This window comes from Nicotiana sylvestris, chromosome 10, assembly GCF_000393655.2.
Source record: "Nicotiana sylvestris chromosome 10, ASM39365v2, whole genome shotgun sequence".
In the NCBI taxonomy this organism is placed as follows: Eukaryota; Viridiplantae; Streptophyta; class Magnoliopsida; order Solanales; family Solanaceae; genus Nicotiana; species Nicotiana sylvestris.
The window spans coordinates 8424489-8496577 of NC_091066.1; the positions used below are offsets into that span (position 1 = coordinate 8424489).

The following is a 72089-nucleotide window of genomic DNA, read 5'->3' on the forward strand; positions in this document are numbered from 1 at the left end:
TTGTCTTGAGCTTAGAACACGGGTTCACTCAGGGATCTATGGAGTGCAGCTGGTGTAGATGCCACAAAGACAGGGGTGACTGGCGGAGGAGGGCATGGAATCGATTTTGGTGGTGGAGCTTGCGGCATATGAGAAGTAGTGCCATGGTATTGTTGATAAATGGGAAAACCTGGATTGGTGGCGGGATGATCCTGAGACTGAGCTAATGGCGGGGTAAAAGCCGGCTTGGCTGGGTAAGATGGTGGTAATTGCCCTTGGGACCAGGCCTGGTACATTTCTGTCATATGTTGCTTAAGCTTGAACATCTCGTCTTTCATTTTATTGACGTCCAACTCCTCTACCTTAACACTAGTGTCGACCTCCAGGATAGATATGATTTCTGGTATTGGTCCCTTTGATCTGGTTTGGTAATGATAATGTGCTAGTATCCTCTAAATAAACAAACTACTTGAACTCTCTGAAAAACAACAAACTTGTTAGTTCTTAGAGTTTAACATATATGTAATTACATGTTGGGATGCAATGCACCTAGGCAATTAACCATTTTCTATCATGCATTTGCTTCGGTTGCGTGCGTCATCCCGGCCCCTCATAATTGTGCCCCTTCTTTTAAGCTTCTTTTATTCTATTCTTCTTTATTTCCCCTTTTTCTTTTTAGTGGTGGTCGAATCTTATAGAGATTGCCTACGTATCATGTCCCCGCATGAATCAGACCGTGCGTAGTTCTATCAAATAAGTGTGAAAGTGATTAAAATATTTTTGGGATTTTTAGCTTTTATAAAAACAGATGCTTCGATCACAAAGACTCAATACTAACAAATTTCAAAAGACCAACAGACTCTGATGCAAAGACAAAATACAGACTCTGAAATTAAGCTATCATACTTTAAAGAAACACAGACTCAAACAGAGAGAAAATATAAACCCAACATGCCTTATTGACTCTAACAGAAAAGGAAATACAGACTCAAACTGAAAATCATGAGTACATAAATGCTCCTGGTGTCCGTGGGACATCATTCGGTCTCGCCACGGGCCTATGTGCAAGATCCCTTTGACGTCAGTCCAAGCTGTACAGTATTTGTTTAACAAAGGTCATCACCGCTGCAAAGAATGTAGTGCGAGTCATATACTCACAAATGTGGCACTTCATAACGATGTGGTCAGCGATGTTTCTAATTCTCTCTCTTATGACGCCTTTTTTCTTGTAACAAACGCCCAATCTGCTAGGACCTGGCCTCCAAAGTTTGCTTGGATGCATAGTTTTGTTTCTGAAGTTGTTGCAAGTCTATTTCTAATTGTGCCAATGTCGTGTAACATTGTTCCCTTTCAACCTTGAAGTCGTTTGCCCGCTTGATCATTTTGTTTCTGTGGCGATGACCCTTTTCTTCAACCCCGCGACCTCATCGTCGTACCTTTCTCTCAACTGCTTAACCAGGCATACCCGTTCATCTGCATTTTTAGCCAATTGTTTTTAAGCCCCGGCTAGTTCACTTTCTGCTTTGTTCAAATAAAAACTATAGTTACTCACTTTCTGCATTAGGTTAGCTACGAGCTTTTCATCTCTGTTACTTCGGACTGGATTTTCTGCTGCTACTTTCAGTTTCTAAATTTGAGCTCGAAGGGCCTCATTTTCTTTTGCTAGCCTTTTCTTTTCACCCTCATCCGCCGATGCTTGTAAGCTATTCTCGAATTGAAGGTCTTTGACTTGCTTCTCCAGTTTTCCTATCGTGGCCCTGTACTCGTTTTCTTTGTCCAACCAAGCCCATGGTTCTTGCGATGCCTCGACGAATTCTTGAATGTGCGATTTTTTGGTCGGTCTTTCTGATTCGGCCCTTGCAGTGTTCTTCTTTCTATACCAGGCAAGGTAGGCGGGTGAGACCTCTCCTTTAGATAGGTTCCGCACTCGGGTGCTTGCCGTCAAATATTGGCACTCATTCCAAATATAACGAACCGTTTCTTCGTGAAATTGGCTGTCGGAGCTAATCTCAACCGCGTGGATACTGAGATCTTCATCTGGATGTATCACCTGACACCTTCCTAATTGTCTCATCACTCGGTAGGGAGCGTAAGGCTGAATACCTCGAAGACCCATTAGGAGGAAGTAAGGACCCGTGGCGGGTATATACACAATTTCTTCAGCAGGAAGCCAACCTAGTGTCCATTCTATTTATCCCGTAGTGATGGCGCGAAGGCGGGCTATCCATTCTCCAAACCCCTTCGGTAACTTGAACCCTGAAACCCTTGTGTTGAATTTTTCAATGCAGCTTTTCTCTGCGGATCCATAACTCATATACTGAGGGTGGTGGCACAAGTGCTCGATCATCCACATTTGTAGTAGCAAATTGCATCCCTCGAAGAAGTCTGCCCTAGCTTTACAAGCTGTGAGAGCTCGGTATATCTCAGACACTATCATAGGGGCGAAAGTGCTCTTAGCATTGGTAACCAGGACCTTGACGACTCCAGCCACCCGCAAATCGATATTCCCGTCTTTTCGGGGAAACACCACAAGGCCTAAGAATGCTACCATGAAAGCGAAACGCCTATGCTCGTCCCATTTTGTTCGGTTCCCTTTACTGCAAACCCCGTTTTCCGGATCATTGAACCCTCCTATATGCCCATACTTCTGGTGTATGAATCGTAGAGTGGAAAAAACCCCTTCCAACTCGGAATATGGGATTACCTTGTTTATCTTTAGCAAATCTATGAATTTGTGAGAGTTAACGGCCCTTGGAGGGATCAGATACTTATGCCTCAAACCTGCAGTACTTTTCATATAACCTGTTATCTCTTCCAAGGTTGGGGTGAGTTCAAAATCCGAGAAGTGAAATACGTTATGGGCCGGGTACCAAAACGTAACCAAAGCCTTTATGATGTCTCCTCTAGGTCTGATCTTTAATAACCCGGTGAGACCCCCAAATGTAGATTGACCTTATCTTGCTCTGACTTGCCCAGATCTTCCCACCACATACGCAACTCCAAAGGGATCTTGTTCATAACTATTATCGGCAAACTTGGACTCGTGCTCATTCTGCACAATTATTAGGGTGATTAAGCAAAAATCAAGACTCATTTGACTCGAAGACAAAATTGACCAAAATAAAATCCGGTTTTGCAAATACGGCCTTTCAGCACCTCGGAGACGAAGATTTTAAGGCTGTGTTGGCTAATCGGTGAAAACCTTGAAAAAATGACCATAGGCAGCTGTTTTTGCAAAAACAGTCTTCCGGTGCCCTTTTAGGGTCATTCGGCTATTTCTGACAAGAATGGAATCACCCTAACTATTTTCAAATAAAAAGTAAATTTTTTGTTCTTTTGGATTATTTTTGCAAAAAGGAAGTTGGACCCGATGGGGGTTGCCTACATAACCCTGTGAGAATCAAACTGGCGTAGTTCGGGAAAATAAAACGAACTATTTTCGAAAACAAAACTCCTTTCTTATTTTTAATTCGTTTTCTCTTTTTTCAAAAATTCGGCAGAGTTTCAGCGCTATTTGGACACTGGTTTTTCTTTAAACATGTGATTTACTCTCTTAACCCTTTACACTGCTATTTCTTTCCCAAATTCTCTCCTTTCATTTCAAAACCGGTCAACATGCAAATCCGAAGCAAATAAATGCGCAAATAGTAAGTAAGATGTATCATGATGGTCTTTTTATTTCGAGTGCACCTGTCCTAGACAGACCCAACCCCTGTGTTGAGTCTCCAAAGTCAAAATGCACATGATGCAAACAAACGTTCCTACTAGGGATCCGACATGAGGTACTGTTATACTAGGTTTAAAAACCTAGGTGTATTTGTTCTAGACCTGGCTTACCCGAGCGGACAACTCGAGCAGAGGGGGGCTGCGTACCGGTAACCAAAAGATCATCCGACTTTGCAACTTGTCCGAACCTCGTTCTATTTGGGATTTGACACTAACAGAAAGAAGTCACAACCAGTGTGCACTCCTCAGGAGGGAGAAGAGAGGGGTTTCGTAGCAGTTTATGTATACAGTTCAGATAATATCAAAGCGGTAAAAACAACATTTTAGCACATTAGGCCCAAACATGTAATAAAATCATATAATAAACAAAGCTAGATATAACAATTATTATAAGCTCGAATTCTAAACCCTGAACCAAAAGTTCTCGGTTCTTCGTCCCTAGCAAAGTCGCCAGAGCTATCACACCTCCTTTTTTCCTACACCCGCAAGGGCATAAGGGAGTTTTTCCAAATAAAGGACAATCGAAACGAGATTTATTATTAAAGATTTAGAGTCCCCACTTGGAAGATTTATGGTGGCCCAAGTCACCGGTTGAATCCCGAATCGAGGAAAAGATTGATTCTGTATTACAGTCCGCGAACCAGAAATCTAAGTAAGGAATTCTGTTAACCCAGGAGAAGGTGTTAGGCATTCCCGAGTTCTGTGGTTCTTGAACGGTCGCTCAACTGCTATATTTGGCTTAAATTATCTGATTTTTACAATTATGAACCTATGTGCAAATTTTAACCTTAACCGTTTTTATTCATTTTTAAAGAAAATTGCAACGTCATTAAAACAAGTCTTGAACCACGTCACATGAATGCACCCGTGGTTTTTGGACATACTTTAACATCGTTGGGATTTGGATTTGGGTCACATAAATGCGCACCCGAGTTTAAGGAGGTAATGTTATTAAAATACGCGCCTAAAGAAACTAACGCGTTATTATTTTGGGGAAGGCCGTGAAATTCACTGAACAGCCCGTCCCGAAATCTAAGTATTTTAATACAAATATCTATTGAGGGCCCCGCAATTTTGCATTTTTATTCGGCGAGGCTCATCTCATTTTATTTAAAGGCCAATCCTAAAGAGACTATGATTTTCTACCTTTATTGTCTCTACCGATAAAAGAAAGGTCCTAATCAATTTGTTGTTGGACTGAGGCAAACCACATAATAAATCTGCACCAAAGCCATCGGGCTCTAAGGCAAGCCCAACGAAGAGAGTGTTACGCTCAGGCCCACGCCAATGATGGGCTATGCGCTGATTTCAGCCTGGACCCAAATATACACGGCCATCAGAGATGGGCCTGGGCTGCTCATTCAAAGACTGAAAACTATATTGAGTCAAAAGCCCAGACGCAACAATTCGAATTGAGCAATTACTCCTGAGTTGTCTCAAGTTTATTCACTTAATTCAAGCTAGTATTGATTGTTTTGATTGTAGCTTCATACTCAGGCATGCAAATAACTGAAGGTATTTATTTGAAGGTGTTGATCAAATTAAGGGAGGTTATTAACTAAAGCAAACTACTAAACTCAATGAACCAATTCCATGAATCTGAATACTCACAAATCCTAACGTTAATTCAACGATAACAATTCAAATACACACATTAACTAAGTCCAGGACACTTATTCTCATGTATATGTTAAAACGGTGGATAGCCATATTACCGACCTAGTCCAGTTAAACTATTATCACATCTGAGCTGACCTCAACATTAAATCATGACTGGGCTCAAATCGATTTTCAGTAGCATCAATTAACATTCAATAATATCAACTGGAAGTTTAAATCGGATCTAATTATCATATAATGACTACAAAATTCGCATCAGAAGACCTTGAATCAGCTAACAGTCCATGAATAAAAATAAATCCAAAGTTTATATACAACAAATCACTGCTCAATTATGCTTAACAGTTCTAACATTCATTTAAATCCAACAGCCAGCAGCAGTTCTCAGAACCAAGCAAGTGTGCAATTTATTCCATGTTCAAGCTTATAATTACATCAGAATTTCGAATGTGTACCTGATTACAGCAATCAAAATAAGGACAAATGAGCTTGCAGTTTAAGAAGAAAACAGCAGCAGCAAGACAGTAGCAAGCGCAGTGATCAGCAGCAGTTTTCAATCAATTTCCAACCCATAAAAGTGAAATACCAGCCCAGGAAAACACTTTAAATTCAAACAAATGAACAAAAAAGACCTTAACCTGACTTGACTTCAACTTATTTCAACTATCAGCTAACCAGAAATTGTTTCAGCCTTAAGGAAACTTTAGAAATCACCAATCACTCAATGGAACAGTGTTACTCCTTAGAGTTCTCAGAATGTTCTCCTTTCAATCTCCTAAGCTCTCCAACTCTCCTTTTTTTCTTCTTTTTTCCAATTTTTTTTAACTTTGTCCTAAGTCCCTCCATTTATACCCAAACACTGACCCTGCCAGCTCGTAAGAGCACTCAGGCAGAATTAAGAAACTAATTCTGCCCATGATATCCTTTAGAACTCCACTAGAGTATGTTTTTGTTCCCATTAACCCTTGTCTTTCCTTTATTTAAAGTTCTAGCAGGTATGGGCAACATATTTTAATCAATTCCTTTTAAGCCTCCCCATACCATCATGTCTTGTTCCCCACTATAATTAAGCAAATAGAATAATTTAATGGTCCATTAGTACTTCCTAATAGAATATTCAACTAAGCCATTTTCTAATTTCAAACTTCCCAATTACCCCCTGAGTTACCTGGAATTCCTATCCTACCCCAGTTATGACCAATTCAACTAACCATTAACTACACTGATTCCTAATTCAATTATCTAAATGAAATGAATTTAAACTCTAAACATCTCAGCTATAACCAATCCAACCTATCAAATGCCTAACAACTGAATGACTAAAGCTAAATTCTAATTGGAACAAATGGACTGAATTTAAATCAAAATCATATTAACACCACACAGAACTCAACAGAATCATTGAAGTTGAAGCTGAAACTGAATCAAAATCACGTTGATACAGGGATTAAGCTAACACAATTCTAAGTCAAATCTATACAAGATGAAGGATCACTGTTAGTATATTGACAATGAGCCCTGAAGCTAAGTGTCTAAGGATCAGTACCTACAACACTCGACATCAAACCATTTGACGAAAACTACTGGTCTACAAACAAGAATGAATTAATCGACGAAACTATTTATAATATATGTTATTAATTGACAGAAGAAAACTGGACTAAGTAAATGGTCTGATGGAGAAGGGAGAAAATAACGGACAAAGACGAATTGCAACGAACCTAATTTAGGCAAACGAATAATCGATTGAACTACTCAAACGAACATTGGAGTATTTAATATGACCAGAATCAGAAAAAGAGGCGGAATATTTACTGGATTAAGAATTAACTTAAACTGAAAACCTAAAGAAGTGACTAATTACAACTTAACACAGACAAATAAACATATAGAAAAAGGAAAAGAAGAAGCTAAGAAGAACTTACTATTTTTTTCTCGGATCCCACCAACATGCCCTTTCGAACTTGAGTTCCAGTTAGCATTATACGTCTATTTCGTCAGAAATAGGCTTATAATACTAACCAGAACCCATTCAACCCTGACAGCTTCGAAACAGTCTCGAACCGTTGAACCCTAGATTCGCCATTCGACGAATTTTACTCGGATTCGAGCCAATTTGGTTAGGGATTAGCAACGAGGAGGTCAAGGGGATTATTGAGTGTGATTTTGGGGTTAAGCGGACAGGCTAGGGTTTGGGACGGGGATCTTCCATCGAAGATTCGAGAAGTTATAGGATGATTCGAGGTTAATGGAGTGTGGAATTGGAATGAGGAGGTGGAAGGGAGGCTAGGGTGTAACTTTGAGACGATTTGGGCCACCGGAACCGCCGTGAGGCGATTTCCGGTGGGCGGAGGGCGGCGGTGCAAGGTGGTGAGAGACAGGGCTGTCTCTGAGTTTCTAGAGACGAGAGTGGGGTGGGGGCTCTAAGGGGGTGGGGTTCGTTTGGATCATTTATATACTGGGCAAGAGGTTGAATCCTAGCTGTTGGATCAATTAAGATCAACGGCTCAGATCAACTCACTTAACGAAATGGTGTCGTTTAGACACTTTTGAGACCGGATCAATCTCTGGTAAACGGGTCGGGTTTGGCTTTTGGATATGGGTACTGAGTTGTGTCCGTTGGATGAGGGCTAGATAGACGGCTGGGATCGATTGACGTTGAAACGACGTAGTTCCATCACCATACTACGTCGTTTTGCATGTCTGTGAGATTTTGACGATTTGGGCCGGGTATGGAGTTGTTTTGGGCTGGATTTGGTCATTTTGGCATGGGCCTGGTCTGAATTTCACTTCCCATCTTTCTTATTTGTTTCTTTTTTTTTTTTCTTATTTCCTAACTAAAATTTTAGATTAAATTACAAACCCAAATTAAAAATACTAATTATCTTCTAATAACATTTATCACTTATAATTAAATACCAATTAACAATAAAATCACACAATTCGACATCAAATGCTAAAAAATGCAAAGTACATTATTTTTTGTGATTTTTTTCATTTTCGTAAAACGAGTTACTTAATTAATCCTATCTGTAAAAATTAGATCCTAAATGCACATGAAACATGTAATTTTTGTATTTTTCATTAATTAAAACAAAATAAACACGCACAGACAAATACAAATAATTAACCAAAAATGCCACGAAAATTCTCAAAATTGCACACAAAGGAAAATTGTTTTATTTTGAATGTCTGGGAGTAATTCTCATAGGGCAAAAATCACGTGCTCACATATACTATTAAGGCACTCTTCCATTTCAAGTTTTCCTTCTCAATTTCTACTTTTTCAAGCTTAGCCACTAGGTTTCCTTCTACATTTTTAGGAGTTATGTAGCTCAATGTCATACCATTAGCAGCAGATCTGTTACCTGTTAGTACTCCGGCTCAAATAGACTCCTTAGGTACCTCCGGTAATGGAATAGTGGCTGCTACTGGTAGAGGAGCTTGAGATACAACTTCCCGTTCCTTGCTCTTCAATGGAACAGTAGTGGCTCGAGTAGAGGGAGGTGTGACACTACCCCTTAGGTCGACATGCATGGGGATTGGGCTTTGATTTGCCTTTTTCTGTCGTTGACTAGTTGATCCTGAGGCATCTCCATGATGGATCTGTGCGAGATTAACATATCTAGTTTGCATCTTTGAAGCTCCAGAAATGGACTCCATAACCACTGATGAGTTCCTTCCTATAGTATTTAGCTTCGGAATTTTGTCATCTACCTTAATGTGTTGCTTCTTAGGTCTACCTCGAGCCTTCTTTCCAGCCATAACCGAGATCGGCGCACGTTAGCTTAACATACGACGAGAGGACTGAAGAAGAAGACTATAAAAATCACTATCCTGCAATTTTTACTTCAAATAGTGTATAGGAAGATAAAAATCTTCCTAGCCCATTAATCATTTGGGTTCTAACTTTATTTAATTATTGGCCTCATTATCTTGGTTGGACTGGTCCATAGGCCGAAACATTAAAATTACAACCACTCTGATTTTAAAGGGGGTAAGGGCACAAATAGCCACCTGGAATACTGCTATTTAAAGAAAGTTGAAATTTACAATGCATTTAATGTTTAGCCACTATAGAATGAAGTTGAATTTTTAAGTTTAAAGTTTGAACTTCAGTAATTCGATTTGCATCAAAACGAGTAGTTTCAATTGCTTATCCACCTTATAACCCACCCATATCTTTTCTTCAAACATGAGACTTAAGCAATCATAATCCAAAAAAAAAAAAAAAGAGAGAGAAGAAAGTAAAACCAAATTACATATTTATCTAAAGCACCATCTTCGTAAAGCAGCAGTGTTTGTTTGAAGTTGCCATCTTCAGGCTAAAACTTAAATATTTTTAAAAAATTGGCCAATTTTTAAATAGCACTGACTTTATTGATGGGAATTTTACCTCCTATAGCGAAGGTGTACACCTTCTTTATTATAAATCAAAATTATTTCAAAATATTATTTTCTATAACTGCTTTTTATATTTTATAGCAAAATAAGTATTTATAGTATATACTACCATTGAGGCATGGAATACGCTATTTATGTTTTTCCTCTCTCTTAGACAGCTGGACATATCTATTTTTAAGGTGATTGTCGTTACTGTATTCATGAATACATGGTGCGAATACATGTGAATACATGCACGTGCAGCTGGACTGCCCTAGTTTTAGGCGCTTTTAACTGTTGTATTCATGAATACAGCAGCGCGAATACATGCGCATACAGCTGGACTGCCTGATTTTAGGTGTTTTTGCTACTGCATTCATGAATACATGGTGCGAATACATGTGAATACATACGCGTACAGCTGGGCTGCCCTGATTTTAGGCGCTTTTTGCTGTTGTATTCATGAATACATGGTGCGAATACATGTGAATACATGCACGTACAGCTGGACTGCCCTAGTTTTAGGCGCTTTTAACTGTTGTATTCATGAATACACCAGCGCGAATACATGCGCATACAGCTAGATTGCCTGATTTTAGGCGTTTTTGCTACTGTATTCATGAATACATGGTGCGAATACATGTGAATACATGCCCGTACAACTAGACTACACTGATTTTTAGGTGCTTTTTGTTGTTATATTCATGAATACAACAACGCGAATATACTACCGTAATAAATGAATAGTAACTATAGAAAGTAATTATATATAAGGTAGCTACTGAAAATTAATAGCCACTAAATAATAGCGGTTTCTCAAAATTTATGATTTTGAAGGTCCTTCCAATGATTGGTTAGGATGAATTGAACCAATAAAATCTATAGCCGTGCATTAAATGGAGACCTAACTCATGGTGCCACTGAGAAGTGAAAATCATTTGGGGAAGAATTCATTTTCAGATGTCACTATATGGTATGGTTTAGCTTAATTTGAGAATTATTTTGTGCCATTGCTATCATTCCGTTAAATCCCAAAATTAAAAGAACTACTTTGATTAACTGGTCTAATTCTCTGTTTATTTTTTAGCAAGTATATATAAATTATACAATAATTATATATATATATATATATATATATATATATGTATATACACACACACGATTATATATATATACACACTCCTTCCATTCGCTTTTAGTTATCCACTTTGAATTTTTCACGCCCTTTAAGAAATAATAAATAAAACATATATATTTTACAATTTTACTCATAATAATGATAGTATTTTCAAAAGTTATGAAAAATGATTTGGGGAATGAATAATTAATAATAAGGGTAAAACAGAGAAAAATGATTGTCTTTCTCTGGATTTAATATAGTGGATAAATAAAAATAAAAATATATTCTAGTATAATGGACAACTAAAAGTGAACGAAAAGAGTATATATATATATTCGCCGGCTATTTTAAATTTAAGCGTTTGGATAAACGATTATTTAAGTTAATTCTTCGAAAACACTAAACTGACATTCTGGTGGTAGTGTAATTTATTCTAATTTATCTATCTATATTGATACACTTGTTAATGCAAAGAATATTTTTTACACCTGCGGTAAATTTCTATCACCTAAAGAATATCCACGGTAAATTCCCTTAAAAAAAGAGATTTCTAACTTTGAAAATAAAATTAGTTATCTGTTACATTTGGTATTAGTAAAGATGATCTGACTGGGTAAAAATTATAATGTATTTAAACCTTTTTTTCCCTTGTGTAGATTAGGGGTGGGTGTTCGGGTAGTTCGGATTGCATATGAAAATTTCGGTTTGGATTTTCGGTTTTCGGATTGAAGATATGACAATCCAAGTATGTTCGGATTGGATCATATTTTTTAAGTTCGATTTTGGATTAATCGGTTTGGATATTTTGGATTTTTGGTTTGAGCTTGTAAGTTGAAAAGTTTCTTCTTTTTACAAAAATAAATATCCAAATTAGTACTCATGTTAAATTGCATGAAAAGTTACTCATTCTCGCCATAATTATCCAAATGAAACACTCAAGTAATGCAATTATTATCAAAAAGATACAGTAGAGACATTAATATGGCCGATAAAAAATGCGAAATAGTAAACATGTCCAAATAGAAAGTATTTTCACAACAACTTAATTAATATTGAATATATACAATAATATGTAATAGATAGGATATTGAATTTATTACTATTGAGATACGTATAATAGACTAAATATAAAGTATAAGAATTTTGGATATTCAAAAATTCGAAATACCAAACTCAATATCCAAAAATTTTAAAAATTAAATTTTAAATATCCGAATTTCTAATTTCGATTTGAATTTCGGGTTTGCAATGCTATGCCCAACCTACTGTAGATCCACTAGTTTCCTTTCTTTAATCATAAACTGAGCTGTCTTTACAGAGTTACACTGAGCAAAACACAAAAGAGCACGTCCAAAAATATAGATTAAAAAAAAGATTGCCCCTTTTTTCTGTTATATTATTCTTTTCAGTCTTCTTCTTAATCTCTTCTTCATCACAGATCAGTGGCCTCTTTTTAGGTACATTCTCTTCTATTTTTGCTCTTTTTCTACTTTTTGATGCTAAATGCAAAAAAGTTAATGTTCTTTTTTCGTGAATTGAATTTATGATTGCTGTATTTTAAAAATCTTACTTTTAACTAAGTATAAATTGTGTATTTAATTGGTCGGTCAACATTGGTTTTATCATTCTAGGAGGTTTTATATAACGATTATAGTTTGGAATGTGGGTAGTGATGATTTCTTTAATTTGTATAGTTTTCCAGGTTTTAGGTTATTCACATTTGGATTTGCAATATAGTTGTTTTAGAGTTTAAGGGCAAGTTTTAGTTTGTGATAAAGCTAAATAATATTGGATTTTCTCCAAGTTCAAATTTTGAGTGAGGAGTAAGCTCCTTTTTTTTAAAATAAAATCTTTTGGGAAAAAAAAATCCTACTTTTAACTCACTGTAAAATGTTTATTTAATTGGTAGGTCAACATTTGTTTTCATTCTTGGAGGTTATTATTAAAGATTAAATTTTGGAATGTGGGTTGTGATTATTTCTTAATTTGTTTTTTATTTGTGTGTGCAGGTTTTAGGTTATTCACAATTTGATTTGCCATATTGTTGTTTATGAGTTTAGGGGCAAGTTCTAGTTTGTGACACAGCTAATAAATTTTGGGTTTTCGCCAAGTTCAAATTTTGAGTGAGGAGGAAGCTCTTTTTCGACAATTAAGCTGTGGAAATAAATGGAAGGTAAGTTTTAGGATTTTACCTACTTGGGATTTAGTTATTTTGGTTTGAAAGTTTTTCTTTTTAATTTTTTTATTGTTTCTGATGTAATAATGGATTTTCTCCAGGTAGTAAAGTGACTAGTTCAACTTCCAGTCTGTGGTTAGCTCAAAACCCTAGCAAGAGATGGGGTGAAGTATTCTTTCTGCTCTACACTCCCTTTTGGCTCACCCTGTGCCTTGGTGTTGTCGTCCCGTATAAGCTCTACGAGGTGTGTAACATGTGTGCAATCAGTGATGGATGTAACTTATTAGCTACAGGTTCAACCGAACCCAGTATTCTTGACACAAAATGTAGATACATAGTATATATTATATGTGTGTGTGCGCATGTGCGAAAACTCTCTAAATTTAACAAATGTATTACATTTTGAAACCCGTAATTTTAGTGCTCAGAATTTTAAAATGTTGAACCCCTCAAGTTTAAATCATGAATCCACCTTTGATGAGAATGCCATTGAATACAGTGGACTGTCTCATCTAAAAACTTAAGCTTTCGAGAGGAAGCACTTTTATTTATTTACTTGCATCTTAAAAAATGCTTAGAAACTTTGCGAGTTTCCGAAGGTTGTAGATTTTATTTGTCTGTTTAAACTGTGACTTCGAAATGTGCTTGTTCAGTCCTTGTTGATTTTTGTAAAAATTGTCTTCCCTATCAGGGAAAGGAGAGTAGGGAATTCAGAGAAAAGGGTTGCATAAAGGGAAGTAAAGTTTCCCTATTACTATTGCCTATTGGAATGAAATTAGCCAGTTAGATTGGAGTGTATGGATTTTATCAACAAAAAGAAAAAAAAAAGATTTGAGTGTATTGAGGATGCATACTGCCAACCCAACTTGATTGGAATTGAGACACAGTTGATAGATTGTCATATGGCCTACAGAAGGAACGAGCAATGTGCAAAATTTAGTGAGCAGCCATAAATTTTGCAGGATTCAACTTGTGATGAAAGTTAGTCAAACCTTATAAATTTCTATGAGGCATCTTGAGATGTTGAAACTTCAGATGTAATTAAAGATAGTAAAGACTTCGTTTCTTGTTTGCTTGTGGGGAATGCTGTAAGAACCAATGCGTTATCCTTATCTTCTAGGCACCCCGACGACTTCCTATTTTACTAGGCACCATATATATGTGTTGGTGTAACAACCCCTGTGTAGAGGTCAGCATGTCCCAATTGTGTTATTCTGCTGATACTGTTATAGTCGATACTTTTCAAGAAAAGAGCGACTCATTCTCCTATTTGATAGGCTTTGTTAATTGGCGGGCGGTGAGAGAGTGTGTGTTACAGACCAACTCCTTACTGTTGCTTAAATGGCTTCCCAGTCTCTTCTGATGAACTATCCTTCTTCTAGTTAAGCTTCTGCTGCTGAATGATGCAAAAGTTTTCTTTAAAAGTTTAAATCGTTGTTTTACTAATATGATTAGTCCTACTCACTCCCGTGGCTACTTGGCTTAAAAGTTATATCTGATGGTTTACTAGTTGTTGTGCTACTCTCTCTCTGTGTATGTGTATTTTATAGTGAATTTTCGTGTTTTCTCTTGCTAAGATACTGCATGCTTAGTAATTGTAACTTACAATCCGCTTCCCGTTATAAAATCAAGTATTTGTAACTTACTAAGTGGCTTATTGTGACAGAATTTTACAGAGTGGGAGTACCTCTTGCTGGGGCTTATTTCTGCACTTCCTGCTTTCTTTGTACCCGTGATATTTGTTGGAAAGGTGAATTTCTGTCTCATTTTTCCTACTACCGATGCTCTGTTGGTGAATCAACAATACAATAACTAGACCTGTAAAAATTTCCAGTTGTTATTTATTCAAATCAGCTGCAACTTGAGTTTTTCAACCAATATTTCTTATCAAATTACTACATCTTTATCGTTTTGTCACCTTTTCTCGTATCAAACTGTACTTAATTAGGTCATTATGGATCTGTGCTTAATGAAGGAGACAAATTGCTCATTTTTGATAAAAAAGGAGATAAGTTACTCATAATTTTTGTGTTAAATGTAAGAGATAAAATGACTTATTATGAGTCCATATTATCATGTGCAAACTGTTGCATTTGAATGATGAGCCTTTTCCAGTAATTCGCCAAGCTCTTCAGTGCAACTTCTTCTTGTTTATTCTTGATGATATACATAACTAGTTAAATCAACATAGTTAAAAAGATGAGCTTTATAGTATTTGTTCGAAAAACTAGTCAGATGAAGGCTTATTATTATGTGTAACTTTTGCAGGCTGACAGGAGCATTCCTTGGAAGGATCGTTATTGGGTAAAGGCAAGTGTTCTTGAGGAAGAAATATCAATTTCTTTTTTGCAATTTTAAGGACTCAACTATAAGCCTCTATTATGATTGGTTTCTAGATTCAATTTTCATATGACTCGGTTTGGAAAAATTCTCGTGGAGAAAAAAGATAAATATTAGTGAAAGAAAAAGACAAGAGATCATTTTTTTGTGGCCATAGCTTGTTGTGAAATTGGGTTGTCTTTCTTGATTTATGACACTCAGCATTGGTGCTAAAAGACAATCACTAAAATTGGCACAGGTTAATTTATTTCGGATTCTTTAGTTGACTAATGCGGCATAGACAAGAAATTTCCTTGCTACTTATTTCGTGATTTTACGATCCTCTCTTTTGGTTCTTGTATGGACTACTGACTATTGATTTGCTGTTATTCCAGGCTAATCTCTGGATAGCAATTTTCACTTATGTTGGGAACTACTTTTGGACCCACTATTTCTTCACAGTTTTGGGTGCTTCTTATACATTTCCGTCTTGGAAGATGAATAATGTAAGCCACCTGTTCGGAATTTTGCCCCATCCTTTACTTGGATTTTTCATCTTCTAAAAGCTTTATCGTGTAACTCTGTGCAGGTACCCCATACAACTTTCCTTTTAGCACATGTTTGCTTCCTGTTTTACCATGTCTCGGCAAACATGACCCTTCGCAGGCTACAGCATGCTATTGCTGATTTGCCCGAGAATATTCAGTGGGCTTTCAGGGCAGGATGGATTCTAGCATATGCTTATTTTATAGCTTATTTGGAAACCTTAGCTATTTCCAATGTAAGTGGTCAATTTTGTGAGTCCAGAAATATCTTATGTAAGGGTATATAGCAGCCTTATCAGATGCCTTTGTGATATATAAATAAGGTTTAAAACATCACTTGTTTGTTTCTGACCTCTGCAGTTTCCGTACTATGACTTCGTGGACCGAGCTATTATGTATAAAGTTGGCTCGTTGTTTTACGCGATCTACTTCATTGTAAGCTATCCGATGTTTTTCAGGTAAGAACTTCTTTCCCTGCAATTCCTGCCTCTGAAATTCCCCTAGTGCAGATGTCGTTTATTTACGGTATAATTACAATGTCTTTTAAACTTCTATACATTTTTATCGTTTAAGTGCAATAGTCTAACCAGTTCTAAACTAGAGTGGAAAATGAGGACAAATATGTCGAAAGGATTATGAGCAACACAAGGTGGATGAATTCAGTCCGCGGACTAGCTAAGTTTAACATACGTTGTAATATTCGATAGAATCACCTCAAGGTGTATAATGCTGGAGCAAGCAAAATTCAGTTCTACGATATTTATTTTGAAAAGGTTTCAGATAAAAAAGGTAATAATGTCATTTGCTGAAAGGAACATCCGCTCTCAAGTTAAGCTTGCCTCAGGTTTTGTTAAGCAGTTAGATGCTCATAATCTGACTCTCAATTTCTGTAACGGCTTCAAAGATTTTCTTGGCCAACTGATCTTGCAATTTGAGGACGAAACAGATGAGTGCATTATTGAGTTGATTGATGTTGTTGCAAGTGTTTAAAGGGATTTCTAAAGTCATCTGATCTTTATTTTAGTGGCGCTAGTAGCTCTTTTCAATCTTTTCTAGAGGGGCCATTCATGAATATTTCAGCATGATTTCTAGTGTAAAATTTGACAGCTGACAGTGAGATTTGGTATACTATAGTTTTTGAGATAGAAGGTATGCTCCAAGTGGAAGTGCTCTAACTTGTTTTTATTAACCGTCTGAGGCGCTTTTAGAATTTACAATGTTGGACAAACAGAAATGTGAAATTTCATACTTGTTTAGAGTTGGTAAAATTCTATAACTATTTATTGAAAAAAGAAACTCTACACTTCCACTAAAGTAAAATCTTGGAAGTTTTTAAGCTTTGCTTTTAAAAGTGGTTTTCTAGAACCATAGGCAACACAAACACTCTTCTAACCATATATGGATTAACTTTAAATATGTATCATATTACACCAGTGGCGGACCCAGGATTTTGTGCAAGCGGGTTTAATCTTAGAAGTATATAACTTTAGTCGTAAAATAATAGTTGTCAGGTGGGTTCAAATAAAATATTTATACAAAATTTACGCAGCTTTAATCATAAATTATACATATATACAGTATTATTTTTTGATGAAGCGGGTTCAGCGCTTGTCACCACGTGCGTCCGCCCCTGTATTACACCACTGTCGTTAATCATTATGGTCCAGGACTCCTGCATTTTAACTACTATATGCTTTGTAACTATCATTTGTGAATTCTGTTGATGGTTGTTTGCTTAAATGCACAGGGTTGATGAGAAACCTGGTGATTCGTGGGACTTGCCAAGAGTGTCCATTGATGCTTTGGGTGCTGCAATGCTCGTCACAATTTTACTCGACTTATGGCGCCTTTTTCTAGGTCCCATTGTTCCAATGGCAGAAACCAAACAATGCCTTCAATCAGGACTCCCATGGTTTTCAGTGACATCTTGAAGGAGTTTCAATTGCGGCGTGTGAACTCAACAGCTTCTGCAAAATCAGAAGTTTAGGTCTCTTGAAATGATGTTGAGTGGATCAGTTTAGGCCCTTGTTGTACTCTTACCAACTTTAGACAACTTCAGAATGATGTTCACTTGTACTCTTCTTGAACACTATGTTTTATTAGTTTCTGAGAAACTGGAAAGCAAGTTAGCCAGTAAAAGCAGTTTCAGATTTCTTGGTGCCAATATTCTGAATTGGTTGATAAGAAAGAAGAAAAATAGGGATAGTAAAAGTGGATGAGTTGGTTACATTCTCATGTTAGCAATTTGAGCCCCTCTAAAATTGTATGGAGAAAAAACCAATCCTGCCAAAAAAAGGAAAAAAAGTAGTGATTAGTGGTATTAGTCCTGAGCCTGGGGTCTATTGAAAATATCCTTTTTATCCTCACAAGGTAGGTGTAAGATCTGCTTACACACTACCCTTCTCAAACCCCACGGTGTGGGATAATACTAGATATGTTGTTGTAGTGATATTAGCGGAAGTTTTCACCAACCATGTTGATTATTAAGGCTTAATATTGTGTCATAGCTTCATACTACTTTCAAAATGGTTTTACAGAAACTCTTAATTTGAAATATTTTTGTAACCTATAGGTCACGGGTTCGAGCAATGGAAGCACTCACTAATGCTTGCATTAGAATAGATTGTTTATATTATATCTCTTGGGGTACAATTTTTTCTCGAACCTTGCATTAATGCGAGATGTTTTGTGCACCTGCCTACTTTTTTTTTAAACATAAATAGTAGTACTACCATTTCAAGATGAGAATAAAAAAGAAACAAGCCATGTGAGCTGTGGCTTTGACTGTTCTTGACCCATTTCAAGATCCATATGCATTTTCATAAATCTGATCTGTCTTTTTTTTCTTCTTCCTCATTTTCAGATCCAGAACAAAGTCATTTTTAGAAAGAGCTTTTTTATTTTTAGTCCGCGCCAGAAACTATTTATATTTAGTAGTAGAAAAATTGTATAAAATTTGTATATAACATACAATATATATATATATATATATATATATATATATATATATATATATATATATAGAGAGAGAGAGAGAGAGAGAGAGAGAGAGAGAGGGGGTGGGCGTTCGGGCAATTCGGATTAGATATGAAAATTTCGGTTTAGATTTTCGATTTTCGGATTGAAGAGATGACAATCCAAATCCAATGCAAAAAAACTCGGATTGGATCAGATTTTTTTAGTTTGGATTCGATTAATCGGTTTGGCTATTTTGGATTTTCGGTTTTGAGCTTATAAATTGAGATGTTTCTTCTTTCTACAATAATGAACATCCAAATGAAGTATTCATGTTAAATTGCCTAAAACATTCTTCATTTTCACTGCGATCATCCAAATAAAGCATTCAAATAATGAAATCAAGGAAATACAACAAAGACATTAGTAAGGCTGATAAGAAGTAGCAATAGTAGAATCATGTCCAAATAGAAAGTATTCTGATAGTAACTTAGTAATTAGTATTGAATATATGAGATTATATCTAAAGGTTAGGATATTGGAATTGTTATTATTGGCATATGAAAATGGACTAAATCTAAATTATAAAAAAATTGGATTTTTGGATATTCAAAAATCTAAAAAACAAATCCAACATCCAATCCGAAATCCAAAAAATTTAAAATTTAAATCCGAAATCCAAACCAAAAATCCAAACAATTCAGTTTTCGGTTTGGATTTTAGGTTTGCCCAAACTATGTCCACCTATTTTTCGGCCATTATTTTGATCTATACAGTATTAACAATTACTAATCATTTCGGGTCCGGATCCTACAATGTGGTATACTCTTACCTCTTGTGTCATATTAAGTACTAATGATTAAAGAATTGTTTAGATTATACGTTCTGTTGAGGTTATGCATAAAGAACCGTCAATTGTAGGGGTGTACATAGGTCGGATTGGTTCGGATTTTATAATTACCAAACCAAACCAATTGTGTCCGGTTATTAAATCTAAAGACCAAATCAAACCAGTAAAACTCGGGTTTTTTAATCTCGGTTTTTCTCAGGTTTTCTTGGATTTTCAGGTTTTCCAATTTTTCTCGGGTTTTTTTTCCGGTAAAATCTTTGTAGAACAAAACATATAACTTGTGCTCAAAATATTTCTTTAATCCTAGTAAGATACAACTATATAAAGTATTTTCCTAGAAAATAATACAAAATATGAGATGTGTCCATGGCATTATCCTAAAATATTCAACAATAAAGACAATAAATTATGTAATATAAATATTGCTAATTAAAAAGCCATAATAACAATAAACATAATCTAAAAGTACTAAGTCATACTAAAATAAGTAGACTAATAAGGGAGTATTATTTACATGACTAAACGCTAAAAAAATAAAAATAGGTTATGCATTTTTATCTAAATTATTGCAAAATAAAAAATAGATATTCAATACATTCCCTTTCGTAATATTGAATTGAATGTCTTTTGTTAGCATTAATATTGATTTGATTTTGGTTTGGGCTTTTGTTAACATTATTTAATTTACTAATATTAATGGCTATAAAACTTATTGGAATATTCAAAAGTTCTAAGTCCAACCTTGAAATAAGACTTAAAAGATAAAATTGTGAAACTTTTTAAGGAATATTTATAAATTACATCACAATAAGTATATTTATATATATAAAATTTCTATATATGTAATTCCGGGTTGGTTTGGTTTCGGTTTGACTTTCTTTAGTTAAAACCAAATCAAACCAATTATGGTCGGGTTTTTTTTTCCAACACCAAACCAAATCAAACCAAACCATAGTCAGATTTTTTTTCTCGGTTTGACTCGAATTATCGAGTTAGTGCGGTTTATCGATTTCCTTTGTACACCTCTAGTCAATTGTTTAGTGATATCGTGAAAGTTTTCCACATAATAAGGTGAGTTCAATTTCCATTATCCTTTTCCCTTTTCCTCCCCACATCCCATATGTAATGAGAAAAAATAAAGAAAAAAATATGGTCACGATTTGTTAAATCGAATGATCCAGGCAAATTTTGAACCTAACTCGATCTTAAAAGTTATAAGTTTTTCGTAAAGTGTATTGGGTTTAGCCTCATCTTATTCAAATTAGTTTTGTAATCAGACAATCAGATAATAGAGAAAGCACTATCATTCGAGTGGGTGAAGATATGACGCTCAATCCCACATCAAATAGGTGAAGAAGAACTTAAAAATGGCAATCCGGCGCATAAAGCATTTTGCATTCACGCAAGGTCCGAGAAGAGCCACACCCGAAGCGTGTGATTTGGACGGTCTATTTTATTGCAAGGGTTAGTGATTGCTTCCATACATCGAACCCGTAAACTATATGTTATAGGTTACAAGGAGACAATTTTATCGTTACTCCAAAACTAAACAAGTACGATTCGATGAAGTTAACAAATCGGTAATAAAGCCACGTGCCACAGCCCACATGTGAACTAAGGTTGAGATGAATCATACGTAAAGTCAGCTTACCGTAAAAGAAGACAAATCATTACCCCACTCTCTCTTCTATACCTTTACACCCTCCATTTCCCCTCTCATTTCAATTCAAATTCATCAAATACCCAACGTCCCAACGGCTACTTCTTCTCCCTCAAAACCCTAATCCCCTTTTCTTCTTCATCTTCACCTTCTCCGTTTCAAAAAAAATAAAAAATGAAGCACTTTACGCAACAGAGAAACACAATCTTAAGGGAGAATCACGAGGCCGCAGCTACAATGCCATCATCTCCAAATCCTAGCTCTTTAAAGCAGAAGTTCACAACATCACCTATCAACCCTAGTAGCAACAGTAACAGAAAGCATAACAAATCATCTAAAGAAAATGCTCCTCCGATGAATCACCTGTCCGATCCAAACTTGTCCCCGGCCGTTGGATTGAAGATCAAGAGTCCTCTACCTCCCCGTCCGCCGCCTAACTCCAATCATTTGAAACGGAAGCTCAATTTGGAGTCCGTTGGTACTGAGAATGGCAACGCTGGATCTTCTGACTCTGGGGTCAAGGTAATTTTCGGGAGAAATTACCTTACTTTTTGCTCCTTTTTTTGAGATTGAATTAAACAGGTCCAAAAATAGCAGAGTTGATATAGAAGGTTCCTATAGCCGATCTCAACTTGTTTAGGATTTAAGGTTAGCTATTGTTTAAGTCGTTGTTTTGATGTTGGAGATATAACTGCAGAGGCGGATCCACGATTTAAAGTTTATGAATTATGGATTCTAACACTTTTGAGTTTCTGAATTAATAATTTGTACATATTAAATAAATTTTTAAGACAAATACAGGGTTTGGGCCAAAGTTATTGGGTTCTGCCGAACCCATACCATCAACTCTATCCTAAGTTGCTCTGACACGACAGTTTAGGTGCCGCACCCGTGTGGACACAACACTAGTATGGGTGTGGGTATGGGATCCGTACTGGATCTAGTCAAACAATTTTGGGTACTTTGACCACGTCGACGGAAAAATTCGAGACGAGATACAATTTGAATCCCGAAATCAGAACCAAAACTAGAGTAAATTTGAAGAAAATAACATACTTTATCTAGGAAATCAATCATTTACTTATCTACAACTTGAGACAACAACAACCCACTATAATCCCACTTAGTGGGTTCTGGGGAGGGTAGGGTGTACGCAGACCTTACCCCTATCCTGGGGTAGAGAGGCTGTTTCCAAATAGACCCCCGACATCCTTCTCCTCCAAGAACTTCCCACTTTGCTCTTGGGGAGACTCGAACTCACAACCTCTTGGTAGGAAGTGGAGGTTGCTTACCATGAGAGCAACCCCTCTTGTCATATCTACAACTTGAGAATAAAAAAAGAAATACACACTTTACAAGCTATACGTAAGTATTTCATAAAATTTCTCATAATTTAAAGGTATTTTTATATTTTTATTTTTTTGAATTATTTTAGCCGGATCTCCGCACCCGTATCTGTACTAGGATCCATATCCCCGAATCTCAGAATTTACATCTCGAAGGATCCAACCTCTAGATCCGCACCCGCATCGGACACCCGCACCTGTGTCCAAGCAACTTTGACTCTATCCCCACGGGATATAAGATGAAGTATGTTGCACCCAAGGGTGTGGCCTAATGGTCAAGACTAGGTGGACAAAATTATTTGGTACCTGTTGCTGGTTGGAGGTAGCAGGTATCCCGTGGAATTAGTCAAAGTACGCGCAAACTGTTGTGTGATATATCACAGTTATAAAAAAATGCCTTAATGGTTTTCTAGTTTCTAGTTTTCATTAATCAGATATTGGGAGCATACATTTATATGCATTGGTTTTACTTTTTTAAAATGCTGAGTGTGACTTGGTTTACTGTTATCAATACTGACTTGCTGTTTCTTCCAAATGATATTTGATCCACTTTCTTTTGACTGGCACTCTGCCTTCTGTTTGATTGGTTCAAACAGGCGTTGCCTAAGTGCCTAGTACTGGTAGGTCCTGTATTGATTCCTTCAACTTTTCTTGTTTAAATCAGGTCATAGTGAGGATGAGGCCGCCAACCAAGGATGAGGAAGAAGGGGAAGTTGTCGTCCAGAAAGTCGCTAATGATTCTTTATCAATAGCTGGGCATACATTTACATTTGACTCTATTGCAGATACTCAATCAACACAGGTAAAAAGTAATAGCCTGTTAGCTAGGCTTTAGGAGGAAATAGCTGTATTGAGTATATTCTAATCTGATAACTATGGTTGATTCTTCCTTTTTATTGTTCTTTGCTTCAATATAAAAAGTATACCAAAAGGAGAATAATGAAAGTGACATGCACTTGACCCTTCTTTCTTATTGTTCTTTCAGCTTGATATATACCAGCATCTGGGAGCTCCTCTGGTTGAAAATTGTCTTGCTGGGTTTAACAGCTCAGTATTTGCTTATGGACAGGTAGTGTTAGCCTACTACATCCTGCTACATGTTAAATATGCCTGCACAACTCCAAATGTTCTTTCTCGTGCTGACATGACACAATAACATTTTAATGTGATTGACTTCAATCAGACTGGTAGCGGAAAGACATATACAATTTGGGGACCAGCCAACGCCTTGTTGGAAGAAAATTTAACCAATGATCAACAGGGCTTAGCCCCACGCGTTTTTCAGCAGCTATTTGAACGTATTAAGGAGGTGATATGTTGTCTCTGTGATCTTCCAATTCTCAATGTCCTGGATTTGATATGTTGTATAAAATCAATTCCATAATGTATGCATTTTCTTTTCAGGAACAAACCAAGCATGCCGACAAGCAGCTCGTGTATCAGTGTCAATGTTCTTTTCTTGAGGTTAATTTGACTGGCCCTGGCCGTTTTCATGGTGAAACAAAGACTATACTTGCAGTTGTTTAATGTTTAACATTAATTATGTACAGATATACAATGAGCAAATCACTGATTTGTTGGATCCTAGTCAAAGAAACCTCCAGGTAAAAAAGGAAATAAAACATAGAAGATGAGTGTTGTAACCGTTATCTGTATCCTGACTTCTATTTATTTGTTAAAATATTTGCAATTTGGCTTCTCCTTTCAGATTAGGGAAGATGTAAGAACAGGTGTTTATGTGGAAAATTTGACTGAGGAATGTGTTTCCACCATGAAGGATGTGACAAAGCTTTTGATGAAGGTTCAGACTGCTTATATCTTTTTATTACACTTTATTAGACAGAGTAATGCAGGCATGACTAGGTTTGCCAGATAGAATAGACCAGTAAAAGGAAAACAGTTAGCCAGGAGAATCTGTGCAGTAGGTAAATCAATTAGACGGTAATGTGAAATGGATAATAAACCAAAACTTACTTAGGTGCAGAATGTGCAGTAACATAAATGATTAAGTTCGACTGCCTTTCTTGCTAAGCACTTACTTATTTACTGCAAATATCAAAGTATCTGACAAGGAAGCTCAATCTTAATTTTCGAATCACATTTGGAACTTTTCTTTTGTTTTGTCCCCTGGTTTGCTCATTATTTTGATTTTCTGAAAGATGGAAGGACAGAAGTTTTGGTGTCCTAATGCTAATGCCTTGCCTTTCCAGATCATTATGCTGCAGCTTATTTTTGTCTTTTCTTAATTTTCATCACTGAGGTACTTGTCAAAAAGAATTTTATCACTGGGGTCTCCGCTGTGCTCTTTCCCATAACAACAACAGCAACAAGCCCAGTAACTTCCCACAGGTGGGGTCTGGGAAGGGTGAGATTTACGCAGCCTTACCCCTATCCTAGAAGGACAGAGAGACTGTTTCCCATAAATCATAATTCGTTTAAATAGGGAGGGCGTGGGGTATATACAAATTTTTATTCGTGTTTTCTTATTTGTATCCTGGCTGGTACTTAATTGGAAGATAATCATTAGGTATCGACTTGCATCCATTCTCAAATGGAGTCTATCATTTAGCAAGTTAATCTTAGATCAGTGTCATAAGTTATTGTTAGTAGTTTTTTCTAATTCTTTTACTTGGTCTTCTGGAGTTTTTACGGTAAAATGGACTGGTACACTCAGAAAAGCTTATGGAACTTTCTCAATTATTACAGGGACTGTCAAACAGGAGAACTGGTGCTACTAGTATAAATGCTGAGAGTTCACGTTCTCACAGTGTATTCACCTGTGTTGTTGAATCACGATGCAAGGTGATACAATCTTATGTCCTTTCTGACAATAATCTGAATTCTTTTAAATGCCAGGTTATCTAAATTCATGATACCACAATTGTGGTATGCCAAGTTAGGCATTGTCTGTTATCTGTTATTATGCTGTTCTAATAGCAGTTTATAATTTGCATGTACTCAGTGTGCATGCAAGATGCTAGCATAATAAATTATTTGGTTATTATTGAGATCTGAAAATTCTCTTGTTTGGCTATTCTAAACTTTCAATTTCAGAGCTTGGCAGATGGTTTAAGCCACCTAAAGAGGAGTAGAATAAATCTTGTTGATCTTGCTGGATCAGAAAGGCAAAAGCTAACTGGTGCAGCAGGTGAGCGCCTGAAGGAAGCAGGGAACATCAACAGATCACTTTCACAGTTGGGGTACGTTTGTTTCTTTATCATTTTGCGAAAAAGAGCTATTCTTGGTTTAGCTGTCAAGGAGGTTGCAACTCATTGTTAATGTATGTGACTAGGAATTGCGTACTTTCCTATAACCATTGGATTGAAGATGAATAGAATTGAGTCCACTCTAAGATGAAACAAGATTTCTTACTTTCCTTAACTGATACCCAGTAACTGATCTTTCCGGACGTTATCGGTTATTCTGGTCAGTTCCTGCATTGAAACTTTTATGGCGAGATTTCGTTGACTATTTACTTTCTATATTTTCAAATAAGCAGAGAAGCGTGTTAGAGTGTTAAGTGAGTATTAAAATGTCAGTTATTGAGTTAGAATAGATGAAGCTTTAAGTTCTTCGGTTAGATAGTCTCATCTTTCAAATTTGACGTACATCATTTGTGTATGTGGTTACCTATAAATAAGCATGTCTTGTATTCTTGAAATCACCAAGTAATCAATATTCTTCTCTCATTTCTTATTTTCTCATAGGTACCGTTTAGGTGGAAGTGCTGACAGTTAAGATATCTAGGCTGTCTTTCAGGAGTATGTCATGATAGATAAAGATGTAATAGAATGGATAAATTGGAGGAATGATACAGAAGTATTATGCGATTGGATGACGCTTATCAAAGTGAAAGACAAGTTTTGTAAAACGGTTATGAGACTAGCAATGATATATAGGAGTAAATGTTTGGCATCTTAGATTCAATATATCCAAGTAGAGGTCTTAGAATATAGTGGTTAATGCTATATGCCCTTTATTGCCGGGGTTACGTACCTTTCAGGGACTTACTAAAGACTCATATTTTTCACTATTAGCTAGAATGTTTTGTATATGCTATTGATCCCACTACTTTTTGAAATTTACAGGAACTTAATAAACATTCTTGCAGAAGTTTCTCAAACGGGCAAGCATAGGCACATACCCTATAGAGATTCCAAGTTGACATTTTTGCTACAGGAATCTCTCGGCGGGAACGCAAAGCTTGCAATGATCTGTGCCGTTTCTCCATCCCAAAGGTAGATTCACAGCCCCACATTTCAGTGCGATTTTTGCTTTCCACTCTGTTTATCTTCATTATATCTAGAGCTCTTAGTTCTTTTCGGTAATGCAGTTGTAAGAGTGAGACTTTCAGTACCCTGAGATTTGCCCAACGTGCAAAGGCAATCAAGAATAAGGCGGTAGTCAATGAAGAAATGCAAGATGATGTAAATGCTTTGAGAGAAGTTATACGTCAGCTACGGGTAAACTCTGTTCCTCTACCTGTGACTGATGCATCTTGAACTTAAGGTGCATCTCTCAATTATGACAACTGGTTGAATGCCTCTTTTTTCCTTTACTCTAACTAGGAGGAACTGCTAAGAATGAAGGCAAATGGATATCAAGCAGATCAAAATGGAAATTATTCATCAGGATGGAGTGTTCGCAGAAGCTTAAATCAATTAAAATTCAGTCTTAACCATCCAGTGACACTACCTATTGATGGTGACGGTGATACAGAAATGGAAATTGTGGACGAAGCCGAACTGTTAGGTCTCTTGTCCGGAGGCAGCAAAGAGAATAGTATGCTTGGAATCCTGCGAAAGACTTTTTCAAAAGGTTCATCACTACTTGATTCTGCAGTACAGCATGGGGAAAATGAGAATGACTGCAACAGGGAGCAAGGCTCCGAGTATATGGATGTTACCATGGAGGAAGAGGTATCTGACGCAGTTGTCGAGCATGAAAATGATACTGTTGATGGACTTCAGAGCACCAAGAAGAGTTTAATTGTGGACGAGTCGTTTTGCAAAGGTAGCATAGGAGAAACTGTTGAGGCTGATTTGGATCGTTCATTAGTGAAAAAGCTAGGTAATGATTCTTCTATGAAGCCAACTGAAGATGAGTATCTTCTGTCTTCTGCCAGCGATATGCTAAATCAAGGGCGAAGGGAAGTGGTAGAGGACTCTCCATCAGAGCAATATTCTGAACGGACTCCAGAGAACTCTTCTAAATGCTTGGAGGGCAATACAACCTGCACTAACCTCAGTATAGTTCCATGTGATGTGTCACCTATTTTAGACTCTCCCACTCCAAGTGTTTCACCAAGAGCTAATAGCAGTAGAAAAAGTTTTAAGACTTCAATGCTGAGTGCTTCAGAAAAGGATCTTGGAGATAAAATGGATAACCCGAACTTGTCCTTCACAAAGCCATCAAACAGTATTTGTTTGAATTCTCTAACAAGTCAAAGACACAAAAGTTGTTTCACATCAACTGAGCATTTGGCGGCTAGTCTTCAGCGGGGACTTGAAATTATTAGTACTCATAGACAAAGTACATCTTTGAGGCGCTCCTCGGTCAGATTTTCTTGCAAGCCTTCTGAAATTAGTGCAATTATACCAGTTGCTAAAATAGATGTTGGAGTTCAAACTGTTATCGAAGATGATGAATCATTTGAAAGAGGTTTAACATTTTTGTGTAGTAAATGTAAGGCAAGAAATTCGCTACAAGAGCTTAAAGATGCTGATGATGGCTCAAATTTGCAGTTGGTACCTGTTAATGGATCACAGTTGGTATCTGAAACTGGATCACAGTCCTGTGAAAACTTACAGATTCAAGTTCCTAAAGTAAGTTTGAAGCTTTTTAAACCAGAGTTTTTGGTTCTTTTAATCTTGCATGATTCTTATGCCTGTGCAATGATTCTAACTTTTTACAGGCAGTAGAAAAGGTCTTGGCTGGAGCTATACGGAGAGAGATGGCCCTTGAAGATATATGTGCCAAGCAAACTTCTGAGATCATGCAACTCAATCGATTGGTATGTTTGATTTGTTCAATCACGGAACCTGCCAATTTTCATTATTTCTTCATCCCTTTGACCTGCTTTGCAACCAATGGCAGATCCAGCAATACAAACATGAACGAGAATGCAACGCTATAATTAGCCAAACACGTGAAGATAAGATCATTCTCCTTGAGAGTTATATGGATGGAATTTTACCAAAGGAGGAGTTCATGGAGGATGAGTTGTTGGCGCTGATTCACGAGCATAAGGCATGCATCTGACCTGAAATTTGTCGTCTGAAATCTTTTTGTTTCCCCTAAACATGTTTCATTTCTCATTTGCTGCAGCTTCTGAAGGCAAAGTATGAGAATCATCCTGAAGTTTTAAGTGCCAGACTTGAACTAAGAAGAGTTCAAGAGGAGCTGGAGCGGTATCGTAATTTCTTTAAATTAGGTGAGAGGGATGTTTTGCTGGAGGAGATTCAGGATTTGAGGAGCCAGCTACAGTTTTACGTGGACTCTTCACCAAAGTCATCCAGGAAAGGAAATTCTCTTCTACAATTAACTTATCCATGTGAACCCAGTGTGCCTCCAACTTTATCCACGATTCCAGAGTCAGATGAGGAGAGTTCTGAACAGAGACTTGAAAGGGAGAGAATTCAGTGGACTGAAACAGAGAGTAAGTGGATTTCTTTGGTAGAAGAGTTGAGGTTAGACCTACAAGCTAGCCGCACATTGTCTGAAAAACGAAAACAAGAACTAGATCTGGAAACGAAATGCTCGGAAGAGCTGAAAGAAGCAATGCAGAGGGCCATGCAGGGCCATGCACGCATGATTGAACAGTACGCTGAACTTGAGGAGAGACATATTCAACTCCTTGCGAGACATAGGAAGGTCCAAGTTGGCATAGAAGATGTTAAAAAAGCAGCCACAAAAGCAGGAGTTAGAGGTGCTGAATCTAAATTCATAAATGCTCTTGCTGCAGAACTTTCAGCTCTGAAAGTGGAGAGGGAAAAGGAAAGGTGCTACTTTAGGGATGAAAACAAGGAGCTCCAGAACCAACTCAGGGATACTGCTGAAGCTGTACAAGCAGCTGGTGAATTGCTAGCACGGCTTAAAGAAGCAGAAGAAGCTATTGCAGCTGCAGAGGTGAGTCTTGGAATCCATTGTTTTCTTCTTACTATTTTTATTCTAGCAGTACATATGTTCTTTTTGTTTTCTTGAGTAGTTCTGTTGATTGTATGCGGTGTAGGGATAACATGAGTTTCATGTTGACTGTTTTTAGACGTCAAGATTTCCAAGTAATTTACAGGTTCATTTTGAGTTTTATCTTTTTTTTTTTTTAAAAAAAAAAAACTAATTTTATATTATTCGATATCAATAGTATGAACTCGTTTGGTAAGATTATGAAGAAATATGTTTATAATTCTTTAATCACGTATAACTGGGTATTTTTAGTTATCTGGTTACAGTCTTCTATTGCTTTGATCTTCCTAAAACTATATAGTAGCTAAAGTTAATATCTTTGTATAACATGGAAGGAAGCTAAACAACAACCACCCCTACAATACCTTGGAATCAATACAGGTTTTGCTGAGAACATAACACAATCGAAGGAACTGATACATATAATCAATACTCTCTAATTGGGGTTAAAGCTTATATCATTATTGTTACAGTTTCATGTTAGCAAGAGTCTTTTTGTCTGGCCTAGAACTTGTATGCTGGTGTAGGGACAAGTGTGTAATCTAGAGGCACCCAAAGGGTGTGGCGTAATGGTCAATGAAGTGAGTCAATACCTTGGAAATCACGATTTAAATCCCAGTAGAGATAAAAAACATAAATTGATTTCTTCCCACCTGCCTAAACCTTGTTAAGCAGAGTTTTATGATACATGTGCTAGTGGGAGGTAACAGGTTACTGATTGAATGATCGAGGTGTGCAAGCTGGCCTAAACACCACCGTTATAAAAGAAGGGTGTGTGATCTAGAGAATTTCCAGTTTTGAGGAACTCCTAATTTGCTTTAAAAACAAATTATTCATAGGCAAACTAGAATATATTGGACTTAGTTGGGTCTGAATGGAGTTTGAATGGTTTTGGAGGATTCAAATAGCACACTCAACTTTGTTTGGGATTGAGGTGTAGATGATTGACTGATATTAAAGATCTCTGGTATAATCTAGAAGGAATATTTTGCCTGGTTTTAGGGAATCCAATATTCTGATGCTGCATGACTCTGGAAGTATATTGTAGAAATCTGTTAAAGAGTTTTCTTTCTTTGTTTATTTCTTAAATTAAGTCTCCATATATGATAACTAAAACATTCCGATCATATTACAAACGAAGTTATCTTATTTACGGGACGTCCTTTCAGGTAAACAATGTGAAGAGTTCTATCTATAAAGGTAGCTGAATGCAGATACTTGGCTATGTGTCCACACATCAATAATACCGTCTTGCCCTGACATTTCTCTGTGTCTCTTAATAAGATTCCTGTAGATTACTAATCTTAAATCGTTCAAAAAGATCTCCAAGAATTAAGAGACCTCTTCGTGATGATTGGGCAAAATAACCTAGCAGAAATATGACTTGCCTAGGTAGTAAGACCTTGCTGTTTATCCCCATACACAAGGAAACTGGGACAATGTATCTTGTTATATGTGCCTTCCAAGTATATTATTTTTCCCATTCTGTCTGTGTACGTCCACTGGTCACTTTTGCTTGTATATATACTTTCTTTCCAAAATATCCTAACAAGTTTCTGAAATATGCAGAAACGAGCCATTTATGCGGAGCAAGAAGCTAATGAAGCTTACAAACAGATTGATAAACTGAAGAAAAAACATGAGAAAGAGATCACCAATTTGAATCAGTTACCAGAAGAACCTCATTTACCTAAAGATACATCAGAACCCGTATATGATGACCCCGAGACAGGTGATCAGCGATGGAGAGAAGAGTTCGAGCCATTCTACAATACCAAAGAGGAGGACTTACCAAAATTTGGTGACCCCTCTTCTTGGTTCTCCGGGTATGATAGGTGCAATGTATAGAAAGGAAACGCGTCATAAATTGTTGTTGTATGCATTGATAATAGTATAATGTATAGTTTGGGAAGCTGTTGTATTTTTCCTTCAAAATTAATGATAGTGATTGTCTAAACCAATTGTGAAAAATAACAGCTTGAATCTATCAAGCTCTTGTATCCATTTTGCCTGCTTCATAGATATGAATTCTCTCATTTCATTCAATTACAAACCAGTTTTCAATTGTATTCGAGGATTCATTCTTTGTACCCTCTCGTAGTGTGTCAAGTAAAGTGAACAGTTAGGATGGCTCATCTACAAAATCAAGAATCAAACAATTTTTCTTATGTTTCTTTGTTGGCTATAAAAAAAGGCGCGGAGTGCGAGAATTAGGATAGAAGGTTAATAGATAGTCGAGCGTATCTCTTTGCCATACCAGTAATTTTAGTATTGTTCTCGTATTTTCTTATCCTTAGATTTTTATTACTACCTGGTATTTCCGTTGCTTTTATTACCTTATTATCTTGCTATTGTTATCTTATTATCTTATTTTCTTTTGATTGAGCCAAGGGTCTATCGGAAACTTGTCTCTACCTTCGCAAGGTAGGAGTAAGATTACGTACACACTATCCTCCCAGACCCTACTTGTGGAATTATACTGGATTTGTTATTGTTGTTGTTGTTGTTGACGCCATAATTCTGCATAAGAGTGAAAACCATATGTTGATATAGCTGTGAAAGAAGATAATATGTGGTGATAATGATTTTTCTTTTGGGGATTGTTTTCCAAAATTTATGTGATAATGATTATTTTTTTCGAGTTATGTTTAGAATTTGACTGAATGCGTTATTTGGATAGGGTGGGACATACTGCAGCAGAGACAAATATGGAATGTGGAGAGATCCCAAGAATGAACATTTATGTGTATTAGTAGCTTGGATCATTTATTTGCTTGGTTTGCATGTCAAGTGGATAGGGGGCAATCTTCAAGTGGCTCAAACTAGTAAATTTATGTAGAATAGTTATAACATATATTTAAATTATGTACACTGACAATATAAATAACTTCTATACCATGAAGAGTAATTTCACCTATTTGAGCAACTTACTCGCCTTATTTTCCAAGTAATTAATTCCATTTATGATAGGCAACTTACTTGAATCTCTTATATGACTTGGTAATATAAAAATTCTTTTGCACTATTGTACAGAAATTATATATATATAATTGGTAAAGTTGCTGTCATCTGATCAGGAGGTCACGAGTTCGAGCTGCGAAAACAGCCTCTTGCAGAAATGGAAGATAAAGTTGCAGACTGCATACCTTGTGGTTCGGCCCTTACACGAACCCCGCGCATAGCGAGAGCTTAGTGCATGATGCTGCCTTTTTATATATCCAAGAAGGGACAGTCCATAGGAAACGCCTGAACTTGTGCTGATATTTTAGTCTATCATGTTATGAAGACCATAAAACAAGTAGCTTATGGGATTGTCTTCTTTGACATCTAACTCTTTCTACTTGTGGACCATTTTGTTCCTTTTCTTAAGTGGCACTTCTTTTTCACTCAAATATGTAGATATAAAATATACCAAGTAGGCTCTAGCCCTAGCCATAGAATAAAATGTGGAACCCATAATTTCTTTGTTTCTCTGTTCTCAGTTAGTCTTTTATGCAATAGTAATTCAAGTTGCCAGAATTTACTAAGTTGTGGATATTGGGATGATCCAAGTATCTAACGCTGTTGGATAGCAGCCATTTGCGCTGAATCTTATATCTTGTTTGGTAAAACTTCTTTAATCAATTTATGTTGAGAAGTGCTTTTCTCAAAACTGCATTTTAAAAAAAATTATTTGGTGAGAAATAATTTGTATTTAATTAACTAACTTGAAATCACTTTTGAGCAGCGATTAATATTTGGTTAAATTTTTAAGAAATATTTCTATAAGTGTATTTTTCTCAAAAGTATTTTTCAAAAAAGTACTTTGGGGAGGCTATTTTTTTCTGCTTCTAAAAAACTGCTTCTACTTTACTCAAAATTACTTTTTTCCTTCTAAAAGTTTGGTCAAACACCTTAACTCTAGAGAAAAGTATTTTTTGAGAAAAGAAACACTTTTGACCCAAAAGAAACTTGGCCAAATAGGCTATCGACATGTTATGGGCTTGCAAAGTCTCAATTCTTCTTTTCCGGTTTAATCGTCTAGTATTTAAAGTCTATTGGCCTGACTAATCCGAATTCACGCCAAGTAGGTCCTCTAAAGGAGCTAAAGTGCTCTTACCGAAAGGTTCTCAATTCCTAGCATCAAATCCTTAAAGGATCTTAACTAGGGGCGGAAGGGGATTCGCGCTGAAAAATTACACTAAAGGCAAAATCTATTTTATACATTTATATATTGTGTTTTGACTAAAACCCAAAAATATAGTTTAGTGGTCAAGTGAATTCAAAGCCTTTGTGAGGTCGTTGATTCAATTCCATTAGCTGTAATCTTTTTTAATTTTAAACTTTTTTTTGAACCCTCTTAACGAAAATACTGCCTTCGCAACTAATCCCAAATATCACCACCCTATAGTAAGATTATCAATTATTATACTGCTCAAGTCATATTTGTATTGAAAATGACATCTAGATCAAACCAACCACTTTGAATAGGAAAAGGCATTGGAATAGTAACATGGGCGAAGCCTTTTTCCCTTTCTGGTCCATAATTGATAGTATAGTATATTTGGTTGTTGATAGAGAAACAAATCTCTGAAAGTAACTGGACTTAAAAAAAGAGACTATCTTTCTATGGATGCAAATTTTTGGCTTATTTCTGACTTCCATTAAAAATAAAAAATAAAAAATATTCTATACACTTTGCTTTACGTATCAAAGTGGGGCCAGTTAAAGTTCTAAAAATCATCATTCTTTTACTCTATAGGATGAGCAAGACAAATAAATACATTAATTTACATGACTAAATCTCTACAAGGATATATTGTTGAAAAAGTTTTTATCTTGTCAGAATAAGATATGATCTTAAAATAAGTTTGTAGCATGTTTATATTTTTCTTTGACAATATCTAAACTACTATAGTATTATCAAATCCCATCCACCACCTTGAGACAGCTAAAATCTTGAGATATTGCTTAGAGATAAAAAAGAATATTGATAATGATATTAATGCTTGAAAGTAAAAGATTTAGTTGGTGAAATCAAAATGATGGGCTGGCTATTCAATTTCACAGCCTGTTTCACCTCTATTTTCCTAACTATAGGCATTTGATATTCGAACTCCTGATTCGACTAATTCAAATTCGTGTAAAGTAAATTTATTAGAAGGGAAAAAACCTCTTTACTAGGAGATTTTATTTCCACGTTCGAAGTCAAATTTTTTGACTGAGTGCGAAAGAATTTCAACCATCACATTATACCTATGTTTTTTCTCACATGTCAAATCAAGTGTCATAGCAAACCAAATCCGAGAAAATTTGCTGTTTAAGTTGAAAGAAAAAGAGATAAAGTGAATGGAAGGTATGATAAAAGGCAAAATAGATAAGTTACCGTTAAACTATCCATCAAATTCCTGTTACACACTTTCTGGACACGAAAATTATTTTACACATTCAACTTTTTCAGAGTATATCTAATACACACCTCTTTTGTTACGTGGCTCGCGCATGCTTAACAAGAAAAACCGAGCATGTAAAATTTGTAAAGATCTTTTGAAATCCATATTTTAGTGCCACGTGCCAAATAATAGTAGTAATAAGGAACCCTTTTATCCTGGTCTTCCACGACCTACCGGGACAACCCTCCCCCCCTCCGGTCTTCCCCAAACTCCCCTCCTATTTAGTTCTTCCTCTGCAATTTACAAAACCCACTAAAATTCATGTTAAAGAATTTAATAAAGGTACTATAATTTTTCTTTAAATTGTCCTTCCAAACTTTTAGTGCTTCATTTTCAATCATTAAAACCCATATAAACATCTAATCTTTACATAACAATTTTTTGTATTTCATGAGAACAACTGAAATTATAAAATCCCCAACTCAATTTCGTCATATAAAGAAAGATTTGAGATTTTATTCGCACTGAAGTAGTTTAATTTATGAAAACGAAAATCTGACTTTGGTTTGCTTTGTTTGGTTGTGTTACGAGACCTGAAAATGGAGAAAGAAAATGCGGAATAGAGGAGTTACAATTTTAGTTTCATCTCTTCCATTCTTGGTCTTGGATTTGTTATAAAAACTGAATTTGCGTGAAGGTTAAGAAGCGACGACAATGGCTTTTTTCGGTGGTGTCAACGGTAGCGGAAGGCAAAAGAAGACGGAGATGTTGGAGGATTCTTTAAATTGGGGGTATAAAAGTAATTTTAAATATAATTTTTTTTAAAAAAATAATAATGACGCGTATCATCATCCTATTGGTGCGTGACATTACACATATTTTTTCTAAACTGGTCAAGAAAAAAGAGGTGTGTATTAGACACACTCTGAAAAGGTTGAGTGTGTAAGATAATTTTCGTGCTCCGAAAGTGTGTAATAGGAATTTGGTGCATAGTTTAGGGGGTAACTTATGTATTTTGCCTATGATAAATAAAGGGAGCAAAGGGGTTCATCTAAGTCAAAATTATTTTTATATGTATATAATAAATTTTGAATGTTCTTGACTTTTTTCTGAATTTATTTTTTATATTTTGAACCCCTTATTAAAAATCCTGATTCCGCCTGTACCGCGAGACGAAAAGCCAGACAATTTGGTGTTAATTGGAACACCCCCCCCCCCCCCCCGCGCCAGCTCAAAAATTCAAAGTGAAGTAATATCATATTATCATAATGCCATAACTTGTACAATGATTAAAGCGCATAGTACAGTATTAAGAACTGCAGATTGCTCTGACATGATGAAGATGTTAAGTAACCCACCAACCCCTAAAGTAATAAAAGCATTAGCTTAATGCATTATAGCATATGATCCAAACATATGAAGAACATAAAGAATAAAATGTTCCAACATAATTAGTTACTCGGGTTCTCTTGGACTGATAAAAACTTACTCGTATTATGTGTTTACATCCGACAAAAAATATCGTATTAAGAGATAAAAACTTACAGAAATTTATGTTCAAATTCACACAAAAAAATTAGTCAATGGCTCTCGTATTCCAAAAAGATTAAAACAAATTAAGACGGATAAAATATATATTATCACGTTATTCAATTACTTAACCATAATAAATATATATGATTGATATAAATATCTACAATTGGTTCTCAAACCCCCACCATCCAACCGAGTTAACTTTTAACCTTTCAAAGGAACATATAGGGCAAAATACATCAATGTTTCTCTTATTTGTGGACCCTAATTAATTGTTCGTTATGTCCGGAGTTAATCACGGTATGCCATGATTAAGCATCTTTTCATGCAGAGTTACCAATTTATTTTTTTATTTTGGTCCAAAATAATTGTCCATTTATATAATAAAAAAAAATTTAATTTATTTTTTCAAAATTACCCTTATATACGTATCATCATTTACTCCTCACATTTGAGAAGAGAAGAAGTAAGTGCTACTATAACTATGCTACAACATTTAATAAAGGGTAGTTTAGTTACACTAATTATTTTTATCTAGAATTTAGTATTTCCTTAATGGTGTGCCCAAAATAAATTGATCACTTATTGTGGAACGGAGTGAGTAGTTTATATTTAAGAAGATCCAATGTTTATTCATGGCTTTCTCTCTCTCTCTCTTGTGCCAGAATCATTTCTACTACAATATATATTAGAAAATATGAGATTTGTTTGATTTTCCATTCGGTGTTCAGTGTTGGATCCCGAATAACTCGAATTCGCACCTCGTAAGGCCCATTAAAAAACAAAGAGCTCCCTACTATGATTTGTTTCATATCTAAGACTCCAATTCGAGACCTCTCTACTATGATTTGTTTCATATCTAAGACTCGAATTCCAGACCTCTGATTAAGAACGAAAATATGAGACCAACATATAAGATTTAACGGATGTAAGAAAAAGTGAAAAACCAAGTGTTGCTTGGATTAAGTGGACCTATGTCCTTTTAGATGATCGATAATGAACTCAATATATAGTACACATAATTTATGTGTATAGAAATAAATGTACATATGTGCCACAGAAAATAAAGAGAAAATTCAATATCATAAAGTCTCAATAAATTAGTGATTAAAAAAAATATCAGAATGGAAGGAACTATGGTTGATGGAAACTCAAGGTTAAACCAATAGGTTACATTGAACTATTTGACCCCTCAAATACACTTTCTTACCATAGCTACTATAAAATAATTTACAAGTGAATTGGATTTATCACACCCCATTTGGTGTGTGATATAGTCTCTCCAATTTAATAAAAATAATCCCATGTGGGAAAAAAATTTATAATCATCATGATTAGCCAAAGTAATCATTGAATAAATCAAGAATTGGAAGAGAGAAATGATCTCTATCTCTTTCCTTTTTTGTCTTCTTTTTTCCTTCTTCTTGAATCAAAGAATTGCTTTGGAAAAAACTGCAAATTGTCTGTTTATGTGCAGAACCATCTCTCATTTGAGGCCTCAAATGAATGAACAATTTTACCAAATGGTCATAGGCTCATAGCTCAACCTTCATTTGTGCTGAGGATATATTGCCTACATTCAACAAAGCAAAGTATTAGATTTACACAATTATGTCACTTATCAGTTAACTAATTACATGTAAATCTTTATCAGCCACTACTGCTTGTATTAGCGCAGGTTATTTACAGCACACCCCATGAGGTGCGACCCTTCCCTGCAGTGGCGGAGACAGGATTTTTATCAAGGTTAAAAAAAAAAAAGTTAAGAAATTAAAAGAGACTGTGTCCAATTGGAATTGAACCTGCGACCTTACAAAAGATTTTGAACCTCCTTGACCACTGAGCTATACTTTTGGGCTATGTTACAGGGATTCAAAATATAAAATATAGAGGTACAAATCGGATTTTTCCTTATATGTATAGTGTAATTTTCGGGCAAAGGGGGTTCACGTGAACCCCCTTCCGCCCCCTAAATCCGCCCTGCTTCCCTGAATCATTCGTGAATATGGAATGCCTTGTGCACCGAGCTGTCCTTTTTAAAAAAATATAAGATATTTACAGGTAAATTTTTATGATAAGCATTACTCCCTGTGATAATCTGATAAAATGGTAGCTAACCTACTATGACGATTAGTATAACATATTTTTATGCGGTCAGTATATATAAGTTAAAATCCGTAAGAGTATACTAACCAGGAAGGTTCTGTCCCTGAATTTGGCCAAAACCCATCTGGATAACACTATGGAGATCATCCTCAAAGAATGTTGGAACCTAAAAAAGTTAAAATTTCCCATGTTAAGTGAAAAACTGGAATAATAAATTCTACAACATTATTACAGTTCCTAGCCCCAATTCTTGATTACCTGAGGAGTTTGTTCAACAAACTCTTCCATATGAGGCAATTGCATGATGTTTACATTTCTAGCCATATAGCCATTTGAACATTGCTGAGATTGGAATTCATATGGAAATGCTGCTGAGTTTTCTGATGGATGCATGTTATGATGTAACGATTCGGCGGATTGAAACATCTGAAGTTGACACAAAATATATGAACAATTATACCTAAGAGGTCAAAAACTCATGAACAATACTATGAGTAATTTGAATGACTTACATTCTTGGAGAGAAGAGATTCCGCGTTGAAGTCCATTCTTGGATTCATATTAGATAACTTCATTGAGAGGAACTACATCAAAATATACAAATATACAATTCAGCCATCTTGCTAAATGCTAATGTTTTACTCCCCATCATTTGGAATATATGTATTGCAATTTATGACTAATTTTTGAAAGATTTGAAAAATTAAGCTTGAAAATCTTTGCAAAAAGTTAATTTTTTTGGTCGAAAAAACAACAACAACAACAACAATCCCAATATAGTTTCACAAGTAGGGTCTGGGGACGGTAGTGTGTACGCAGACTTTATCCCAACCTTATGAAGGTAGAAAGACTGTTTCCGATAGGCTCTTGGCTCAAGAAATAATTCAAACAATTCTGAGCTTGCGAAATCGGTTTTTGAAAACTCTAAAACAAAGGCCACTTAAGAAAATTACCTCAACTTGACACTGAAGGGATTGCACATAGTTAATGATCTCATCAAGCATCACAGCTTTTCCAGTCACCTATTAAGAGAAAAAACAATAAACTTTCCATATTAGGATTCTGCATATTTTTCTCTTAAAATTATTAAAACAAGTAAAGAAGTATTCTCATAAGCAATTACTTTGTTGCAGCCAGGTACAAGATCTTGTAGAAACTTCATTCTTTCACCAATTTTCTCTCTTCTCACCTGTCCAATCAGAAAAATGAGTTAAAAAAAGAAGAAGAAACATTCTAACTAGAAATACACAAACAATTGAAGCCGAGGGTCTTTCACAGGATAGGGTTAAGGTTGCGTACATCTTACCCTACCCAGACCCCACAGGATTTGCTGTTTTTGTTATTTGAAACAAAAACAACAACATACCCAGTATATTCCCACAAGTGGGATCTGGGGAGGGTAGCATGTACGCAGTCCTTACCCTTACCCTGTGAAGGTAGAGATGCTATTTCCGAAAGATCCTCAGCTTAATACAATAAAATAAACTAAGAAATTAAGAAATTTAAAATACCCTTTCAGCTAGACTATGTGCATCTGTGGCCTGACCCCTTCTGGCTCTAACATGAATATAATCCTTTGGTGGCTCTGTAGTCTTTTGATTGTCTTTATTTTGTTCTTTTGCTTCTGCAACATCGGTATCACTTCCATTTTTTTCATCAGACTTGCTTCTTTTGGCACTTGATTCCAATATTTCTGTTGAAACCTGCATAGAATTAAGTAACATCTATTTCAGTTTTTCAATTATGTATCACAAAGAAGGAGCTTTGGCGTAACTGGTAAAGTTCCTGCTATGTGATCAGGAGGTTAAGGGCTTGAGCCGTGGAAAAAACCTCTTGCAGAAATGCAAGGTAAGGCTGTGTACGATAGACCCTTGTGGTCCGGCACTTCCCTGGACCCCGCACATAGCGGGAGCTTACTGCACCGGACTGCCCAATTATAGATCACAAAGAGTTTAAGTTCTATGCACTAACCGTTCAGAAAAATGTTTATATATAATCACGTAACCTATAATTACAGGTAAATCTCTACGACAAGCATTAATCAGTAACTCGATAAAAATGATAATTAATCCGCTATCACAAGTTAAAATTCAGTGATAGTGTAAAAAAATTTTAAACTGTCAATGTCAATGCATATAACTTAAATCAAATTAAATTAGGAATTGCAAATCCAAGAACTTAGAGAAAAAGATAGAGTTAATCACATTGACATTCTTGGCATTGGTTTCTTTAGCTTTCTTCTTTGGAACTGATTTCCTCTTCTTGGAATTGGCATCATTTCCAAGTGGGATTTGTTCAGATACTGAAGAATTCTCCATTGACTCTCCAAATTCAGATTCTTTGAATTCTTGAACACCCAATTGAGATCCAGAAACATTAATACACTTACTACTTGAAACTCTTGAAAGTTTCCCACTTTCCAAATTTGGAACATTTCTATTAAACTCAGAATCAACAGAAAAATGTGCCAAATTAGTACTATTTGACATATGATTTACACCAAGAAGTTGCAAATTCCCATTGATTTGATGATCAAAATTGGAAAGATTGAGTCTTGGAGGAGAATTCAATGGAGTAGTATAACAAGAATTATTAGTACTATTAACATAAGAGTTTGGTGAAATTTCACCAGAATTACAAATATTTCCCAGTTTACCAATTAACTCTCTCAACACAAAATTGTTACCACTACTATTACTAGGCATGATATTAGATGTAACAGGAGAAGACACAATTGAACTTAATGTAGATTCAAAAGGATCATTTTCCCAACTGGGATTGTAAAAAGAATTCAACTCATTCATTGTGTTGACATTATTCAAGAACATGTTTTTCTCGTCCATTTAATACATGTGAGATACTAAAATTCAGTGAAAAACCAAGAAAACAGAACCCCAGAAAACGTAATGGGAAAATGAAGACTACGAAAGAATTTAGTGTAGTACTAAATTTGGAAGAAATAAGGTAAGAAGAAAAGGAAAGAAGAGAGGCTGAAATCAGAACCAAAAAAGAAAGGTGATTATGACTTTGCTATTTGAATTCACTGAAATAAAGAGGAATTGAGATGGTTATGATCAGGGGAAAGGAAAGGAAAGCAGAGAGAAAAATGTAGGAAACTGGAAAGGAAGCAAGATGAGAAGATAAAGAAAGTGAAATGTCTGTTTGACCTTTTTTTAATTAAGAATGATTTCTTGAAATTATGAGTTTAACCTCGGGAAGGGTAGCCGAGGTAATTGGTAAAAGTATTTGGGAGGTCATGAGTTCTAGTCGTGAAAACAATATATTATAGAAATGTAGGGTAACATCGCATACAATAAAACTTTATGTCCCGGCCTTTCCCCGAACCCTGTGCATGTCAAAAATTTAGTGCACCGAACAGTCCTTTTATATGAGTTAAGCTTCTATCTATTGACATGTAAAAATAGTTGTACAATCATTATTTAAAAAAATATAATGACATGTAAAAATACTTTATAATTTTATGAAGGTTGTTTCTCTAGCTTTGGTTATCTTTATTATTTTTTCCGTCGATACTTTTCTTTTCGTTAGTATTTTAATCTTAGTCTTTTTACTTTTTATTTTATTTTTTAAACATGTTATGACAACACTTTACTTAAGCCAAGGGTCTATCGGAAATATTCTTTCCATCTTAAACGAGGTAGGGGTAAAACCTTTATATACTCCCACCATGCCCAAACTCTGCTCGTGGGATCACACTGAGTGTAATATAATTGTAGTGACCTTAGAATGTAAATAATGTGAAACTCCATGATAAACATTACTTCCTCCGTTCCAATTTATCTGAACCTGTTTGATTGGGCACAGAATTTAAGAAAAAATAAAGACTTTTGGAATTTGTGCTAAACAAGTCAAAAAGTGTCACGACCCTGGTTCGCCCTCCGTGAACCATTGTGACGCCAGCTAGTCTCTACGACTAGGTAAGCCTAATCTGCGGAAGAAAAATCAAAATTTGCGGAAATAAAATAATTTAAAACAGAAATAAAGTAGTAACAGTGTTTAAATGTGCCGCTCGGCTCACACCATATTTAACTTTCAATACCAATACATAAATCCAAGACCCAAAAACCCACGAATCACAAGCTATGATCAATACTACATAGCTCTAACTTCAGAATGTCTAATAAGAACGAAAAAATACAGAAGGGCTAAATACTAAAAGTAGGAATAGAAAGGGACTTCTTGGTCTGCGAACGCGGCAGATGTACCTCGAAGTCTCTAGAGCAGTCGCCTCCTCAAGGATGATAGGTCTGAGTAGCGGTACCTGGATCTGCACATGAAAAACATGTGCATAAGAGACATGAGTACATCACAACGGTACCCAGTAAGTGCCAAGCCTAACCTTAGTTGAGTAGTGACGAGGAAGGTTAGAGCCCTACTGAGATTAAATAAATATAAAGATGACAGGATAAGATAATCAGTACAATTGAGAATCTACAGTAAGAATCTACACAGGATAATAAGAGTACAATAACGGTAACAGAGATGAAGGCAAACCACAAGGAAGTACCACTTATAACAAGGATGATAACCAGGGATCTCTTAGTATCCTCAATATATGCTAGGGATTTCTTGGTATCCCGAGGATCTCTTGGTATCCTCAATATATGCTAGGGATCTCTCGGTATCCCGAGGATCTCTTGGTATCCCGAGGATCTCTTGGTATCCTCAATATACGTGTCAGGGATCTCTTGGTATCCCGCACCTTAGTTCAGATCATAAATACGTACAGGGGATCTCCCAGGATGTCGTCCCGTAGTCCCAAAGTAAAAACACACAGCAGCAACACAAGAATACCCATTAAACTAAATTTCGTACCAAGTAAATAGTTAATTCTAGCCTAACATGCTTCACGTAATGCAATTAAGGCAGTTTAAGTAAATAGGCAATTAAGTCAACTAAACATGCTTTTCTAAACTAGCAACAGGCTAAATTCACAAGTAGAATAAAACAGGAAAAAGAACTCAATTGAAATACTTAAGGAAAAATCGGATTTTCAACAATTAGCTCAAGTACGCGCTCGTCACCTCACGTACAAGGCATTTCAATTATCAAATATATCATATCTTAAGGGGATCCCTCACACAAGATTAGACAAGTCACTTACCTCGAACCGGCTCAAAAATCAACCCGAAACCACACTCTTGCCACGAGTACTCGACTCCAAATGACCAAAATCTATTCAATTTAATTGCATAATATAAATAACACTTCAAGTAACTGATTCTACAATTAAGTTCTAAGCTAATACGCGAAATTATGTAAAATGACCAAAACGTCCCTCGGGCCCACGTCTCAGAATCGGGTAAAATTTATATTTTCAGAAACCTCGCACTCTCACGAGTTTCAATCATATCAAGAGTACCAAAATTGAACCTCAATTTGTCCCTCAAATCATCACTCAAAAGTCTCCAATTATACAAGCCCTAATCCCCCAATTACCACTGATTTTTCTTAATTTTTTTTCATGCTTAAATTGATAAAAATCACTCCAATAACGAGTTTAGGGACCAAAGACCTTACCCCCAATGAACTCCTCTGAAAATCCTCTTGAAAAGTGCTCCTCAAGCTTCTTCCCGTTTTGAAAAGATGAAAAATGGCTAAATTTCGCGAAGGCAAAAATTTATATGTTCTGCCCAGCAATTTTCGCAGTTGCGGTCCTGCGGTCCCGCTTCTGCGGAGCCTAGGTCGCATCTGCGACTTTCACTTAAAGACCCATTTCCGCATCTGGGGTTACCCTTCCGTAGGTGCGGTACCGCTTCTGCGGTGAACTACCCGCATCTACGGTTCCTGAAGAGATGAGCAAATACCGCTTCTACGGTCTCCAACTCGTTGATGCGGTTCCGCTTTTGCAAAAAATCTCCCACATCTGCGGAACCTGTTGACCTCCCTCAATTTCGCTTCTGCGGTCTGTTAACCACTTTTGCGGTGCCGCACCTGCGAAACCCAAACCGCAGGTGTGGTTATGACAGAACCAGCAGCTGAAGCTGAAACTTAAATTCCAAAATCTTTCTGTCAACCATCCGAAAGCATCCCGAGGCCTCCGGGACCTCAACCAAAGGCACCAACAAGTCACAAATCGCTACCCAAACTTGTACCAATCCTTAAAACTCTTAAAACAACATCGAAACCTCGAATTAACCATGGATTTAAGCCTAAGAACTCCAAAATTCTCAAAATACACTTTTGATCAAAAAGTCTACCAAACCTCGTCCGAATGACCTGAAATTTTGCACACACGTCACACTCAAAACTACGAAGCTACTCCAACTTCCGGAATTCCATTCCGACCCTCAGATCAAAATCTCACTATCAGACCGGAAACTTTAAAAATTCAACTTTTGGCATTCCAAGCCTAAATTAGCTACGGACCTCCAAAACATAATCCGATCGCGCTCCTAAGACCGAAATCACCCAACGGAGCTAACAGAACTATCAGATTTCCATTCCGAGGCCGTCTTCATACTGTTCCAACTACAACTAACTTTCCAACACTTAAGCTCTCATTTAAGGACTAAGTGTCTCAAAACTCTCCGAAACTCAAAATCGAACATCTCGGTAATAAAAAATAAACCCGGAAAAAGCAGTTAATAAGAGATCAGGGCGTAAATCTTAAGACGACTGGCCGGGTCGTCACAAAAAGGGGCTCAGAGTATTTGTGCGGTTATAAAAGCTTCTCATTAAGGGTAGAATTGTAAGTTTAAGCTCAATTATTACCAAATTTAGAAAGTGGTCATTCTTTTTGAAACAGACCAAAAAGGAAATAGATTCATATAAACTGGAACGGCCTTTATTTATTTGTGGACCACACATTTCTAATTTTTTTTCTTCATTGTTTTGCAAGTATACATACATATGTAACGTGCCTATATATACTACAATATCTCAGCCAGAAAACACCGTAAAAACCGGTGGCGGTGCGGGGGTTATGGGTGGCAGGGTGGTGTGTCTTTAGATTGTCGGAACTTTAATGTCAAACTAGTTGATGTCTCGTTTGTTAGAAGTGATGACAAAAAAAAAAATGTTCATATAATTTGACTAATAAGAATAACAATACTATGTTTGGCCCTTCTTTTTAATTTTATATAATCCTTTGGTATTTGAAATTTACTGGTTAATTCAAATTCACAATAAGTAAGGCCAGTAAAAAGGGGAAACACTCCCTAATATGATAAGATATTTTATATTTTTAGACGAACTCGAGACCTAAGATTAAGGTAGATATTCCCACCTTACTCCTTCGCAGTAGGCCTTCTTTAATTCTCAGAGTTAACATCCTTTTTATTTTTTATTTCTTTACGACAGTAATGTTCGAACTAGCTTGTGTGTATTTCAGTTAATGTCATTAGATATTTGTTATTTCTCAGTAATACAGTTATCAGGTAACTCTGCCTATTAATGCTTGGATAAATGAGTAAATATTGCCTAGTATTTTTTACGTCACTGAAATTTGACCGAAAACCTCAAAAGGGAAAAAATCAGAAGTAGTCATATTTAAAGCTGATAATTGAAAAATAGTCATAGCTTCAAAAGTAATTAAAATTTAGCAACTTTTTCATGTAAAGATATAATCTGAACAAAAATACCCTTAAGAATCCGGAAAAATTCCAGCATAATATGCAGGAGTTCGAATTTTTTACATATGAGATTTCAGTATAATATGCTGAAATTTCATAATGTGCTAGAGTTCAACATATTATACTGTAAGTTTATAAGCAGGAGCTGTATAATCTGGCACATTATGCTGACACTTTCCATGTTTCAACAAAATAATGGCTATTTGTCAATGACTTTGCACACACTGACTATTTTTTAATTACCAGATCGAAAACTGGCTAACTCGTGCCATTTTCACCATGATTTTGTCTGACTTTATTGACTACTAGGCGAAACAATAAAAAATAAAAAGAGATCTTTTGGGTGGAGTCCCGAACCTAATTATGGTCTTTTTGGACAAGTATAACATAAATATGTGTAAAAAAAGAGTGATCATTCTATATATAACGTACTTTATACCGCGCTATACTTTAATGGTGTTTTAGCCGTTAAAGTATAGCGCCGTAAATAACCGCGCTATAGTTGATGTTAGCATTTTCATGCATAGCGCTTTAAAATTGCACTATAAAGTATAGCGCGGTATAATACCGCGTTATATATAGAATGGTAACTTTTTTTACATATATTTATGTCACACTTGTCCATAAAAATCACAATTGGGTTCCGGACTCCTTTTGGGTGTGGAGTTTCTGCGAAATAGGATTGTGGTGGTTAGTACATACTGGCAAACAACCCTGTTACACTGGCACTGTTTTGTCTATGGTGGATACCATCAATGATTAATGGCCAGATTAAAAGGTTAAAAAAGGAACTATTTTTCCTGGTTATTTCTTTTAAAAAGGATCTATTTAATTAATTAAAGAAAGGGAGAAACAACGGCGTGGTTTAATTTAAATAATCAAGTGTAACATGGAGAAAAGTGGAGATCACAAATAAACAAAAACTCCTTAGATAATTATACATTTTCCTCACCATTTTGTAGTCATTAATTGTTACTTGGTTTTCAAAATTTATACTGTAAGAAGTAAAAGCATATACATAAATTGATAATTCAGGATTTTCGTAATTGAGTTTTGCTGCTCCACTGTAGGGAGCTTTAGGACAACAGGAAAATTATTTTCTTGACTCACGGGTTCGAACCGTAAAATCAGCAATTGATGCTTGCATTAAGATATGCTACCTACATTATACCCCTTGGGATCAGTGGGGAGCCTGAATTTTCACTAAGGGATATCAAAATATTAAAAAATAGATACACTGAAAAGTTTAGGGGCCTCAACGTACAATATATATACATAAAATAGAAAAAATTATCTAGCAATACAATGTAATTTTCTGGCGAAGGGGTGTCGATTGACACCCGTTGATTTAATATAGCTCCGCCACTGCTTGGGATACAACCCTTCCCAAACCCTACATAAATATAGAATTCTTCGTACACCGGACTACCATATTTTCAGTTTTGCATCTCACTCTATACTCAATGAAATGATAGTGTCAGAGAGTAGTTAATCATTATTCAAAGTTGGTTCGCCAAGCAGTAAAAGGAATAAATTGAATAACATATCTTTTAGTTTGAAAAATTAGTTGTGTTTTGTTGAATGAAAAAGAAATTACTAAGGGGAGACAAAATTGTAGAATATATGAGTAGAAGACAACAATAGAGTCGTTATGTCTCGATCGATCCTTTTCTCGTTCTATCTCAATTATTGCTATATTAAATATGCATATATTTTTCTTAATTATTCATTTTGAAATTGTACAGAGTAATGGCCACATGCCTGAGGTATAATTCTTCCTTTATGTTTTTCTTTTTCTTTTTTCCTTGCCGTATAAATGTATGAAAATGATTTAGTTATTTTAAGTTTTATTTCATGCAATTTTGTACAAACTCTGTAAATTAAATTTGAAGAATTGGGAATTACTATACGATATAAAATACAAAATTTAGAAAAAATATACTAAAAGATAACTAAGATAAAATCTTTTGAAATAATTCAATAAAAGCGAAGACAATATACAAAATTTCCACTAAACATCCAGGATGTCACCTTCAATCAAAGCTTGGAAGGAATCATTTTGAATATAAATTAATGATTAAAGGAAGATAGATTTGTTTAAATGATTTAATTAATTCAAATTCAGACAGGACTGTCAGAAGTTATTAGATTTTTTATTGCAATAAATTTATTTTAAGGCATATCATTTCAGTAATCAATTGCCGACTTCTTTTGCTTCTACACCAAGAGGGAAATAAACAAATTAATGAAAAATCTTAAAGTCAATTTTTTTTTTAAAAAAACAAACAAACATTAATAGTACTCAGATTAGATGACCAGAAAACAGTTTACTTCGAACGCAGTAAACTTGACAGAAAAGTTTCTCTTTTGTGGATTTTAAGCAGATTCTTTTAAAAGGATCGTATATTCGCAGTACACATCGGAAAAAGCAAAACTTTCATAAGTTTCAATATGTTATTATAAAAAATTAATATTACTAAAACAAATCTTAATTTTGAAGTCATAGTCACTTTCCTTAACATAATAATGTCAACGTACATGCATTGTATTGGTCGAAATCTGACCGTTACTGTCGATCTGATCGACATCCCGTTCAAGCGGCGAGGCAGCGAAAGAAGACATGTTTTATTCTAAATCTCGTACTCATAATACTCGTCAAGTCAAAAAAGACGACGTTTAGGGGACGACAAATGCGGACGTAGTATGAAAGAGCATCAAACCAAGTACATAGCAAATATTCCATAACTATATATAGGGGGCTGGGGGTAGAAGAAGAGGGCAATCTCCAAGAAAATATGTAAAAGTCTCTCCTCCATTGATTAAGAGGAGCCACAATGAAAAGTATCAATAAGATTGATTACCTTTATCTCATCTTATGCATTATTTTTTCAATTAGTTTACAGATCTGGAATTTATTATGTTTAACTAAGATTTACCCCTTCATTCTCTTTAATTGATTTATTCAAAAAGGTTCCAATTTCTTTTGAGTCAAACAATTTGGCGCCGTCTGTGAGGATTTCTTAGTGAAATTTCCTAGTCTATTCCAGATCAAGAATCGGAAACACGATTACCCACCGAAAAGAGCGCTAAGGCAAAGCCCAACCCACGCAGGGCAAAAGCACAACATAGAAGGAGAAAGAGAGATGAATACGGTCACCGAATTTAGAAACCATCATCAACCATTGAACGCCAGGCAAAACGAGCAACGTTATAAATCCACCCTCATTCAGCGGCTCATCGGATCCGGGTAAGGAAAATATCATTTTGACTCACCTTCTGCTCTTTGCTCAAATAGGAACAGAAGCGCTGCGCAGGCGAGCGAGCAAAGAAATACCTCAACCGGAGAATGTGAAACTACTACAAAACAGCCGAAATATCGCCCACCAATGACATCTCCAGACCGGAAAGCGAAAAGATTAGACAAGGAAACTCCAATGTATACATGAAACGGACATGAGCAAAACAACAACGTTTCATACTCTCTGATATTACACTCTCCAATGCGAACAAAATTAAGCGAACCAGGACTCCCCTAGAGGATACCTGATTCTCCAAAAAACTGGGAATGACAACGGTTAATATTTCGACAAGTTCGAAATAACACCCTAAAGGCCAAGGGCCGTCGCCAAAAAGAAGAGTTCGACCTCGTTCGAACAACGACGGGTTAATATTTCGACGAAAGTTCGAAATAACACCTTTAAGGCCAAGGGCCTTCTCCAAAGAGAAGAGTTCGACCTCAATCGAACGACGACGGTTAACATTTCGACAAGTTCGAAATAACACCCTAAAGGCCAAAGGCCTTCGCCAAAGAGAAGAGTTCTACCTCAATCGGACAACGACGGTTAACATTTTGACAAGTTCGAAATAACACCCTAAAGGCCAAGGGCCTTCGTCAAAGAAAAGAGTTCGACCTCAATCGAACGACGATAGTTAATATTTTGACAAGTTCGAAATAACACCCTAAAGGCCAAGGGCTTTCGCCAAAGAAAAGAGTTCGACCTCAATCGAACGACGACGGTTAATATTTCGACAAGTTCAAAATAACACCCAAAAGGCCAAGGTCCATCGCCAAAAGAGATGAGTTCGACCTCGATCGAACAACAACGTGCTAATACTTTGACAAATGTTCGAAATCACACCCTTAAGGCCAAAAGCCATCGCCGAAGAGAAAATTCGAAACATTCCTAAGGCCAAGGGCCATCATAAAAGAGAAAGGGAAAAGAAAGACTGGGACTCACGACGGGATAATGCTTCGATAGTCCGAAAGTAACATCCCTACGACTAAGGTCGTTAAAAAAAAAGAGTTCGATATTATTCGGACCATGATGGGATGGCATCTCGACACACGTTCGAAAATGCCGTCCCGCCAGCGAAAGCCGACATCAAGACCCCATTCAATTCGAATGGCACTAGATTCCCAAAGAGTAGGGAACTCGCCATGCGGCAATCTACTTCACATCGAAGTCGTGAAAAGCGAAACGGAGAAAAAGTACAAAGGGCATATAACAACGAAAAATTCCTCTTTATACTAAGTCACTGCGCAAACAGTCGCAGATTACATACGGCTTGAACCAACAGTCCTAAAAAAGAGAAGATAAACAACGACAACAAACAAAAAAAAGGAAGAGAAACAACGACAACAAACAAAAAAGGGGACAGAAAACGGACAAAGACAGCAATTCTTTCACTCGACGCCATCATCGCCACCGTCTTCACCACCATCTCTAGGAAGTCTTCCCTCACCATCCGCGCCCTCATCAGCTTCCGGCGTCGCGGAGTCATATCCACTATTAACACGAGCCTCTCGTGCCTTCGCTCGTGCTCCTTCATATGCAACCTCGATAATATTGCCCGCCTCCCACAAACTCTTATATATATCCCGCTGGGCTTCAGCATAAACCCAAAGCTCGTGCAAGTGGCGGGGAACAACGGCGGAAGAAGACTCAATTTGAGCCAACACATTTTCGGCCTCCAGAGCGGCAACCCGATCTCCCAAGATCGATGCTTCTCGGTCGATCTCACCAATGTGTTCCTCAAGCCTCGCCTCCATTAGCGTGGCCGTTGCCTTCTCCGATTCCTGCTCAGATTGGAGGACGCAGATATTGTTTTCCAAGGCCGCCGCCCTTGCCGAAGACCAGGCACTTTCGATACTCTCCAACCTGACAACCTTTCTCTCTAACTCAGCCAATTTTTCCATCGACTCCGCGCTCATCGCCTTGACTCGGATAAGGTTCTGATCCATCTCGAACTGCATTGACCTCAGTCTCCCCTGAAGATAGTCACACTCTACGGCTACCCCCTTACCTAACTCAAGCTCTTCATCCTTCGCACGAAGTTGCTCCTCGAGCATACAATTTTTGCGAATGGCTTCCATCAATTGCTGGTCTCTCTTCTCGAATTCCTCTTCAAGGGATCGAGCACAAGGATTCTCCCTCAACTGCTCGTGCATCTAACGGCACTTATTGCAATAGCGCCGATATTTCTCCAACGCCTTCAGGAAAATCTTAGTCTGAATGTCAGCCCTACGAGCGCTCTCAATCTTCAACATGTACGTCTGAAAAACGAAAAGACGCGTCAAGATCATATCATCTAGAAAAATAAAAGAAACATGAAAGAAAGGCGAAATGTACCCTCAAGCCCATAGCGGCCACTTTATGCATCAAGTCGATATCAGGAACATTTCGAAGAGCCTCGTTCTCGGCAGCGGAGCACAAAATATCGAACTGCGGCATCAGATCCTCCGTGTCCCCCAGGAGATTAATATCCGATGAGATCTCAAGAATACGAGATGGGCCTCCCGCATGAACCACCGAGTGGGTAAGACCCTCTTCAAACATCCTAACATCATCAGGATCGAGGTCCGACTCGGATTCATAGTCATCGACCACGACGCCCTTTCCTCTTTCAGCAGCCGAGAAGGAAGCACGACCAGGTATGGAGGATGAAGGCCCGTCCGAAACCACAGCGGCGACCTAAAAAATCTGGCCCCCATCACGGCAGGTTGCTGATCAACTACAGTGGTAGGAATCTCCGTCGATGGTGCAGATACAACGGATGGCTCCGTCTCTACAGGCGGAGTGGTATCAACCCCCGCCCTAGATCCCGTCAAGGGAGAGTCTTCTTCCAGATGTATTACGGTCGGAGGTGTTGTCCCGAACTCCACTTGCCGCCTCTTGGACGACCCCTCTCCTTCCTTAGCATGGGGAGATTCACCCGTCAGATGAGTGGCACGGGTCGGAGCCTGAGTTTGAGGAGTGGCCTCCCGAGGTATAACCACAACTGTAGACTCAACTGAAGTAGCCGTCGACGAAGATCGTCAGCAAACACTGCAGTAGGGCGATGCAGGCTGATGAAAAGCTAATGGAGGAGCCCTCGCTCTCCGCACTCTCCCTGACATCGACAAACATCACATAAGAAACCAAGTAAAAAGATAGGAAAATAACAAACAGAAACGATATCTCACCTATAAGGACATGCGTCCATATTTTTCATAAAAACCCGACCATGTGCGGACCCCTACCGTTTGAGGAAGGATGGAACTCACCCACTCACGGATACCTTCGACAGATGGAGGGGGAAGTTTCGCAGCTACGGAAACATAATAGGGTTTAATATTACAACAAAAAACGGTCGGGCATCTCTCCGACTAAAAACATAAAAACTTACGTGCAAAGTTTCACTTCTCAGGGAACCCCATAAGATCCGTCACAAGGTGCTCGATCCGCACATAAAAGTAATTCTCGTAGAAGCGACGGTTAGCCCTATCATCCATCTTCAACACCAGACTCTTCGATCCCCGCTCGTGCCGCGAATAAGCTGAGGGGAGAAGATATTGAGTATGTGCTCCAAAGTGATCTCACGACCGGCGAGCTCCGCAAACTTGATCAACATAAGGAACAATTTATACAGGTACGACAAAAGTTGAGCGGGGCATACCTCATAAAAGTGGCAGAAATGTACCACCAGGAGAAGAAGAGGAAGCGTGTACCCAATAAGAAAGGGGTAGGCGTAGAGCACGCAGTACCCGGGGTGGTCAAAATGGACTATGTCGTCCCTTACCGCCGGCCGCATTTCATCGTAACAGGGAATTCCCCACCTAACTTTCAATTCTGCGATTTCCTCCTCTTTTATAACAGAGGGAACAGGTTCCGGCTCCTCCCCGGCGGGACTGCAGAAGTCGGTCCATGCTTTCCCGAGATGAGGAAAGATCTAGACGATCGACGGTACATCCTCATCCTCTACCACTTTTACTCCTCCGGTGGCTAGAACATCATTTTCCGGCGCCGAAATTATGACAGGGAGGTCAGCGCGAGAAGAATCACCAGCCATTGTGTCAATTTGGTAAAGCAAAAAGATAAAGTAAAGGAAGGATGAAAGTTTTCAGTTAATTGGGGACAAGTAAAAATTTGAAATATCGGGAAGAAAGTATATTCACAAAGTTCTTTCAAGCAAAGGGTAAGGAAGTGTGTCAATCGAATGATGTATATTCCTTATATTTATAAGAGACATAAATCCCCCGCACACGAAACCCAAGAGTCGCTAACCGAATTTGATAGGGCACCAAACGTTTCAATTTCCTGGGAACATATGTCATAATGGCGGCAGCCACGAACAACGTTTCAATGCAAACGACATTTCGATTCCGAAATAGCCGCAACGGTCCAAGGATATCAAAAGAGTGTTGTCACCTCGTTCGAGTCTAAGGATCATACCCAAGGGGTAGGTAGTCAGATTTCTCAGATATATAGTAATCATAATCCGTCTGCCTGGCCCGATAGGGGACGACCCCGACAGAAGGAGGGACTAACTATATTGATCGAAATCTGACCGCTACGGTCGATCTGATCGACATCCCGTCCAAGCGGCGAGGCAGCGAAAGACGACATGTTTTATTCTAAATCTCGTACTCATAATACCCGTCAAGTCAGAAAAGACGACGTCTAGGAGAAGACAAAGGCGGACGTAGTATGAAAGAGTATCAAACCAAATAAGTAGCATAGATTCCATAACTATATATAGGGGGCTGGGGGTTGAAGAAGAGGGCAATCTCCAAGAAAATATGTAAAAGTCTCTCCTCCGTTGATTAAGAGGAGCCATAATGAAAAGTATCAATAAGATTGGTTACCTTCATCTCATCTTATGCATTATTTTTCCAATTAGTTTACAGATCTAGAATTTATTATATTTAACTAAGATTTACCCCTTCATTCTCTTTAATTGATTTATTCAAAAAGGTTCCAATATCGTTTGAGTCAAACATGCATGGCAAAGAATTCAAAAAATTTCAATTTAATGGCTTTTTACATGCATAGCTTCCCCGGACCCTACGTATAGCGAAAGCTTAGTGCACTGAGCTGCTTTTTTACGTTGACTCGATTCATTTTTTGGTGCAGTGATTAGGTAAAAAAAGTGACCCCAAAAAAAATCAAATGGTGATTACGCTTTAATTTCAAGTTAAATATTGTAAAATTCATCATAAATTAGTTAGTTTTATACTGTCCTCATTACTATATAACCTTTCATCTATATATTGACTCGGGACACATAATGTGAGTAAATTTATACAGACAACTTTTTGAAAAAAAAAACACCTACGTAGTTAGGGGCGGATGCATGACACCGCTTCGCCGGCAAAAATATTAAATGTTTATACTAATATTCTGTAAAATAAAGCAATATCTAATAATGATACTGGTTATTCCTTACAAAGAGTACTTCTTGGTCCACTGGTCAAGCTCATGTTTAGGCTTGTAAGGCCGTGGTTCAAGGTTAGACCTCAACATTCTATTTATTTTTATCTTTCAACGAGTATTTTTGTTAAAAATTTGAGGCAAAAGAAATTTGAACATACACTTCCCTTTATAATAATATTCAATTAAATTATTGGGCCAAGACTTTCAACTTATGGGAAAATGATAGGAGTATTAGATAATACTTATTTATTATTTATTTAAATACGACATCGCTTACAAAAAATTCTGCATACGCCCCAGTATATAGTGAATATTCATGGGAGTTTAACTTTAAGCAAGTTGATACGAATACATGGAAAATTTAGGGGTTTTGACACAGTTACCCACAAGAACAAAACTATCTACCCTTGTCTACCCATTTGTTTTTCTACCCATAAACTAATTACATTTCCTATCCATACTAGGTTTTGTAGGGAATTTTTTCTTTATTCTCCAATTCTTTTTTTATTTCTATGCTTCTTCTTTTTTTTCTCCTTTTCTTTATTCTCGTTTTCTTCTTATTTTTTTCTTTTTTCCTATTCTAATTTCATTTAACTTCTTTTTTTCTTAATATTCCTTTTCTCTTCATAATCTAATTTTATTTACTATTTTCACTATTTTTTATTATTCTATTTTTTATATTATTATTAAAAAATAAATAAATTGTGTACCAATTAAATGTAGCTAATACAACCAAAAAAATATTAACTAACATATGATACCAATATAGTATATAGTTATACCAACATGGTATACAATTGTACGCAAAAAGTTAAAAAAAGTTTAATTCAATTATTAAACTGAAATAATATCAGTTGTCAATAAAAATTTCAAAAAATTCTAAAAGGATCTAATTGTAAGAGTATACCGTTACATTATATATAACATACTATAATATATATATATATATATTATATATTTTGCATTTTTATTTTGCCTCTCACGCTGGGTAAAAGCTTAAAGCAAATTAAAAGGAAAAAGGCAAGTGAATTTACGGGTAATAAGTATACTATTATAGTATATTGTATATTATTACAGCATATTGCTACAATATATTGCATATTATTACTATATACTATAACAATATATTGTATACTATAATAGTATACTGTTGCAATATAACTATATACTCCTACAGTATGTTGTATACTGTAGCGGTATACTGTTAGGTAACTGTGTTTGCAGTATAGCGGTATACTGTAGCTGTGTTCTTCTTCGATTTTCAACTGAAAATTTCAATCTCAATCACCTCAAATCAGCTCCAAATGCTATCAAATTTTAGTATGAACTTCCAGAAGATACTATAAACAATATTTAACAGCACCCACTTTGAATCAAACAAGAAATCTTCTAAAATAAAATTGAGCTTCAAGTCCAACAATGATGGATATTCAAATACACACAAAAATTTAGATCTGGAAAGCTTACTCGAAGATACTATAAGCAATATTTTAGAGCACCACATTGAATCAAACAATAACTCTTCAAAAAAAACTATTTTCTTCCTTAAAACTTTACTGTAACATATAAATTGAAAGTAAATACTATTGAAAAAAGAGATAGACACATAGGGGGGTTGAAAGTGGGCGAGAAGTTGAACTAATGTTTTCGGAATGGGGTTTTGACACGGTTGGGGAGTTGAGCAAATAATTGGAGGAAGGTAAAATGAGGAGGAAGAAGAAGAGGAACATAATAAAGGCGGGTAAATAGTTTGGGGCGCATGGGTAGGAGTAGTAAATAGTTTGAGCTTGAGTATTAAAGGATAAATAGTTTAAAATTAATGGGTATAAAGTGAAATTTTTTCAAAAATTTAGGTTTAGTAACTGGCAAACATCCCAACTTTACGCTTGAAATTGTTTTTTATTTTAATCAAACCCGTGCATCAATTATTACCTAAGAAAAGCAACCTAAATAGAGAACAGGAAAAGTAAGAAAATAAAAGAAAAGGATATGAAGATAACTTAAAGTTTAGCTCCCGTTTGGCCATAGATTTTGGCTTTAGATTTTCAAAAAAAAAATAAAAAAATATTGTTTGTTTATGAAATATGATCATATTTTGGGGAAAAAAAATTTCAAAAATTTTCGTATTCCCAAAAACTGATTGGGTGAAAATATTTCTTCCACTCACAAAACATCAACTTTTCTTCAAATAATTTACATGTCCAAACACAACTTCAACTTTCAAAAAATATTTTTCAACACAACTTCAAAAACTCTTTTTTCAAGTTTCAATTAAATCTATGTCCAAATGCTATCTTAAACTATAGTATTATTTATGAGTGGTATTAATTCCTCGAACCAAATATGATGTTACGAAACTATATTAATTGTGTTCTACAAATTAAATCGACAAAGTTTGTTTTTAAGTGTTAATTTTAATTTTTCCCCCTTCAATTTTGTATAACAAAACTTAGGGCTGTACAAATGAAACCGATAAACCGCACCAACCCGATAATCAGAGTCAAATCGAGAAAAAAAATCCGACTATGGTTTGGTTTGATTTGGTTTGATGTTGGAAAAAAACCCGACCATATTTGGTTTGGTGTGATTTTAACTAAAAAAAGTCAAACCGAAACCAAACCAACCCGACATTATATGTATAGAAGTTTTAAATATATTTAATACATAAAAATATTTATTATAGTGTAGTTTATAAATATTTCTTAAGTTTTTTCATAGTTTTATCTTTTCACGTATTATTTCAAGCTTGGACTAATAATTTTTAGATGTTCCAATAAAGTTTATAGTTCATAAATATTAGTAACTCAAATAAATCCTAAACCAATATCCAATAATATTAATGCTAATAAAAGACATTTAATTCAATTATACTTTGAATGAAAATAGTGTTGGATATCTTTGGATGTATGCATTTAGTTATTTAGTACCACTCTATTTTACTAAAAAAACTCTGGTGAAGTGGTAAACAGGATTCAAAAATTGCTTTAACTCATTAGCTCAAATTTCAATTATGACATTCTACTTCTTTTTAAATCCCCTTATATAATTTTCTGGCCACTAATTTTGAGAACCAGAGTAAACATGTAATACAGGGGCATTTGTATCTATATCCGCTTTTGGGGTCACGTTTTAACTTGTGCCCGCTTTGCAAAAAAAATTGCAAGCATACTCACTTTTTCGCGTAACTTCAGCATACGGGGCTGAAGTAGCAAAGACAATCACACAAAACTTCAGCATTCTAGTAGATGAGACTGAAGTAGCAAGTGTGCTGAAGTTTTTGTTTGTAATTGCTGAACTTAAGCATAGTAGCTGAAGTTTTGTTCTCTATTTGCTGAAGTTTTTGTTTGTAATTGCTGATGTTTTTGTTTTTGTAACTGGTGAACTTCAGCTCTAGAGCTGAAGTTTTTGTTTTTATAACTGGCGAACTTGTAACTGGCGAACTTCAGCTCTAGAGCTGAAGTTTTTGTTTTGTAACTGTCGAACTTCAGCTCTAGAGCTGAAGTTTTTGTTTGTAACTGAACAAATTCAAAGGGACTCTTCCACTATATTTGGGAACCACTCTTCCTAATTTGTGCTACATAGCCATATCTGAAAATTCTTTTTCAGGACCACTTCCTATTTCATTATCAAATTTATCAAATCTTGAGTATCTTTTCGTTGATAACAACAGCCTTACAGGTCAAGTTCCTAATTTGGAAAAATTGTATAAACTTAATCATTTAACCATATCCAACAACCTCCTAGGAAGCGGAGGATATGATGACCTAAGCGGAGGATATCTCGTCCTCAACAAATGCCACTAATTTTAAAGAATTAGGTTTGAATGATAATAACTTTGGAGGGGTGATTCCTGAATCAATGAAAAATCTCTTAACTTTGAATTCGGATTGAGGGCGGATATAACTTTGAGGAGGAGAAGGAGTAGGAGAAAGGGGGCTGAAATTGTTTAAAAAGTGGGTACAAGTTAAAACTTTTTAAAAAATGGGTATAAGTTAAATGGGGGCGACCAAATAGGGTGTCGCGTGCAATTTTTACGTAATACAGCTTGAGAATTATTCAACTCTGTCAGCTCTGTTTGAGAGACTCTTATATGGCACGTAGCACGTAGAAATGACACAAGGTAGCCAATCTAACATGTAGCTATTTAAGAATTAGCTAGTGCGTCCTAAATTTAAGTTTTTTAATTCTAAATTTCGGGACAAAAATGTCCTAAATTGTCCTGAAGTTAAAATTTTTAGTTTAAAATTTCAGGACAAAATACGCGATGGCTAATATCTAAATGGCATCCATGAAAATGGCTATCTGTGCACTTGCCCCGCAGGTAGAAATGACACCACGTTGGGCTTTGCCCCATTCTTCACACAACTCAAAATCTAATGACTTGCACTTGATATATACTAGTACAATCAAACCTCTATATAACAATCGTTCACTATAAAAATCAAGTTTTTTCAGAATCGATTTTATGTTAAATTATAATATATGTCCTCTATAATAACACCTTTATAATAATACTTCACTATATGTCCTCTGATGGTAAGCAACCTCCACTTCCAACCGAGAGGTTGTGAGTTCGAGTCACTCCAAGAGCAAGGTGAGGAGTTCTTGGAGGGAAGGATGCCGAGGGTCTATTTGGAAACAACCTCTCTACCCCATGGTAGGGGTAAGGTCTGCGTACACACTACCCTCTCCAGACCCCACTAGTGGGATTATACTAGGTTGTTGTTGTTGCTGTATAGCAGTAAAAAAATATTGAGGCGGTTATAGAGAGGTTTTACTGTACTCACAAATATATTGTGATTATTGAATTAACAATTTGTTGAAAGTTAAACTATGAAAAGTATTTTACAATGAAAGCAACAATTAATTGGACAATTTTACAGAATTTGTTAAGCTAATTAAAGAAATAGATACTGATCTTCTAAATTGCTCCTGATTCAGTTCTTCAAACCCTGTAAAAAGAAGTTCCAATGAGTTAATAGCTCGAAAAGTAGTAATCCCTCCATCTCATTTTGATATAAGGGTGTTTGACTAATTAATTGTTTACATTGATAGAAACTATAGGCTTTCTTGCATTTATCCATCTTTAGCGGGCGTTTGGGCATAAGAATTGTAAAATTTCGGGAAAAAATGAACTTTTTCCCCAAATGCAACGGTATTTGAAAATTAAAGTAGTATTTGGACATGAATATAATTTTGAGTTGTTTTTGAATTTTTGTGACTGATCTGAAGTGAAAATTTTGAAAAATATCTTTTTGGAGTTTTTAGAGCCCGTTTGGACATAAGAATTTTTGTCACTTTTTTTTTCGAAAAATTTTCACTTTTTTTTCGAAATCAGTGTTTGGCCATAAAATTTTCAATTTTCACTTGAAGATGAATTTTGGAATTTTTCGAAAATTTGAAAAACTCCAAAAAGCCGTTTTTCCAAATTTTCACTCAGATCACTCACAAAACTTCAAAAATAATCCAAAATTATATTCATGTCCAAACACAACTCTAATTTTCAAATACCATTTTCACTTGAAATTTTTTCACTTTTTTTGCAATTTTACGGTTCTTATGTCCAAACGCCCACTTAAATTTTCGAAATATTCCGAAATTCATCTTCAAATGAAAATCGAAAATTTCATGGCCAAACACTGATTTCGAAAAAAAGTGAAAAAGATTTCGGAAAAAAGGAATCTTTTTTATGGCCAAACGGGCCCTTAGTTTATTGCCAAAGTTCATATTTTTAATTGATAGCACTTCTAGTTTAAGAACCTGTACCTTTAATACTTAGTAAAAGGCACATCAAGACAAATGGAGAATTGATTTAACAGAGTTTTAATAAGACTTGAATTTTCTAAGTAGTGTACCTGAATCTGAATTGTTATCCTTCTCTCTAGTGAATGAAGAGCTCCAAGCCATAATTCTGATAAATCTTCCCTAGCTGATTCGAAAATAGATTTGTCGCAATGCTCTACCTCAATGGATTTTAGAGAAGAGATGTCCCCGAAACAAGAAGGGATCTCCTTAAGATATCCGCAATTATGCAAAACCAAGCATTCAAGGTTAGGAAAGGCATCTTCGGCGACAACCCATTCTTCAAAGCAAATTATTTCTTGTAGTTTCAAGATTTTGAGCTGAAGGAACTCGCCATTGCTCACTTCCTATTCCTTATTGCTAAATTTAATGCTTTTCAGTTTGAGTACTTGAAGGTTCTGAAGCAAAGCAATCACTGATAAGTGCTGAGGACGCAGGTAAAACCATTTTAGTGTCAAGTTTTCGCGATTTGGTGCGTAGATGCAAAAGGGGATGGTTACAGTGAGAAACGTGAACTGACAGCAAATCTTCAGGGTTTCAATGTCTGTTGGAAAATTCAATACATAGTACTGAAATTTGCCAGCACCCCCATCCTCACCCTGGAATGTGCATCTCAGTTCACCCTCACCCTGGAATGTGCATCTCAGTTCCCGAAGATTAGGTGTTTTTCTCAAAATCAACATCCTGGACGCAAGAAAAAATGGAGCGAAAGAGTTTTCAAATCATATAGGCTCCATAACTGTGTAAAATCAGAGTTTTAAGATTCCAACAATTGGTTACGAATGATATAATTGACGGCTTCTGAGTTCGTGCAGCAAAATAGCTCATGTAAACTAGATTAGTTGGGAAAGAAGCAATAGTAGTAAACTCCAAATCCAGCACTTTTAGAAACTTGAAGCTGTAAAATATCAGGGAGATGATATCAAATGCAAGGCAATCATTGTCACACCTCCTTTTTCGCCAGCGCCGCAAGGGCGCAGAGGGGATTTTTCCAATTAAAGGACAATCGAAACTGGATTTATTTATTTAATTCAGAGTCGCCACTTGAGAGATTTATGGTGTCCCAAGTCACCGATTTAATCCCGAATCGAGGAAAAGAATGACTCTGTTAACAGTCCGCGAACCAGAAATCCGGATAAGGAATTCTGTTAACCTGGGAGAAGGTGTTAGGCATTCCCAAGTTCCGTGGTTCTAGCACGGTCGCTCCACTGTCATATTTAGCTTAAATATCTGGGTTTTTTATACGATTATGAACTTATGTGCAAATTTTAACTTTTAGCCGCTTTTATTTTTATTAATTTTTTTTTATTTTTATTTTTATTTATTATTATTTTTTTTTAAGAATGTGAACATCGTTCAAAAACATGTCTTTGGGTTGCGTCACATGAAATGCACTCGCAATCCGGAACACATTTTTATTCAATGTTTTGGGATTTGGATTTGGGTCACATGAAATGCACACCCGGGTTTAAGAAGGTATGATTATTAAAATGCGTGCCTAAAACGACTAGCGCGTGGTTATTTTTGAAAAGAAAAACCGTGAATTTCGCTAAGCAACCGATTCCGAGTTCTAAGTAATTAATACATACATTTGTGAGGGCCCCACAATCTATACGTTTTACTAGGCGAAGCTCATCTCATTTTTTTTTTAAATGGACAATCCTAAAATGACTACATTTTTTCTATTAAAATTAGTCTTCTAAAATAAAGAAAGAAAATCCTAATTAATTACGAGCTTAAAAAAAAAAAAGAAAAAACGTAACATACTACTTGCCAGATTAAGACAAATATTAATGGAAAGGAATTTTATTAAAAAAAACAAAAATCAAAATTGTGAATAAAATACTAAATTCGCCAACTAATATTCAAAAGAAATCAATTATAGCTAGATTAAAAGCTCGCTTTGTTATAAATAAAAAAAACTATTGGAATTAATTATTCACAACCATCTGAAACTAGATTTAACCATAATTACTAAAGCTTATTAGATAGTTTATTAAACTTAAACGTTAATTCATCTTGCTCAAGCTCGCATCTAATGGATTAATGTTCTTAACCTTGCTACGTTGAGTCACACATTAAAAGCATCAAGCCTGCTGATTCTACGAAATTATTGGCCTAATATTTGCGGATCTTAGTTATTAACAAGATTCAAAGATTAAAAAAACTCAAATTGCTTTTATTCCAAATTTTGCAAATTAAAATCTAGATTTTTACTAACCCTTCCCCCTCCAAAATTAAATCAGTTTCCCATATTGACTATTTACCAATTTTGATTTGAATGCGATCTCAAACTAAAAAATTAACAAAAAGCTAAAAAATACTTATGGTGTTCATACCGACACCCATCCAATAGTTTCGCAATTTAACGCTTCACATTATACATAATTCTACCATTCATATAACATGCAACACATAATGTATATCTAACTAAAAATACAAATATTCTATAATTAGAAGCATAAATCTTCTGGCCATTTCATTTCAGCTTCAATGCATATGTCAAAATGATTCAGAGTAGTGTACATGGTGTTGGAATACAGGGAAAGGAAGAATAGGATCAGCAAAATAGTATGTAACACAGCAACATCAGCAAATAACCAGCAATATCCAACAAACGGAACACCCAGTGACATATTTGAAAACCGAACAAAATCCAGCAATAACCAGTGAAGTAGTAGCAAATAACCAATTAAACTCGAGAAATAAACCACATGAAAATCCAAAAAAGCACCAATAATAATCAATGGGCAATAACAAAGTGAACTTTTTTTTAATTGAAGACCAATTAATGTTTAACCCTTAATTCTCTCTTAATGTTCAGAAAATTCTTTCTTTTAAACTCTCTTCAAATTTGAATCCCTAAAAATCCTTTAATATTTTCGAATTTTTCTCTTTCTATTTTCAGTTCTTCCTTTTTTTTTAAATTCTGTCCAAGTCCCCTCTATTTATTACCAACTTTCAGCATTTTTAAAATTAAATCTCACTATCTTCCACCCATCATCCTTTTAATCCCGCTACTTAATGTTTTGTCCCCCACTACATTAAACAAATACATTATCCCCTCCATTATATCTTGTCCCCCATGCCTACATTAAACAATTATTATTCCCCCACTACATTATGTCTTCTCCCCCACCATGTACTATTTTAATATTATTAAAAATTATTTAATCTTAATGGACAGAACACTCAAAATAAATAATTGTTCAGATTTTTAATTCAAAAATACCCCTCTGACCTTACTGAAATTATCATTTTAACCCTGAAAATACTGCAATTTACCAATCTACCCCGTCAGCTATAACCAATTCACCTAATCAATTCTAACCAAAATATAGCAGCTATAACCAATTCCTAATAAGATTTTATGAAAAAACTCAAACTATATGATGAACAACAAAGAAAACTGGAATTATTTTGACTGAACAATACTTTTTAACAACAAACCTACTTTCAGATTCAACAACAAGAACAAACAAATTTATTCAAATTCGAATTAAACTTAAACGGAATAACTAAACAGATTCAAATCACTAAACTCAATATCAGTTGAACTCAAACTAAATCAAACAACATCATAACAAAGAATGATTCAAACTAAATCAAAAACTAAAGGACCAACACATAAACACTCACATTAAATCACTTGATGAAAAACTAACAAACTTCAAACAAACAATGAACCCAAATTAAATCTAACACATTCCTATATTAAAACTAAACAAGAACAATGAATAAAAACAAACTAAAGAAATAATCAAGAAATGATAAACAATGAACAAGAAAAGAATCAAACATATACTGATTTCAAATCTGAGAATATCAAACAAAATACGGACAAAAATGAAACTTAAACCAACTAACCGGAAATGCACAGCGACGAACTCGAACGGCAATGGAAAAACTCGAACCAAGACTATCAACGACCTAACGGATCTCGACTCAACAGGAACGTTACACCAAATGGAACGATAAACTTGAAAGTCAGTCGACAAACTCAAACGAACTCTCCTCGAGCTTTAAACAAACTCCCTTGATGAAACAAACTTCCGTTGCCATTTTCCGGTGGTGATGGAGTTCAGTCGACGAAGAAGAAGAAAGGGACAGTAGCAACGCTGCTTGTCAATGAACTGGTGGAGCTGACCGGACGTAGCAGACGAAGCAGTAGAAGGTGCAGCAGCCATGGACGCTCGACGAGGGCAGCAACCATAGTTAACGCAGCAACAATGGTTGCTCGTCAATGGCAGACGGGGAGGGTCGTTGGTGGTTGAAGCTGGGCCTGGCGTCGCTGGGTATGCAGCAATGGCGGCATGCGATGGAGCTGGAGGCGAGTGGTCGACGACGCGTGAAGACGAGGAAGCTACAGGAGGAAGCTAACGTGACGACGACGGGGGTGGTTGCTGGGCTATGGTGGTCGGCGATGAGGGAGCTACTGGTCGTTTGGCGACGACGAAGAAGAAGCAACGGCCATGAGAGCTCGCACTCGAGCTCGAAGAAGATGGTGAAGGGTTTGCCATTGTAGGAGCTTGGATGAAGCTCTGTGTGTGTAGCGTGAGGGTGAGGCGTCGTTGGACTGGGGTGGTGGTGGTTGTGTCGAAGGTGATGGAGGTGTGGGGGGGGGCAGCCATGGTTGGCTGAGGTTTGGGGTGTTTGGGACGATGGAGTGAGGACGAGAGAGAGGGGGCAGATGGGATTAGTTTTAGGTTTATGTTTTTTTTTTTGGTGAAATGTAAGATAGGGAGATAGGGGTGTTGGGTCTTTGGGTTATGGACTGGGTCGACCTGGTTTGAAATGGACCGGGTCGTAGGGGAAGGTTGTGTATAGGTGTTTTGGGCCTAGGTTCAAAATTGGAGAAGAGGCCCAATTCCGATTTTCTTTATATTTTTTGCTCTCTTTTCTTCTTTTATTTTTCTTAAACTGAAACTAAATTCTAAAAATCCTTAAATTATCATATAGAACTAAATTAATTTATAAAAGCGCAAATTAACTCCCAATAACAATTAACACACAATTAAATAATAATTACGATAAAATCACACAATTTGGACATTAAATGCTAAAAATGCAACGTACGTTATTTTTATGATTTTTTTCTTTCTTGTAAAACAAACTTAATTACTTCTAATTATGGAATTAAATCCTAAGTGCAAATGCGACATATTTTTGTATTTTTTTATTAATTTAATAAATAAACATGCACAGACAAAAATACAAATAATTATCCAAAAATGCCACGAAAATTCAAAAATTTCACACAAAGGAAAATTATTTTTATTTTGAATCTTTGGGAGTAATTCTCATATAGTGCAAAAATCACATGCTCACAGCTGCCCCTCTTTGTCGGAAAACATGAAGGGTTTTTGTGCAAAGATAAAATGAGCGGATACGAGCGATTTTTGCCCGTCTGAGTACTCTGTGTGAAGCATTTTTTTGAAAAAGTTTAACCGAACCTTTGCTTCCAAGGTTTCCTACATATCCCTGGCTAAAAGGGAATCAGGTTAATGTAGTTTGGAAAGTTTTGGTAGCTGGGACTACCATGGGACTGCAATGTTACTGCTGTTGCATGCTGTTACTACTACTTACCGATCTCCTTATTACACCGTGCTTTAAAAGAAAAATCAAGAAGCTAGGCTAGACTACGGATTACAAGATCCCATCTATCTTCCCTTTGTTCTTGATGCCTTGCTTTCTTGTCGGCTTGCGTCTATTCCGGTGCTTCTTTCTTCCGAGAATTGATGGGGATGACACCGACCTCTTGCTTTCCTGAACACCAGTTTGCATCATTTTGTTCTGTCCGCTTGAGGATGCGGCTTCCTGCATTATGCTGTGGATCTTTTGTTGTAACCTTCTGCCTTTCGGTGGGTTACAGATTCCAAGACCTGAAATGTAAAGACTGAAAAATATTCCCTCGTTATACAGGTGGGCGCCTAATTGGTAAAGACATGAAATGTATTCCCTCGTTATACAGGTGGGCGCCTAATTGGTAAAGACATGAAATATATTCCCTCGTTATACAGGTGGGCGCTTAATTGGTAAAGACATGAAATGTATTCCCTTGTTATACAGGTGGACGCCTAATTGGTAAAGACATAAAATGTATTCCCTCGTTATACAGGTGGGCGCCTAATTGGTAAAGACATGAAACGTATTCCCTTATTATACAGGTGGGCGCCTAATTGGTAAAGACATGAAACGTATTCCCTTATTATACAGGTGGGCGCCTAATTGGTAAAGACATGAAACGTATTCCCTTGTTATACAGGTGGGCGCCTAATTGGTAAAGACATGAAATGTATTCCCTTATTATACAGGTGGGCGCCTAATTAGTAAAGACATGAGACGTATTCCCTTATTATATAAGTGGGCGCCTAATTGGTAAAGACATGAAATGTATTCCCTCGTTATACAAGTGGGCGCCTAATTGGTAATGACATGAAATTTATTCCCTTGTTATACAGGTGGGCGCCTAATTGGTAAAGACATGAAAAGTATTCCCTTGTTATACAGGTGGGCGCCTAATTGCTAAAGACATGAAATGTATTCCCTTGTTATACAGGTGGGCGCCTAATTGGTAAAGACATGAAATGTATTCCCTTGTTATACAGGTGGGCGCCTAATTGGTAAAGACATGAAATGTATTCCCTTGTTATACAGGTGGGCGCCTAATTGGTAAAGACATGAAACATATTCCCTTGTTATACAGGTGAGCGCCTAATTGGTAAAGACATGAAATGTATTCCCTTGTTATACAGGTGGGCGCCTAATGGTAAATAATAACTTGAATTTGTTTCCTCGATTCTCCGAGAAAATTTTCAACTGTGGCAGAAAATTTTCTGCCCCAGTTCTGGCAATCTTTCTTTTGGCGTGTCTTTCGGCCATCATTAATGCTTTATTTTCCTGTTCAAATCAAAGAACATTTAGTTAGTTTTAAAATATGGCGAGTGGTCATGTCACTCCTGATGGGGGATGATTGTTCCCTTCCCCTTATTCTTGTTTGGTGTTCCCAAAACTTGTTGGGGATGATGTTATTCGCTGGGAATAACATTCTGCTGGGGATGATTTTTCCATTTATCCCTTCTCCGTTCTGTGTCTCAAAACTTGCTGGGGGTTATTTTGCTGAAGATGAATTTTCCTTTCCTCCCTTCCCACTCTGTGCTGTTCGACTACCTCGGAACTTTGGTCGATAATCGGTCGGAGTTCCATTTTGGCAACTGGTAGTAAGCTTTGAAAGACCTTTCTAAAAATAAATTTCTGGAAAAAGTCTTTTAAACAAAGGAATGAAAAGATAGAAAAAAGAGAAAATCTTTCTGAACAAATGTTGGGGAAAAGAAAAGAAATGACCTTATGTGGGTGGTATAACTGATTCCAATGATCATGTCGTGCATTCCGGATTAATCAACCCAGTCTATTTGTGTCGATCAATCTTTCTGATGTCTTCACTTGCTGGGGATAAATAGGTGCCCACCTCTTCGCAAAATGCGGATCCGTTTTGCCAGTCTATCTTGTCGCGTCATAGTGCCCTTCGCGGGGTTTTCACTAACAAGACTCTCTCATTTCTCTCAGTTCTCGTCGCCTTATGGTGCCGGTGAAGGTTTTCACCGATAAGACTCTCTCATTTTGCTTCTCTTAGCTTGCGTCGTCTTATGGCGCCTGTGAAGGTTTTCACCGATAAGACTCTCTCATTTTGCTTCTCTCAGCTTACGTCTCCTTATAGTGCCTGTGAAGGTTTTCACCGATAAGACTCTCTCATTTTATTTTCTTAGCTAGGGATTAGAGTGCTACCGGTAAGATTCTCTCTGTTGGGAATTCTTATGGCTATCAATTCTTTCAGCTTATGATCCTTATTCAGTCGGGGACCGGCGTGTTATTCTCGGCTTTCATTTGTATGTCTTGGCACCTCTCGGATACTGATCGGGAGGTCTTTTTCGGACATCAATATGGGTTTTATGTGGGGCTTAGAAGAAAAAGATATAAAATTCAAAATAACTTTGATGGGTAAAACATTACAACTCTTGGAATCAAAATCTCCTCTTTTTTTTAAAAAATATTTAAAAACATAACTTCTGCCCCAGTTTTCTTGCTTGGGGATTTTTTTTGATTTTTGTTACATTATGACCGAGCCGTGAGGCGCCTACGTATCCTCTTTGAGGAATCAGGTCGAACGTAGTTCACTTGATTCCTTTGTTTTTCTTGCGACCTTCCCCCCCTCTTTTTTTTTTTTTCAATTCTCCTCTTTTTTTTCATTTTTCTTTTTCTTTTTCATTAATGATTCCAATGGAGGGGTATAAAAGAATAAGTAAGGCTCAAAGGGGTAAAACAAAGGTTAAAAGTGTTTGGATAGAAGAGAGAATTGCCTCCGTCATTTCATTATCTGATAAGCACTAAGTACAAACAAACAAATAAACAACAAAAGAAATTACACATAATATCTCTTGACTGCATCAGAATTGATAGCCATGTCGATGCATCTTCCTTCGATATCTGTCAGACGTAAAGCGCCGTTGGATAATACTCTGGTCACCATATACGACCCTTGCCAATTCTGGGCAAACTTGCCTTTTACCTCAATCTGATGTGGGATGATCCGTTTCAATACTTGCTGCCCTACTTCAAATTTCCTAGGGCGCACCTTCTTATTGTATGCTCTTGCCATTCTCTTCTGATATAACTGGCCATGGCATACTGCTGCCAATCTTTTTTCATCAATTAAGCTCAACTGCTCCAGTCGGGCTTTGACCTATTCATCATCATCAATCCCGGCCTCAGCGACAATCCGAAGGGATGGAATTTCAACTTCTGCTGGTATCACTGCTTCAGTTCCATATATCAACGAATAAGGAATTGCACCTACTGACGTACGAACAGTAGTGCGATAACCAACAATGTAAACGGTAGCTTTTCATGCCACTGTCTGGACCCTTCTACCATCTTCCTCAAAATCTTTTTTATGTTTTTGTTGGCTGCCTCAACTGCACCATTCGCCTTGGGACGATACGGGGTGGAATTACGATGTGTAATCTTGAACTGTTGACATACTTCTTTCATCAAACTACTGTTAAGATTAGCACCGTTGTCCGTGATGATCACTCTCGGGATCCCAAATCTATAGATGATATGGGAATGGACAAAATCCACCACCGCCTTTTTGGTCACTAACTTGAAAGTCTTGGCCTCCACCCATTTGGTGAAATAATCGATGGTTACCAGAATGAACCTGTGACCGTTTGAAGTGGCCGGCTCAATGGGTCCAATGACATCCATGCCCCACGCAACAAATGGCCATGGCGCTGACATTGTATGCAATTCTGTCGGCGGAGAATGAATCAAATCTCCGTGTATCTGACATTGGTGACATTTCCGCACGAAACTGATACAATCCCGCTCCATAGTGAGCCAATAATACCCTGCTCGAAGAATCTTCTTCGCCAATACATATCCGCTCATATGGGGCCCACAGACTCCAGCATGTACCTCTGTCATCACTATCGTGGCTTGACCCGCATCTATACATCTCAATAATCCCAGATCTGGGGTTCTTTTGTACAACACTCCTCCACTGAGGAAAAATCCATTTGCCAATCGTCTAATGGCTCTCTTTTGATCTCCGGTTGCCTGCTCCGGATATATCCCCATCCTGAGGTATTCCTTGACATCATAAAACCATGGTTCGCCATCCATTTCTTCCTCTATCATGTTGCAATAAGCATATTGATCCCGAACCTGAATATGCAACGGGTCAACATGGATCTTGTCTGGATGGTGCAACATCGATGCTAAAGTGGCCAAAGCATCGGCAACCTCATTGTGAACTCTCGAGATGTGTCTGAACTCCAGTGATCGAAATCGCTTGCTCAGATCATGCAAACATTGACGCTATGGTATAAGCTTTAAATCCTGTGTTTCCCATTCACCATGGATCTGATGTACCAGAAGGTCCGAGTCTCCTAAGACCAAGACGTCCTGGACATCCATGTCTGCAGCTAAACGTAAGCCCAGAATGCATGCCTCATATTCAGCCATGTTGTTGGTACAATAGAAACATAGCTGAGCTGTAACAGGATGGTGATGTCCTGTTTTCGAAATAAGTACCGCTCATATTCCAACTCCTTGTGCATTCGCAGCCCCATCGAAGAAAAGCTTCCACCCTGGTTCCTCAATCAGTTCTAACTCCTCTATATGCATCACTTCTTCATCTGGAAAATACGTCCTCAAAGGCTCGTATTCTTCATCAATAGGATTCTCAGCCAAGTGATCGGCCAATGCTTGGGCTTTCATGGCCGTCCTCGTCACATAGACAATGTCGAACTCTGTGAGTAATATCTGCCATTTTGCCAATCTTCCTGTGGGCATAGGCTTCTGGAAAATATACTTTAATGGATCCAGACGTGAAATAAGGTATGTAGTATGTGACGACAGATAATGCTTAAACTTCTGTGCTACCCAAGTTAGAGCACAACATGTTTTCTCAAGTTGAGTGTACTTATTCTCATAGACTGTAAACTTCTTGCTGAGATAATAGATGGCTTGCTCTTTTCTTCCTGTGATGTCGTGTTGACCCAACACGCAACCAAACGAATGATCCAGGACCGTTAGATAAAGGATTAATGGCCTCCCCGACTCAGGTGGAACCAATACAGGTGGATTGGATAAATAACCTTTGATCTGGTCAAATGCCTCCTGACATTCTGCCGTCCATTCTATCGCGGCATCTTTCCTCAGCAATCGAAAGATGGGTTCACAAGTTGTTGTGAGCTGAGCGATGAATCTGCTGATATAGTTCAACCTTCCCAACAGACTCATTACTTCTGTCTTGTTCTTCGGCGGTGGCAAATCTTGGATAGATTTGATCTTTGACGGGTCCAGTTCAATACCTCGCCGACTGATAATGAATCCCAACATCTTTACAGATGGAACACCAAAAGCACATTTAGCCGGGTTAAGCTTAATATCATACCTTCTAAGTCTTTGAAAAAACTTCCTTAGGTCTGCTACATGGTCTTCCTGATGCTTAGACTTTATGATCACATCGTCCACGTACACCTTGATTTCTTTATGGATCATGTCATGAAACACAGTAGTCATTGCTCTCATGTACGTTGCCCCAGCATTCTTCAAACCAAA

At 36.6% G+C, this 72089-nt stretch overlaps 3 protein-coding genes across 4 annotated transcripts; 2 read left to right on the forward strand and 1 right to left on the reverse strand.

The window, feature by feature from the left end:
- The first annotated feature begins 12124 nt into the window (after positions 1-12124).
- On the forward strand, positions 12125-18020 carry LOC104212751 (cycloeucalenol cycloisomerase). Of its 2 annotated transcripts, none has more exons than XM_009762099.2 (9): positions 12125-12285; positions 12838-13001; positions 13106-13248; positions 14671-14754; positions 15273-15314; positions 15719-15829; positions 15913-16104; positions 16229-16326; positions 17616-18020. In XM_009762099.2, exons 2-9 carry the CDS (start codon positions 12995-12997, stop codon positions 17797-17799), a joined length of 861 nt encoding a protein of 286 aa, XP_009760401.1. In that variant the 5' UTR covers positions 12125-12285; positions 12838-12994; the 3' UTR covers positions 17800-18020. The 2 variants fall into 2 exon arrangements, with proteins under 2 accessions (XP_009760401.1, XP_009760402.1); XM_009762100.2 differs by having other exon boundaries at positions 12146-12285; positions 12889-13001.
- A 3334-nt stretch (positions 18021-21354) lies between these two features.
- On the forward strand, positions 21355-31933 carry LOC104212750 (kinesin-like protein KIN-12B). The gene is made up of 16 exons (XM_009762098.2): positions 21355-21855; positions 23344-23481; positions 23665-23748; positions 23863-23988; positions 24084-24143; positions 24230-24283; positions 24388-24480; positions 25386-25481; positions 25734-25879; positions 26768-26917; positions 27013-27142; positions 27248-28504; positions 28594-28692; positions 28776-28928; positions 29007-29807; positions 31434-31933. Exons 1-16 carry the CDS (start codon positions 21508-21510, stop codon positions 31710-31712), a joined length of 4014 nt encoding a protein of 1337 aa, XP_009760400.1. The 5' UTR covers positions 21355-21507; the 3' UTR covers positions 31713-31933.
- Positions 31934-37833: 5900 nt separating this feature from the next.
- Positions 37834-42018, reverse strand: LOC104212749 (transcription factor bHLH62-like). Its single transcript, XM_009762097.2, has 8 exons — positions 41080-42018; positions 40387-40578; positions 39999-40064; positions 39829-39897; positions 39388-39459; positions 39134-39301; positions 38963-39041; positions 37834-38342 (listed from the first exon to the last, which is right to left on the reverse strand). The coding sequence occupies exons 1-8, from the start codon at positions 41716-41718 to the stop codon at positions 38305-38307; spliced, it is 1323 nt and encodes a 440-aa protein (XP_009760399.1). The 5' UTR covers positions 41719-42018; the 3' UTR covers positions 37834-38304.
- Between the last annotated feature and the right edge of the window lie 30071 nt (positions 42019-72089).

Excerpts from the sequence above, each read along its gene's own strand:
- LOC104212749 (XM_009762097.2), bottom strand. The coding sequence starts at position 41,718 with ATGGACGAGAAAAACATGTTCTTGAATAATGTCAACACAATGAATGAG. Across the intron at positions 40,579-41,079 it reads CCAATGCCAAGAATGTCAAT|GTTTCAACAGAAATATTGGA; the intron begins GTGATTAACTCT and ends AATTCTATGCAG. Across the intron at positions 39,460-39,828 it reads CCCTTCAGTGTCAAGTTGAG|TTCCTCTCAATGAAGTTATC; the intron begins GTAATTTTCTTA and ends ATTTTGATGTAG.
- LOC104212751 (XM_009762099.2), top strand. Across the intron at positions 13,249-14,670 it reads TCCCGTATAAGCTCTACGAG|AATTTTACAGAGTGGGAGTA; the intron begins GTGTGTAACATG and ends TTATTGTGACAG. Across the intron at positions 14,755-15,272 it reads CCGTGATATTTGTTGGAAAG|GCTGACAGGAGCATTCCTTG; the intron begins GTGAATTTCTGT and ends TAACTTTTGCAG.
- LOC104212750 (XM_009762098.2), top strand. The coding sequence starts at position 21,508 with ATGAAGCACTTTACGCAACAGAGAAACACAATCTTAAGGGAGAATCAC. Across the intron at positions 23,482-23,664 it reads CAGATACTCAATCAACACAG|CTTGATATATACCAGCATCT; the intron begins GTAAAAAGTAAT and ends TTGTTCTTTCAG. Across the intron at positions 24,481-25,385 it reads TGACAAAGCTTTTGATGAAG|GGACTGTCAAACAGGAGAAC; the intron begins GTTCAGACTGCT and ends CAATTATTACAG.